Source organism: Spea bombifrons, chromosome 2 (genome assembly GCF_027358695.1).
Source record: "Spea bombifrons isolate aSpeBom1 chromosome 2, aSpeBom1.2.pri, whole genome shotgun sequence".
In the NCBI taxonomy this organism is placed as follows: domain Eukaryota; kingdom Metazoa; phylum Chordata; class Amphibia; order Anura; family Pelobatidae; genus Spea; species Spea bombifrons.
Window position 1 is genome coordinate 137,534,290 of NC_071088.1, and position 72,089 is coordinate 137,606,378.

At 47.6% G+C, this 72,089-nt stretch overlaps 1 protein-coding gene across 1 annotated transcript; it reads left to right on the forward strand.

The window, feature by feature from the left end:
* Nucleotides 1-1,654: 1,654 nt before the first annotated feature.
* FCHSD2 (FCH and double SH3 domains 2) lies at nucleotides 1,655-57,861 on the forward strand. The gene is given in 22 exon segments (XM_053456673.1): nucleotides 1,655-1,814; nucleotides 8,720-8,817; nucleotides 13,760-13,805; nucleotides 27,243-27,319; nucleotides 28,065-28,209; nucleotides 30,962-31,095; nucleotides 33,078-33,132; nucleotides 33,261-33,389; nucleotides 40,256-40,378; nucleotides 42,187-42,282; nucleotides 46,264-46,380; nucleotides 47,219-47,323; nucleotides 53,046-53,205; nucleotides 54,292-54,422; nucleotides 55,093-55,114; nucleotides 55,117-55,175; nucleotides 55,358-55,535; nucleotides 55,914-56,030; nucleotides 56,033-56,133; nucleotides 56,300-56,429; nucleotides 56,544-56,623; nucleotides 57,749-57,861. Coding segments are annotated over 22 exon segments (2,208 nt in total). The 5' UTR covers nucleotides 1,655-1,793; the 3' UTR covers nucleotides 57,833-57,861.
* Nucleotides 57,862-72,089: the final 14,228 nt, after the last annotated feature.

Below are 72,089 nucleotides of genomic sequence, written 5' to 3' on the forward strand. Positions count from 1 at the left end.
GATCTGCTTCAGGGTGGAGATGACCGTCGGCTTCCATGACCCACCGACTGCCACATGCCACAGACCTCCAGGAGCATCCTGAAGGCCGACAGCTTCGTCCGCCCACATACTCCGGCCATGTAGCCACAGCCCAAACTACCCCCGGATGGAGGCGATCCCGGTGACGGAACCGTATAGAGCGATCCCACTTCTGTGACGGGGACCGGGTTTGCAAGACTTAAACTCGCGGCCGTCACCACCGGCGATTCGTCTTCTGAGTCCTGAAGAAGCTTCGCTGCTGTGTCCGGCATTAAAGCTCTTCCAGAAGATTTCTACCCCAACAAGAACACGGTTATGGGGGGTAAAAACAGCCGTCTATGCAGTGCAGATCAAAAAAGGGCAATAAAACCAATGAGGGCTTACAATTGCCCCTAGGGTGAGGAAAAAGATGGTGAATGGGGAAGAGTCCATTCATGAGCGTTGGGCCTGGTGTGACCTTTATTGAATGCGGACACCTGACGCAGACCCCTTAGACACCCATCACCCCCACGTCATCATAGTAACTACGCCTGGCGAAAACTCTTCCGCTACACCCGGTACTTGCCCCCGGTTACACCTTTCCCACTCCGCTAATCCCAGGATCCGTTCCTTGTTACAGGCCAGGTATAGGCCTCCTCTGACCCAGGAACTCCCCCATTCTCACCTCAGAGGGGTCACTAAGGAAAGAGTTTGCTGGGAAACAGAACAGTTCAGCCCCTCCGAGCGCATGTGCAGGAAGAGCTCCCGTTGGGAGCGCTTTCCTGCCGCTGATTGGCTGATTTAAGTGGCCAAAGATGGGATGATAGACGGAGCGCTAAACTCCAGCTTCTCCTTAAGGAAAGAACGTTATTTTTTTAATAATAACATCAGGGAGGTGCAAACTCCCTCCTTCCCCTCACAGCTCTCCGCTCCCTCCTCAGGGGGTCTCCACCTGACTGACTGACTGCCCGCCAACTCTCCAGCTACTGGACTCCCTCCACTGACTGACTGAGCCCCTCCCATTGACCGAGTATAGCTCCTCCCCTCCTACTCACTGACCGAACGTCCTTTCTGCCTACCTCACTGACTGATTGGTCTCGCCCCTCCCCTTTCTCTGACTGACTAAGCATATCTCCGCCCCTCTAAATAACTGACTGAGCGTCTCTCCTCCCCTCTCACTGACTGACTGAGGATCGCTCCTCCCCTTTCACTGCTGATTGAGAATCGCTCCTCCCCGCTCACTTGACTGACTTAGTCTCGCTCCCCCTTTTCACTGACTGACTGAGAGTCGCCCACCCTCTCACTGACTGACTGAGAATCGCTCCTCCCCTCTCACGTACTGACTGAGACTTGCTCCTCCCCTCTCACTAACTGACTGATCTTCTCTCCTCCCCTCCTAATGGCTGAGGCTGACCGAGTCTGCTGTCTAATACAGACTCTGTTGCTGCACTCTCCTCCTACAATAAGAACCCTCCCCTCTGTTACTGCCCTTTCTCAATGCCCGCCCCTCTCTCTCACGCAGTGCCCTCCTCTCCGTTGCTGCCCTCCTCTCGCTCAGTGCCCTCCCCTCCCTCCCCCTGGCTGTGTGTCTGAGCCTAGTCTCCAGTCTGTCGGCCCTTCATGGAGCCCCCCGGACTCCTGTTCTACCCCTGTTCCTCTTGACACAAAGCCCCGGCCCCTGCGAGCTGCCCCCGGCCCCATCTCCCTGCCCTGCACCCCGGGGGGAGAGAGAGGCTGCACACCGGGGACACCCCCTGCCCCCTCCGCATCCCTGGATTTCACGGCCCTCTGGCACCATGCAACCCCCTCCGAGAAAGGTGAGGGGACAGGGGGGTAAATACCGTGGGGGAGGGGGGGATACCCCTGTGGGGTTATGGAACTAATCAGAAGGGGCGGGGGGGGATCTGTTATCTGTTATGTATGTGCTGTCTGAGATCTATGTATGTGATTCTATATGTAACATGTTTATTATATGTAACAGTGTTCGTTTCACAACATGCTACATACACATGTCATGTGTACATACATGTAACATGTAGTGTGTGTGCCATGATCCGCATGCTATATGTGTGTTAATACGTGTATGTGTATCTATATATGTACACGCGTGTTTATTTTCTTTTGATTGGGGGTAACTAGCATGTACTCCCTGCATACCTGGCTGTTTACATGCGTGAATGTATCCGGCGTTTCTCACATGACCTTAGCGTGTTTTTTCTTACACTGGATGCATGGAGACGGGGGTATTTGCGTATTATCATGTAATAACAGCGCTTATCATGTGAAGCGTGTGCCGTGACAGCTGCAGGGGCTTTAGGCATGTTAATGCTGAGTTTGCATGTGCAATGAAATATGTTTTTTGTATGATTCATACGGTACACGCTTAGGGGCCGTCTTCTATTAGCGTCCTATCATCTTATTAACCCCGTTCGTGGCCTGACCCATGTATAATTAAATGTGTTAACCCCTGTGATCCCGCGGGATTAACATGTTGCAGTGAGGCTGGTCACACGTGATCTGTTACCGGGTGCTTTATCAGAAGGACTGGCCGCATACGTGTTTTTTTTTATTGGGGTAATTATTTTATTTTATTGCCTCTTGCGGTGCTGCAGCGGTGGCTGATAGCGTGTGCTTCACTGACGTGACGGGGATTTCACTTACATCCGTGTGATATGAATGCTGATTGTGTCAGATGTTTGGTGCATGATTTGCGGTATCAATGATTTCATGCGTGTGTCCGTGCGCCCATGCCGTAGGGTTATTGATATTGTAGTTACACGCGGTACGTGTACACGGGGTAGGTTAAGGTGTCCGTGATGGTGAAATAAGTGTGTGTAGCGGTGTAACATGTAACAGGTCGTGCAGGTGTCAGAGAGATGCGCGTCATGTTCAGGATACCTCAGGGTCCGTGCACGCGTGTTTCTGCGTGTGCGCAGGGCGTTAAGGATCAGTGTTTGTGGGCCGGGGGGAGTACGGCTGTGTTTGGTGCAGCGCTATGGCATATGATGCCGCTATATTAAGCCTTAGCCCCATTATCGTTAGGTATGACTGCATACGTGTGCCCATGCGCAGGTCCGCTACACGGTTACCCTGGTGTCTGCCATTCGTTTAGCGCCTGGGGGGTTTATTTAGGGCCCCCCCGGCTTTCTTAAGGGCCACGTCCAGCTCGGTATGAAATAAAGTTAGGCCCCAGCAGTGTTAGCCGTGTTCCGTGTTGCATGTGCCCGTGTTCCATGTGCTAGTACTTAGAACCGATATGTTTGCCTGGGTGGGTCCCCTGGGGGCCGGAGGGCCGGCGGTGGGTGCGGGCCGGGGACCGCTAGGCTGTGTGTGTTGGCTCTTGGAGGGTACGCGGGATACATGTATGTGGATGTCCCGGGTACCGCTGGGCCCCGCCGGATGCGTGTGCATGAGGATGTGCAGCCAATCGTTTGATTCGGCCCCTGAACGTGACTGCCGTGAGAATGCAGGGAGAGGAGGCGTGTAGCGTGTTCCGGGAGGATGATATGTGATTAGCGTGCTGTGATGCGGTCTCTCGGGGGTTCGATGTGGGAACTCAGGGAGTTGTTTGTCCTTCCAGGAACGAGCTGCCTTTTCTGCAGTAGAGAGTATACGGCGCGGTGCCACCTCTGCCGATACCCGGGGCGCTGCGTCTTTGGCTAATAACGTGCGGTGCCACCTCTGCCGATACCCGGGGCGCTGCGTCTTTGGCTAATAACGTGCGGTGCCACCTCTGCCGATACCCGGGGAGCTGCGTCTTTGGCTAATAACGCGCAGTGCCACTTCTGCCGATACTCGGGGCGCTGCATCCTTGGCTAATAACGTGCGGTGCCACCTCTGCCGATGCCCGGGGAGCTGTGTCTTTGGCTAATAACGCGCCGTTACCGCCTCGGTTAAACCTGCGATGAGTTTAAGTTCCGCTCGTTATAAGGACGTGGATCGCCTTTACTCCTCTGTTCCGCCCATTAAAGGTTTCTTTTTGGGGTGGTAGTCCTGACATGTCGTGGTTTTCCGGTAGAGGCGGTCTCAGAGAGACAGACAGACATTGGCAGCAGAGCGGGTCGCTCCGAAGAGCCGCCGGGGTCTTCATGGGGTGGGTTTCCGGCCGAGCAGCTGCACACAAGCCGGAGATGGTGTATATGTGATGCTGGAGTGGTGTAAAGCCACCGCCGCTGGGCTGTGGAGCAAAGGAAACCTCTGGACGTCTGGTTTTAACCCACTGAGCGTCGTCCGCAGCATTAATGGGGCTCTACCTCAAACAATACACAGAAAGGGGCGTAACCATCCAGATTCCCGGGCCCCGCACTATGTGGCCATATAGTGCTTATTCCGCCCCTGCGTCGATGTGCCCCAGTCCCAGGCTCCTGTGTGCAAAGCGAGCGCCATGGGGGGCTGAGATTGGGGAGGAAGAACTTGACCGGCCCCATCGGACACCTTTGGGATGAACCGGAACGGAGATTGCGAGCCGGGCGTCTCGCCCAACATCAGCGGCTGACCTCACAGACCCTCTGCTGGGCGACAATCCCGCAGAAAGGGGGAGGGGCGACTTCATATTAATGTCCGTGTATTTAGAATGTCGTCGTGTTATTGTACAGCGCTACGGAGTTTGATGGCGCCATATAAACCAATAATAATAATTAAAGGCCCTGTTGGTGGAATGGTCAGGTGTCCCAATACTTTTGGTCATATAGTAGACATGGGAGGAAGTCATCTAAACTTCGTGAGTGATTATTCCTCCCCGGTACGTAACCTCCCCCCCCCTTCTAGGTTGCTGGCTGGTGCTGTTGCCACCCCGTTACTGAACCCAATCTGTGTAACGTCAGGAGCCCTTGTAATGTACCCCCTCGCCCCGTCGGCCCCGTGGCCCCTCTCGCTCCGTCCGTGGCTGCGGGTTACTGGTCCGAGGACTACGGGAAAGTGAAGCTGCCCCGCGCCTTTGTCTGGGCCCCGTGACCTGTGTAAAGAAGTTATTAATAATTAAATCGCTCGCATTGTGTATTTTTTTCATGTTTTTATTCTTCTCATGGAAGGAAGTTAAAGTCTGGCTTTGGGTTATCAGACAAAGAGCTGCTTTTTTTTTTTTGCTTTTATGTCATTTATGTGTAATAATTACATTGTCCCCCCCCCTCACACCCACGGCCCGGCATTTCAGCGGGCGTTTAGTATTTAGGTAATTATAGCAGATTCCGCGTTATTCTGAGGGAACCGCGGGGTTAAAGCTTCGTATCCTGATCGCTTGCTGCGTATTAGATTTTTTTAAAACGATTCTTTTACCAGGATATTGATACAATAATATAGAGTAAAGGCATATGACGTGTTTCTGGCTGGAGGTGATGAGAGTTGTAGACTTTCAGAGAATTGCAGGGTACCAAGTAAACCCGATTCCTGCGTCCTTTTGCAATAGATTTTACCCCATAATATAAAGTTTTCAGGCAGCCGCATATCAGCCGTTTGTATGATTCTCGCTCTGTTATCTGATCCCCGATCTACTAAACCCCCCGACTCCTTATCATACTGCCTGTGGGGGACAATAGAACGGCTCAGTCTTAATCACCCACACAGACTCTCCGACTAATGAAAGTCTATGGAGGAACGGACTTCATAAGCATTGCCATAAAGTGCCAGCTCAGTGTGGTGTTTGAGCCGGGAAAGTCACCCAAAATATCACATGACTGACAACAATGGCGGCTCCAGGTCTGCAGATAAAGGGAGTTTATTGGAACAAAATGAGGTAAAACCAGGGGGCGGGGGGGATTATATTAGTGTATATACTGCACGGGGGGTTATATTAGTGTATATAGCGTGCGGGGGGGCTCTATTAGTGTATATAGCGTGCGGGGGCTTATATTAGTGTATATAGCGCGCACGGGGGGCTAAATAGATAATCAGAAAGTTGCCCGTGGAATCCACCTGTGAATGTGTCTCCTTTTTATATATTGTTTTGTTATATACGGTTATATATTATGTATGGCTATATATTATATATACAGTTATATATTATATGTATTGTTGTTATATATTATATATATATCGTTATATACGGCTGATGTTGTTTATGAGGCGCTCTGTAATCTGTATTATAATCCCTCTGCGTGTTATTGTCGGTGGGTGTAATAAGTTGCGTTGCGAGTAACCATCAGGTGGAGGATACCGGTTTCCCGGCTGTGTTTAAGGCACCCGAGGGCACATCGCGTGGGAGATGCTCGGGTTAACGCGTCATCCGAGACACGGCAAAAACACGCCTGCGACACACGGCAGGGGTGGTCCAGGTGCACCTGTATATTTGGTATTGAGCCTGGGGCATCATGGGAGTTGTAGTTCATTTGCAGATTCCCTTCAGACATTTATTTATATAGCGCCGGCAGGTTCCGTAGCGCTGTTACAAGAAAACGTACATCATACCGGGGCAGAAAGAGAAGACGGCCCTGCCCCTGGGAGCTGACAATCTATTAGAATGTGTCATTATTATTTCTGAGTATTGTTGTTTTAAATCTGTCGGATTCTTTCGCCCGCGCCGGTCTCGGAGTTAAAATTCTTCAAAGCAGAGGGGCGAGCTCGGCGTGCGCACAAGCGCTTCTTTGTGAGCTCGGAGCACCTGCGCTGCGTGGAGATTCCTTCCGTCAGACCAAAATCCCCCCCCCCGCGCAGGTACAGAAAAGAGAGATCTGTCGTGTAGGGCGACCCTCTCCAGTGTGGCTGATACGTGATTCGCTGGCGGATCCTTCATCGCTTCGGCTGCCGGTCGTCCTCTGGCCGGGGAAGCCGTCGGCTTTTATCTCGGCAGCTGTTTTTTTCCGTTGCAGTGTAACGGCGACCGTGTGACTGCGCCAGGCGCCGACGCTGGTGTTCCAGGGCGTGCGATACGAGGAATATGAGATCAAAGATAAAAACGTACAATCGGCGGCACTTTCACTATCGTTGTAGGAGGGGACGATGTATGTGTTATGATCTTTCTCATGTTGTTAAATAGTCAACGCAGCCAAAAATAGACAAAAACCTGGTTTTATCTAAATTTGTCCCAATAAACTCCCTTTATCTGCAGCCCTGGAGCCACCGTTGCTGTCAGTCATGCGATATTTTGGGTGATTTTCCCAGCCAAACACCACACTGAGCTGATGCTTTATGGCGATGCTAATGAAGTCCGTCCCTCCATAGACTTTCATTAGTCAGAGAGTCCAACTGAGTGATTAAGACTGAGCCGTTCTATTGTCCCCCACAGGCAGTATGATAAGGAGTCGGGGGGTTAGTAGATCGGGGATCAGATAACAGAGCGAGAATCATACAAACGGCTGATATGCAGCTGCCTGAAAGCGTTATATTATGGGGCAAAAACTACAACTGGGTTGCTGCAGCGCGATAACGTTGAATCGGGTTCCGGGTCCTCTTTAAACAGCGTAGTGGAGACTGGACATTGAAGCTCGAGCGGAGTCGTTCCAAAGTTCCCAGCATTATGATCTGTCAGGAGATTGCGTTCTTTTGATCCACCTTCCCCCCCTGACATCAGCCGGCTGTGATGACATCACACCGCTGTAAATCCTGAGTCGTTCGCCAGGCGTTTGATGGAATAGAGGAGAGGATTACGCCATCCGCACGGAAACAAAACCGTGACGGTTGCTGGAAAGGCTTTTGTTTTGCGTGTGAAAGGTGTCGGTAACAATGTGTGTGGGCGCCGGAGGCTTCCGCCGATACATCCTTACGGCGTTATGATGTAACGGCTGCTTTCTTTTCTGTTAGGCTCATTTATAATTAAGATCTAATCTCCCTCTTAAATGATCCTCAAATATTATTCATGACCTCATTCAAGCCTCGAGCAGGACAGACCGGCAGTTTTATTTAAATATAAAATGTTATATAATATATATATATTATATATTAAATAAGAATCTGTTATTATTGAACGCCTGCCGTACCTGATTAGATAAAATAAGAGATGCTTTTTTTAAATTTATTTAAAAAAAAAAAAAAATTTATTTGATAAGCAAGGCTTTTTATTTATTTTTAAATTATTATTTTTTTGATAATTAAGACTTTTTTTTAAATAAAAAAAAAAGTCTTAATTATCAAAAAAAAATTTTTTAAAAATAAATAAAAAGCCTTGCTTATCAAATAAAAAAAAAATTTTTTTTTAAATAAATTTAAAAAAAGCATCTCTTATTTTATCTAATCAGGAAACTTATTTTTATTTTATTTGATAATTAAGAGTTTCTTTTCCTAGGGCCTAATCCTAAATGATATATTTTTAATTAATTTATGATTAATTTATTTTTTTCCCCTGTAATGAGCGCGTGAAAAGAGAACCTGTGTGTATTTCAGCTGTTTCTGAATAAAATGAGTAAAGCTCAGACTTCTACGCCGCTGCGCTTTGTGTGAAGCCAATCGGTCTCTACCAATCGCGGCCCCTGGTCCCCCCCCCCCCCCCGTTTCACACGCATAGCACTATCTTAACCAAACATTTGTTTTATTTTTGGATTGCGGTTTAAACAGTTTATAAAGTTAATGTCGGCCTCTTTTCTGGTGTTTTTTTCCGCGTTTCGCGCATGTTTTCTGTGTGTCTCGCTCCCCGCGCTCTCGTTGCTTTCCTGTTACATCGTTACATGTTATGAGTCAGCAGCTGCTTCTGTTGCTAAATTGTGCCAGAAATCATTTCCTATTTAAAAATAAATAAATATATTATTTAATTATTATTATTATTATAAAAAAAGTCCATTTTTTGTCATTTCAGGTGAAAGTTACCCAAGAGTTGAAGAACATCCAAGCCGAGCAGATGACAAAACTGCAGTCCAAGCACCAAGCGGAATGTGATTTGCTGGAAGACATGAGGTAAGAAAGCCAATCCGGACAGAATTCCTGCGCGGCGGCGTCCTCCTCTCCCTCCTCTCCCTCCTCTCCCTCCCGCTTAGTATTTTTTTGGAAGAACAGTTGGTTTTCAGCAAACTCCAGGAATTGACAATGGAATTTCCTCTTCTTCCGGGGGCTTCGGGCCGTCACAGCTGGGAGGCTTAACTGAAACGCGTGTCGTTAAAGCGATACAACCACCTCTCCCGTCTCTGAGGAGAGCAGTCCCTTCCTCGGGTGGCTTTGTACGTGCCGATGGAAAGCTGGATGCAGCGTTCCCGGCGAGGGCGGTGGGCGTCTGAGCTCACAATCTGAAAAGCGGCGTGCGTGAATGCATTGCCGAGATAATATATTTTTACGGATTTTAGGTAAAGAAACTTAAAATATATTATCCGGCTGTTTTCTGTGTCCTTAAACGCGGCTGGGGGGGTTTCATTTATTCACTAAAGTGGGAGACTGGGCCGGCCCTGCATCGTGTATGATTAAAGTGGGGAGATTCTCGCTGACCTATACATAATGCAGGGCTGGCCCTTTCTGCTGGAGCTCACCAAGAAATTACACAAGCCCCCCCCCCGCCGCCTGATTTTTAACCATTATGTTCCACTTATAACCCAAAACCAGATATTTATCTTGAAAGTTCATCCAAATGTAAGATACGGACCGGCATTTCCCGCAGGGCTCCGTCGCGCATGTCGCTGCCCCCCCCCCCCCGTTGGAATGCATTTGGAATTATCACAGAATCCATAAAGTTCTACATATTAACAAAACGTAGCGACGCGTGTAGAAACGCTCGGGATACACGTGGAACCCGGGGGCCAATGTGACGCGGGCCTGAAGCTTTACAGCCGGCAGTAAAAACGATCAGATTAGGTTTCTGTCCTCAAATAATGAGCGTCCCGGGGGAATTTATCGTCCCTGCAAAAAGTGCCGAATCAGCAAATCGTATTGAAAAGGGCAGCTGCGGAATTACAAAGACAACCTTAAAAAACTGCCAAAATACAGTAAAATGGCAAATAAATATCTAAAAGTAAATGACAATAAGTGTTTAACCCCCGGTGCTCTGGACGCTCTGCTGAAGGATCGTTGGCCAAGCTTTAGGTCTGGAGGACGACGAAGAACAAAGTAACAGGAATTAATATTCCGAAGAATTAAAAACAAAGTGATATCCGGACGTTTCCACCCAAAACGGCACGGCTCGGGGCGAAAATGCAGTTTTTGGGTAAGATCATCGACCCCCCCCCCAAAAAAAAGCCAACGCGGCGGAGAAGAACCCAAAAACGGCGTCCGGTCAAGGCTGTGATGTCATCCAGACGGCGCCGACCGATAGAGAAGCAGCCTGGAGAACCTCGAGCCAAAACCACCCGAAATGGGTGCAAATCTAGAACATTCCCACCCCGGGCCTTAGAGCCGTGTTTTGGGGCAGATTTATGGAAAATGATGCATGGGGGGGGTATTAGAAAGTAACGCGAGACCCGTATCCGATAAACTCGACCCAAGCAGATGCCCCAGCAAACGGAGAAATACGGTGTATAAAAATTGTTTTCCTCGTAACCATGGAAACCAATAGTCTTCCTGGGGGCAGTTTTCATGCGCTTGGGGCATCTCGTTAGACCCCTAACCTTCAGTGAGCCGATAAAGGAGCCGAATGGTGGTAAATGTATCGCTACCAGGAGATGTCACCAGTGGTGGGGGTAAAACGAGGAATACATGCATGTGGGGGGGTTCTGCCAAATGCCCCCCCCATGTGCCGAGCAGCACGCAAACGGTTAACGCAGGAATGAAGAGTATTTCTAAGAGCGAGCGATGTGAGAATGCGGATCATCTGCCAGCCCGTCGGGTCGGCGGATGTTCTGCCGCGGTGTGAAAGTTTGCAGGTCGTTTAAATACCGCAAAGTTATGCATGTTACACGTCAGAAATACCGCCAAACTACAAAGTGTCAGACACGGGAAGCAGGAAGCATATATTAACGTACAACATGCCGGCCCCCGTCTTGTCACGCCTTTTCTCCTGCTGTATGTCTATCCCGCGCATGTTTAATCCCCTCACTGTATTACCCTCTACCACTTCTGCTGGAAGGCTGTGCCACTTATCTACCACCCTCTCAGTAAAGTAAAGCGGCAGTGTTAGTATGTGGGGTAATTGGTCTTGAAGTAATTCATTCATAAGAAAGTTTAAAGGGCCGGAGGGGGCGGGGCTTAAACAATGAATATAATTATTCATAGAATTGTTACCGTTGGACTTTTTGGTATAACTCATTAAAATGACCTTAAAGTTTTGTCGGGAACACTTAATTGTCATAAAAGCAGACTCTGATAGGTGGTTGTCATAGAAACTGGGAAAAAAAGCCTTTTTTAAAAGTGCTCCATAATTTGACGCTTTATAAATAATAATAATAATTAATAAAGCCAAATGATGATAATGTTTTGTCTGATTGGAAATGCTTTCGGGAAGCCTGCTGCCATTGATGCCCCGCCCCCAGTCACCTGCTGCCATTGATGCCCCGCCCCCAGTCACCTGCTGCCATTGATGCCCCGCCCCCAGTCACCTGCCGCCGTTGCCCCCCCCAGTCACCTGCCGCCGTTATACTCTCGGCCCAAGTGAAGGCGAACCGTTTGTGCTGTCAGTGGGGCTGTGTCGGGTTTCTCGTGGTCTGCTCACGGGCTGTACGGTGGATCTGGGGCACACATTAAATTCATGAAACCGTGCAAATAATTAATAACCTTTCAGCCCAAATTCCACAGTCAGACAGGACGTTTTTTTTTTTGTTTTTCATTCTTTCTGTAACTCGTCACGAGCCTGGACTGACTGCTTTGAGCCAGTCGGGTTGGGTAGGTAGGTGACATTCCTGACGCTGTAAATATGTATTCGGTGATCTTGTGACGCGATCAGAGCGCTGCCGGGGACCTTCTGGAACGTGACTTCAAATACTGAGCTTACCGGCAGATCGGCCCCATCCGGCCCCCGTCTAGTCGCCCGTTTCTCCTGCTGTAAAGACTCAAACCTTAATCAGTCGTTGGTCTCGTCTTAGATTCAGGAGCCGTATGTCTATCCCACGCATGTTTAATACCCCACTGTATTACCTTCTACCACCTCTGCTGGGAGGCTGCTCCACTTGTCTACCACCCTCTCAGTAACGTAAAACTACCTTGCTCTGCGGTGAGATGTCAACATCAGAACGGGGAAAGCGTTTACTTTGTAATCTCCGGTTACTGTTCATCCTCGTTCTGGCTACGAAGTGGCATTAAATGGCTTGTAGAGCGTTCTGTTGTTAAAGGGACAGCCCGCCATCGAATGCACTTTAATACATATATGTGATCCCCTCCCCCATTGCACAGCCCCAGGGAGGGGGGGGTCTGCAGAATCCTGAAAAATTATTTTGCCCCTTTATAAAAACCGTTTGCCGCGCATGCACATGTTTGGGCGAATGGATTTCATTGGAAGCCCTTTCCTGACGCTGCTTGAAGCAGCCAATCGGTGGCGCGGAACATTGTATCGCGGATGGGCGGGGAATCTGCAGCTTCTCCTTCAGACAAGTTATCCCCCCCCCACACACACACACTTTTTCTTCTTGTTTCTTTCGGTTTCCAGAATGCGTCTGAAAGGTCGCGCACGCATTCACTGTTCCGGGGGCTCCCTGGAATGTCCCTTTCATATAACGTCAGGTGACAGGGAGACTCATGTGTCATCAATTGATATAGAATAACAGCAGGCAGGTGAAAATCTGCTTTACAGCATTAACCCTGTCTGCGCTGGATCCCTGCACTGTGCTGCTGTGGCCCCAGAGATGTGTGATTTATACACGGCGCGCTGTGAGTTTGCCGGCTGCGCTCTCTCTCTGACCCGGCTCTGTCTCTCCGGTTACTGGAATTCAGCGCTCTATAAATGGCTATTTTTATTGGTTGCGTTTATTTTTTTTTCTTGGTGATTATATTAAGCAGCTCGCCGGCGTTCCCAGCCCCTGATGGACCGTTTGTTAGTGAATATACCGTATGTGTGTGTATATATATGTATGTGTGTGTGTATATATACCGTATATATATGGGTGTGTGTGTGTATATATATACCGTATATATGGGTGTGTGTATATATATACCGTATAGATGTTTCTCTGCCTCCTCCTTTGGGAGTTGCGTTCCGTGTGCGATATGTTTGAGGTATAATCGTGATCCCGGGGCATGTGAATGCCTGCTGAAGGGGGGCCGGCCGGACCACTGACATCAAGAGGCAGCCAGTTAGGAAAGTGAACGGCCTCTGCCGGTGATTGGGGGGCAGAATGAAGTGGGATCCACTGACGGGGGGGGGGGGCGTTGTCACCCCTTTAAGTCTTCTTAAAGGCATCAGATGCACTTTGATGTATATCATATAATCTTTTGCTCTATGAAGCTTTACCTGGCCTGCATTTTAACCCTTCGGTTACTGGCTGCTTTGCATTCAATGTACAGATGTAATACATGCGTTTGGGGGGCACCGCGGCTCTCCGGCGGAGCTTTCCGGTACCCGGCCGTTCCGTAGAGATCCCAGACGCTGATCTGTATTAAAACTATCAGAGAATCATTCACAGACCCTAAAATATTACAGCAATAACATCGTAAATCCAACCCTATCACGCTCAGCCATCCACAGCAGCCCGGTCATGACCGGGCTGCTGTGGATGGCTGAGCGTGATAGGGTTGGATTTACGATGTTATTGCTGTAATATTTTAGGGTCTGTGAATGATTCTCTGATAGTTTTAATACAGGGGAGCACTTTTTTTTTTTTTTTTTTTGCTCGCGCCCCAGGGCAGCCCCCAGGGTAAATGTTTTGTGTATTTGTAATTGATTTGGGCTGAATTTCCTTTTTTATGAAACAAATAAATAAAATATGTATTTCTGTAGGATTTTTGGTTCTTATTATGGTTCTTTTTTTTTTTTTTTTTTTCTTTTCAGGACTTTTAGCCAGAAAAAGGCAGCAGTGGAGAGAGAGTACGCGCAGGTGAGTGTGTGTATATGTATTTATTATTATATATATATATATATATATATTATTATTGTATTTTTTGTGGCATGCGCGGCTCTCCGTATGTCTTTTTTTTCCCTAGTTAACCCCTTGTAGACCGCGGCCGGTCGAACGCCTCGGTAGTCTCTGAGTTGTGCTGCGAGTCTCGGCATCTTGGTCTGATAAAGCGTTTTGGGGCACGGCTTGGAAACGTATTTATTTAATAAGCATGCGCGAGTGCGTTGGGCGCTGCGGGCTCCCGTTCCAGTGGCTGGCTGTTGTATGATGCTTTTGGTCGTGTTTCTGCTGGGAGGCTGTTCCACGTGTCTACCACCCCCTCAGTAACGTAAAACGTCTTCCCGTTCCGTGTGATATTTGAATATTTTCCTAATACGTGTGAACCGATTCTTCCTTAAATATTATCAGTCCCAGGGGGTCCTGTTAATCGCTCCGGTGGGATTCCGAGGGTGATGGGAGTTGTTTTATCTGGAGCCGCCGGCCTGGGAATTATCGCTGAATGTATTTTTTATTTATTTGGCATAAAAAGTTCAATCCCCGGCTTTTCTTTTCGGTTCCCATGAGAAAGTCTGACGGCAAAAGCAACAAAGAAGGCTTTGGTGCATTTTGGGTTAAAACAAAATGTTTTTTTTTTATTTTTATTTTTTTTGCTGAGTCATTTATTTTCCATTACAACCTCAGTGTAGGGAGCAGTGGCTGGGCCTGATGGGAGTTGTAGTTAGAAATAAAGGTATATAGGTTTGTCGTGGGGGGGGTTATTTAGGGGAATAACCGCTCGGCGCGCCGTTTGGCAGGAGATCGGCACAGATTGTGTTGAGATTCCTGTGCGTTGCGGCTGACGGCCGGCAGATTTCAGACATATGCCGGGAATCGCAGCATGCGCCACCAGCCTGCATCGGCACGAGGGGCGCGTCTGGGATTGATTGCGCGAACCGTGCGAGAGACGCGATACCAAACATTCCGAATAGAACGCGGCGGCAAAAGAACATTTTGTTTTATGGAGGATTATTCAGAATCCTGGGAACACATAAAAAAAAAACGTTATTTTGCCCAAAAATAATGAATATTCATCGGCTCGCTGCCAACGTTTAATTGAGGACCCCGGAGTTAAAGGGGATTCCCACCATGTTTATTCCTTGATTTAAAAAAAAAGTTCTCACTCTGTAATCTGAGTCCAACCTACTAAATCACCCCCCGGACTCTCCGACTAATGAAAGTCTATGGAGGAACAGACTTCATTAGCATCGCCATAAAGCGTCAGCTCAGTGCGGTGTTTGAGCCGGGAAAGTCACCCAAAATATCACATGACTGACAGCGACGGCGTCTGCGGATAAAGGGGGTTATATTACTGTATACAGCGCTGGGGGGTTATATTACTGTATACAGCGCTAGGGGGTTATATTACTGTATACAGCGCTGGGGGGTTATATTACTGTATACAGCGCTGGGGGGGTTATTACTGTATACAGCGCTGGGGGTTATATTACTGTATACAGCGCTGGGGGGTTATATTACTGTATACAGCGCTGGGGGTTATATTACTGTATAGAGCGCTGGGGGGTTATATTACTGTATACAGCGCTGGGGGTTATATTACTGTATACAGTGCTGGGGGGTTATATTACTGTATACAGTGCTGGGGGGTTATATTACTGTATACAGCGCTGGGGGTTATATTACTGTATACAGCGCTGGGGGTTATATTACTGTATACAGCGCTGGGGGTTATATTACTGTATACAGCTCTGGGGGTTATATAACTGTATACAGCGCTGGGGGGTATATTACTGTATACAGCGCTGGGGGTTATATTACTGTATACAGTGCTGGGGGGTTATATTACTGTATACAGTGCTGGGGGTTATATTACTGTATACAGCTCTGGGGGTTATATTAGTGTATACAGCGCTGGGGTTATATTACTGTATACAGCGCTGGGGTTATATTACTGTATACAGCGCTGGGGTTATATTACTGTATACAGCGCTGGGGGGTTATATTACTGTATACAGCGCTGGGGGGTTATATTACTGTATACAGCGCTGGGGGGTTATATTACTGTATACAGCGCTGGGGGTTATATTACTGTATAGAGCGCTGGGGGGTTATATTACTGTATACAGCGCTGGGGGTTATATTACTGTATACAGCTCTGGGGGTTATATAACTGTATACAGCGCTGGGGGGTATATTACTGTATACAGCGCTGGGGGTTATATTACTGTATACAGTGCTGGGGGGTTATATTACTGTATACAGTGCTGGGGGTTATATTACTGTATACAGCTCTGGGGGTTATATTAGTGTATACAGCGCTGGGGTTATATTACTGTATACAGCGCTGGGGTTATATTACTGTATACAGCGCTGGGGGGTTATATTACTGTATACAGCGCTGGGGGTTATATTACTGTATACAGTGCTGGGGGGTTATATTACTGTATACAGTGCTGGGGGGTTATATTACTGTATACAGCGCTGGGGGTTATATTACTGTATACAGCGCTGGGGTTATATTACTGTATACAGCGCTGGGGTTATATTACTGTATACAGCGCTGGGGGGTTATATTACTGTATACAGCGCTGGGGGGTTATATTACTGTATACAGCGCTGGGGGGTTATATTACTGTATACAGCGCTGGGGGGTTATATTACTGTATACAGCGCTGGGGGTTATATTACTGTATACAGTGCTGGGGGTTATATTACTGTATACAGCGCTGGGGGTTATATTACTGTATACAGCGCTGGGGGTTATATTACTGTATACAGCGCTGGGGGGTTATATTACTGTATACAGCGCTGGGGGGTTATATTACTGTATACAGCGCTGGGGGGTTATATTACTGTATACAGCGCTGGGGGGGTTATATTACTGTATACAGCGCTGGGGGTTATATTACTGTATACAGCGCTGGGGGTTATATTACTGTATACAGCGCTGGGGGGTTATATTACTGTATACAGCGCTGGGGGGGTTATATTACTGTATACAGCGCTGGGGGTTATATTACTGTATACAGTGCTGGGGTTATATTACTGTATACAGCGCTGGGGGGTTATATTACTGTATACAGCGCTGGGGGTTATATTACTGTATACAGTGCTGGGGGTTATATTACTGTATACAGCGCTGGGTGGTTAGATTACTGTATACAGCGCTTGGGGTTATATTGCTGTATACAGCGCTGGGGGGTATATTACTGTATACAGCGCTGGGGGTTATATTACTGTATACAGTGCTGGGGTTATATTACTGTATACAGCGCTGGGGGGTTATATTACTGTATACAGCGCTGGGGGTTATATTACTGTATACAGTGCTGGGGGTTATATTACTGTATACAGCGCTGGGTGGTTAGATTACTGTATACAGCGCTTGGGGTTATATTGCTGTATACAGCGCTGGGGGGTATATTACTGTATACAGCGCTGGGGGTTATATTACTGTATACAGCTCTGGGGGTTATATTAGTGTATACAGCGCTGGGGTTATATTACTGTATACAGCGCTGGGGTTATATTACTGTATACAGCGCTGGGGGGTTATATTACTGTATACAGCGCTGGGGGGTTATATTACTGTATACAGCGCTGGGGGTTATATTACTGTATACAGCGCTGGGGGTTATATTACTGTATACAGCGCTGGGGGTTATATTACTGTATACAGCGCTGGGGGTTATATTACTGTATACAGCGCTGGGGGTTATATTACTGTATACAGCGCTGGGGGGTTATATTACTGTATACAGCGCTGGGGGGTTATATTACTGTATACAGCGCTGGGGGGTTATATTACTGTATACAGCGCTGGGGGGTTATATTACTGTATACAGCGCTGGGGGGGTTATATTACTGTATACAGCGCTGGGGGGGTTATATTACTGTATACAGCGCTGGGGGGTTATATTACTGTATACAGCGCTGGGGGGGTTATATTACTGTATACAGCGCTGGGGGTTATATTACTGTATACAGTACTGGGGTTATATTACTGTATACAGCGCTGGGGGTTATATTACTGTATACAGCGCTGGGTGGTTAGATTACTGTATACAGCGCTTGGGGTTATATTGCTGTATACAGCGCTGGGGGGTATATTACTGTATACAGCGCTGGGGGTTATATTACAGTATACAGCGCTGGGGGTTATATTACTGTATACAGCGCTGGGGGTTATATTACTGTATACAGCGCTGGGGGTTATATTACTGTATACAGCGCTGGGGGTTATATTACTGTATACAGTGCTGGGGGGTTATATTGTATAGAGTGCTGGGGGTTATATTACTGTATACAGCGCTGGGGGTTATATTACTGTATACAGCGCTGGGGGTTATATTACTGTATACAGCGCTGGGGGGTTATATTACTGTATACAGCGCTGGGGGGTTATATTACTGTATACAGCGCTGGGGGTTATATTACTGTATACAGTGCTGGGGGTTATATTACTGTATACAGCGCTGGGGGTTATATTACTCTATACAGCGCTGGGGGTTATATTACTGTATACAGTGCTGGGGGGTTATATTACTGTATACAGCGCTGGGGGTTATATTACTGTATACAGCGCTGGGGGTTATATTACTGTATACAGCGCTGGGGGTTATATTACTGTATACAGCGCTGGGGGTTATATTACTGTATACAGCGCTGGGGGGTTATATTACTGTATACAGCGCTGGGGGTTATATTACTGTATACAGCGCTGGGGGTTATATTACTGTATACAGCGCTGGGGGTTATATTACTGTATACAGCGCTGGGGGTTATATTACTGCATACAGCGCTGGGGGTTATATTACTGTATACAGCACTGGGGGGTTATATTACTGTATACAGCGCTGGGGGTTATATTACTGTATACAGCGCTGGGGTTATATTACTGTATACAGCGCTGGGGTTATATTACTGTATACAGCGCTGGGGTTATATTACTGTATACAGCGCTGGGGGGTTATATTACTGTATACAGCGCTGGGGGTTATTACTGTATACAGCGCTGGGGGTTATTACTGTATACAGCGCTGGGGGGTTATATTACTGTATACAGCGCTGGGGGTTATTACTGTATACAGAGATGGGGGTTATATTACTGTATACAGCGCTGGGGGTTATTACTGTATACAGTGCTGGGGGGGTATATTACTGTATACAGCGCTGGGGGTTATATTACTGTATACAGCGCTGGGGGTTATATTACTGTATACAGCGCTGGGGGTTATATTACTGTATAGAGCGCTGGGGGGTTATATTACTGTATACAGTGCTGGGGGGTTATATTGTATAGAGTGCTGGGGGTTATATTACTGTATACAGCGCTGGGGGTTATTACTGTATACAGCGCTGGGGGTTATATTACTGTATACAGCGCTGGGGGTTATATTACTGTATACAGCGCTGGGGGTTATATTACTGTATACAGCGCTGGGGGTTATATTACTGTATACAGCGCTGGGGGTAAATATTTTTGCTGTGGATCTTCTTTTAACGCAGGACATGTGCAGATACCGGATACATTTGCGTATATATTGCACCTGTATATATCATGCATCATTTATGCTGCCGTTTCATGCGCGGTAGCGGCCGGTCTCGGCCGGCGTGTTATATGATGTGTATTAAAGTTCTGTACACGAGCCTCGTTACTGTTTTCATCTGTTTTTTTATAACTAGACTCCGGGGGAGATAAATATTTGTGAAGAGGAGACTCGTGTGTCGCACTCCGGGCTGCGTGACGTTAAAATGTTTAAATCGGGGTGTTCTTGTTGTTTTCCTGTTCGGTGGGGGAGCGCGGTGCGTTTCGGGTGCGATTAGGCAGATCCTGGGCGAAGAGAACGCGCCGGGGCGTTATTAACCCCTTGCAGCAGAAGGCATTACGTATTACCAGACGGGACAGTTTATTAATGCCGCGGGGCGACCCCCGACCCTCCTAGATGGATAAAATATTCTGTGCTCCCATCCTGCCGGGGAAGGGTTAAATTCCAGACGTGTCACCTGCGATAAATGATGTCACGCCACCCGCTATCCAAATACCGCGACCGGCCCGTGTTTGTACAGAAGGGAGTGCGGCCTTTATATATATATATATATATATAGCGTGTGTGTATATACAGTATATAATATATATAATAGATCCCAGCGGGGAGGTGATGCGGTCAGGGCTCCTATTGGCTGGGGGGTCACAGTAATACCCCCAGTCTTTTCGAGTGGATACAGCCTCCGTTCCAAGTTGCAGAGGGCGGGGGTAACAATGGTGCCGCTGCCGAGGACTGTGTGGCTCTTTAAGGGCCGATCTAGCCCCCCTGCGCACCCCCGCCATACACCGTAACTTACATTAAAATGACTCAAATGACACTGATTACTTTTAGGCGTTTACATTGGTGGGTCCGTGGGGGGGGGCGGTCAGATGTGTATCAGGGGGGGGGGGTTATGCAGTCCACCCATGTATTTACAAGGGGGGGGGCAAATAAACATTTAAAGCCGCGCCCCAGCTGTCGTATGCAGTAAGTCTGATGGCCGCATTAATGAGCCAGATTATTTTATGCTGCCCCTCCGACAATTTAATAAAAAAAGAAAAAAGTAAAAATCTATAAAAGATTTTAAAAATATGAAATGTAAAAAAACTTTTTGTGGGGGGCGTTTTTTCCCTCACTCTATATAAATCTACGTATTTTTCTGTATTTTGGGACGGTTGTTAAGTTTTCTCGCCGACGCGGTTTATTCATAAGAGATTTTTCTGTAAAAATCCAGATTTCTAAACGCTTCCCTTTTTTTGGGGGGGAGGGGTGTAATTAGCATTCGCACGGATGTCTCGTTCCGTGACGCGGTGACAGTAACACGCTTGTTCCCAGACACACACGCGTCCTTGTGCGACGCCGGCGGAACGCGTCCCGCTTCCTGGCTACACCCAATCAAAACATGGGAAGAGAGCCGTCCTATAGAAAGGAGCCGCTATGACCTCATCTCTACCCCCCCCCACACACCACAGGAATGCTCGGCTCTTCGGGCGGATAGGTGAACGGCCCTCGGAGCGATCGCCTCGCCGGCTCTAAGAAGAGTCCCTTTCATCCGCCTCTGGCAGCCGCACCGCTCTGACAATCAAAGCCTCATTGTAGCCGTCCTCCTCCGACCCGCAGGGCTGGGCTTAGGTGCGCAGAGCTTGGAAAGAAGAACGTATGGAAGCGTTACTTTACTGAGAGGGTGGTGGATACGGGGAACAGCCTCCCGGCAGAGGTGGTAGAGGATAATACAGTGAGGGGATTAAACATGCATGGGATAGACATACGGCTCCTGAATCTAAGACGAGACCAACGACTGATTAAGGTTTGAGTCGTTACAGCAGGAGAAACGGGGGACTAGACGGGGGCCGGATGGGTAACGCGGCCGGCCGGTTACTGATTTCCTTGGCCGGCTGACAGTGGAAGCGGAATTCTCCGGGAGGTTTCTGCACTCCGGGTTCGGACGCCGATTCTCCGCATGAGAACTTTGCCCGGATGCCAGAGCGTTGAGCAATCCGCAGACGTCGCTCTATTAATAGCCGCGCCGATCCGGGTTTCAGGATTACTTTCATAGAAACATAAAAGCTGCCGGCAGATCGGCCCCCATCCGGCCCCCGTCTAGTCGCCCGTTTCTCCTGCTGTAAAGACTCGAACCTTAATCAGTCGTTGGTCTCATCTTAGATTCAGGAGCCGTATGTCTATCCCATGCGTGTTTAATCCCCTCGCTGTATTACCCTCTACCACTTCTGCTGGGAGGCTGTTCCACTCATCTAGCACCCTCTCAGTAAAGTAAAACTACATTCCATTCCATCTCAGCCTCAGACCCTGTAGTGTTAGATTCCGGTCTCTTGTAGAGATTCTCTACCCCCCCCCACACACACACACACATATAGTCCCGTTTTCTCCGAGCGTGTGCGCATGTATGAATGGATTTAAAATGCGTGAAACAGAACCGGAGTAGCCAGACCTCCGACTCCATGAACCTCATTGAGTCTTCGAGTCAACGCGCGTTCGTAAAAATGTTACAGGATAAGTCAGATTGTTTCCCGCGCCGGGCAGCCAATCAGTGGCCGTAAAAGGTCTTCCACTGAAGTCAATGAGAGTGGTTTCCGCGCATGCGCACCGAGGGCCTCCGATTTGTCTCTGCCCCTGCTTATCGCTTCCAAGAACCCGACAGTGGCTCACATGCATGTTATGGGGCAAAATGGGTTTTATTCCGCCCCACTCGCCCCGTGCCGGGCTGTATCTGCCCCGGGTGGGGTAAATGCCCTGCAGGGGCTCCGTGGCCTGCGTTCACCGCAGAGCGTCGCGCGCAGACGTTTCGGTTTATTGAATAAAAGCGCGTCTATGGATTGTTCAACGCGGAGTTAATAATATTAGCGGATTTTAATGAAATGGCGTTTGGCCGGCTGCCCGGAGACCAAGGACGCGAGGACACGGCGGTCTCATTCTCAGCGGGGCAGCAAGCCGCCGCAGAGCATCTCTTACCAGAAGTATTCGCGTATTAAACGCACAGATGGCGATTAACCATTCGAGTACGTCTTACGGCCCGAGCGACACACCGTAACGTATGTTATCGCCTCTTAGGTGATCAGGCCCCTTAGTGTCCCGCCGCTCGATCTTAGCTATCGCTCCTCTATTAGGTTGCCTATTGTTGCTGATTATTCCTCCCCGTTAAGTTGTCTCTCCTCTGTTAAGTTGCTGATTGGTTGAGGCGGGAGGGGAAATTGATCAGATGATGCTGGCTCTGCCACAGGCTGCCACCGGGCTCTGCTTTTAATTAAATCTCTGTATTAATGACTTTAGGGAAAGTTCCGTTTCCAGATCGTATCCAACGCGTTTTACGCTAACGATGTCTGATGAATCCGCGTCGCGGATGGGGATCACACGGATTAAGCATGGAGGCCAGAGGGGGACAGACGACCCCCCCCTGCGCTGCCGTGTTGTAAAGCGGCCATGCTGTGAGTAGGGATTACTCACTAAATGGTGCGTTTATATAGAGAGCGGCTTTAGTGCGAGGCGGGGGAGGCGGCGTTAAATCGGCGGTCTAATGTCCCTCACACCGTAGAAGAACACGCATTAACGTGTACACCTAAACTAGAAGCTGCAGCCTCTCTGCTGCAGCTGCCTCTGCCCCGTAGTGTGATGATTCCTGCAGCGGATTGGCAGGAAAATGCTCCTATTAATATCAGTGGGAACACTTTGTGCAAATGGGGACCCCCGGCCCACCGCGCCCCCCAAGCCAGCGCTGGAGCTGACCGGAGTATATGGCGGGCAGGAAGATGTGTGCGGAGTTTAGCTGGGGGGGGTATATTACATGAATACACAGCGTTTCGACCAATCGGCCGCCTCCGTCCGGGTCACATGACGGCAGCGACACTGAAGTATTGCCGTGTTTGTATTAAGAGGACACCCCAGCCATAATATCCGCTTTAATGCATAGAACAGCCGAGAGGTCCCTTTAAATGCCCCCCCCATTGTATGTGCGCGGCGGGGGAGGGGGGATAAGGACCCGGTCAGGCATCAACACAGGTTTAATAATAACCCATTGTACAGCGCTACGGAACTTGATGGCGCTATATAAAGCAATAAATAATAATAATGGGGAGAGTGTGGGGGGAGGGGAGCGAAACAATAGAACAACTAAACCTCCATAAAAAGGTCATCTCATCCACGACCAACTGAAAGAGACTGTCGTGGCTTTGTTTTTTTTATAGTTTAACCCCCTTGGCTGTATTAAGTTGAAAACCTTCATCCCTTCCGGCATAATGTATAGAGGGTAGTAGATAAATGGCGCATTGTCCCAGAAGAAGTGGTAGAGGCTAATGTAGGGGCAGCAGAGTAAGGAAGCACTCCGGCCATCACTTATTTAAAGGGGCATCTCTGATAAATGCCCCTCCCCTCCCCCGCTATGCACTTACAATGAGGGGGGCATTTAAAGGGACCTCACGGCTATTCTATGCATTAAAGTGGTTATTATGGCTGGAGTACCTAATTGCCGCTGCCATCATGTGACCCGGTTGGAGGCCACTGATTGGTTGAAACGCTCGGTTGCCGTAAGAATGGAAAGGCCTTCGTTAGTTTTTGTTTTCGTGTAATTAACACTTTTATGGTGCGAGAGAAACGTCTGCCGTCCGACTTGCTAGAAAACGGCGTCACGCGATTATTAACACGCTAGCGGACACGCTCCTGAACATACATGTGATTCCACGCACCATGAGGGTTATTCTAAAGTGTCCCTATCACCATAGCAACCAAACCAGCTTGATCATTCCATTGGTTGCCGTGGTCATAAGAGCACTTTCAGTAAACCTCCAAGGAATGTTTCCTGTGCAGGGTCTCTGTCTGCCGCAGCCTCCCAGCGGAGGTGGTAGAGGCTGATACAGCGATGGAATTTTAACACGCGTGGGATGGGCTCATGGCTCCTGAATCTAAGACGGGGCCAAAGGGGCCAGATCTTAATGATTTCCACCTGCCCATCTCGCGGCTCCTCACCACAGGGTCAGTCGGGGCAAATTTCTGTCCTGAACTTCCTAAATGCCCCGTTTGTTCTGCAGTCGCTGCCTGACAGGCCGATCAACTAACAAACCTACAGCATCGTGACATCATGACATGACATCATTAATCAATAACCTCGCAACCTGATACTGTGCAAAGGCCTGCGATGCGGATCCTCCGGAGGGATTTCTTGTTAACTGGCGGTTCATGAGCCAGACCACAAAACCTCAAAATATCATTAACCCGGCTTCAGTGAATTAACCCTAAAGCTCCCATCCTCGCTTTGTGAGAATATGTAATAATCTTTTAAAAATAAGGTCATTTCTCGTCGTTACAAATCGACACGAAGTATCATAAAAACCTAATTTCCCTACCTGCCAGCGTGTCTCATGTGTTTAATTACCTTCTACCACCTCTGCTGGGAGGCTGTTCCACTTATCTACCCCCCTCTCAGTAAAGTAAAACTTCCTTCCATCCCATCTCAGTCTCTGACTCTCTAGTGTTAGATTCCGCTCTCTTGTTTTTCTCTTCCTTTGAAATAAACTTCTGTACTTTTATGTATTTAAATGTCGCTCGTCCCCCTCGCTCCCTCTTTCTCTCCCCCTCTCTCTCTCTCTCTTTCCCCGTTTCCCTAGGTCTCGCTGTCTCTCTTCTCTCTCCGTTCCCCTCGCTCCCTCTTCTCTCCTCCGATCGTGACATATTGAGATCTCTTTCCTGATGGTTTTTATTTATTCTGCGGAATGTCGCTGTTTTTGTGGAATTCCGTGTATTTTTGGAGTTATTTTATTATCGAATCCGCAAGACTTTTTTTTGTGTTAAAAAAATATATTAAAACCCCGCGATGCGCGGCGGCGGCCCGGACACAAAACCCCAGAGAATCCCCGTCCTGTTCCCTTTCCACGTGATGTGGAGACAATCGAGGCTTCCGCGCGGCCGTCTGCAGCTCCTGGGAACCTCGCAGGGAACTCCGGGAATCTGCATAATCGTCTCTGAAGCTATTGTCGGCGGGCTGCGGATGCCGAGGGAGACGGGCCGGGCGAGCGGCCACCTGCCCCCAATAAACCAAGCCACGGCCTTTGTGTGGAGCTGTCTGCCGGCCCCTCCACGGGGGGGGGGGGATTACTCCCATTACTCTCAGCACCAAACCGGCATTTATTAAAAGTTTCTTTATTATTAACATGGTAATTTATTTTAAACCTCACAAGTAGGAAGTGAATCAGCCTCCCAGCAGAGGTGGTAGAGGGTAATACAGTGAGGGATTAAACATGCATGGGATTGACATACGGCTCCTGAATCTAAGACGAGACCAACGACTGATTGAGGTCTTAATCATTTTATTTATGTATGGCCCCCCCCCGGTTATGCCCCCCCTTGTTTGTGGGGGGCCGTTTGCTTCCATCACGACTTCTAGTCTAGCACAGAAGTGGGAAATTCCGGAACCCGACATTTTAACCCATTCAGCGCCAGCGAGGCAAATGACCGTTAATGTTGATGTACCGGTGTTTATTATTTTATAGATTTATTGGGAATAATAACAAGATTGTAAGCTCCTGTGACCAGGACCATCCTCCTCGCTACCTGCCCGTTGTACAGCGCTGTGGAATGTGATGGCGCTATATATATTATATATATATATATATCCCTTAGAACAGCCCTACCTGCAGCACCAGAACACGTTAACCCGCACATACATGATCTACACGTGTTAAATACCGCATAACTAAACACGGCATTAGAAACCGCGTTCCTAGAGCTATGTGACATGAAAGCGCAGTGTGTAGAATGCCCGATGATACATGTATATTTACCCAGCCATGTTACATACAAACCAGCACATGAAACGTCAGGTAAGCCCCTTTATTACATGTTTTACATGCGTGACACCCGACACGTTTGCAGGGAACGCGATTAGCGTGTCGTATGTTTGCGTGTCTTTGATCCACACGCCGCCCGGAACAATGTATAGAATAACGGCTCCGGCCCGGCGGGGCTCAGAGTCCGCGTGTGCTCGGTCCCTGGCTCGTGTGTTTGCTGTGTGAGGGGTGTCCGTTCCGAGGCCGTTGACCCCGGTCGGTGCCGCGCATGTATAGAGCGAGGCCTCGTGCCGACCTTTATCACGCGTTTGCCCAGCTTTTGGAGGTCCTTGGGAGGTGAAACCAGCCTCGTTATTCTGCCATAGGCACCGGGGCGGAATAAACCGTACGGGGATACACTAATACCCAGCAAAACTGAGGGCCCTTTTAATATAGTGATCAAGGGAACAGCCAGAAATTGGTTTTGGTTGCTATGGCGATTGCCTTTGCCGCAGAATGACAGCTTGGACTTGGGTTATATCTACCGGGTCAGACGGTGCAGTCATTTCCCTTCCGCTTCTCTTATCTGCCCCCCCATACTGTTTTTCCTCCCCGTGTGTTTGGGAGCTGGCACTCACTAGCCGCAATGGCTTCTAATCCTGCTAATTATCCTTGTTGTAGTTACTGTTTGTAATAATAAGGCATTATTCACTAAGCTGTGTGCAGAGCCGCTGCTTCGGGGGTCACTGTAACACCCTCCGTAACAAAGTCTAAAGCCGCAATGGCCTGAGAAACTTCCGCTTCTCTGTAACCTTACTGAATGCCAAAGTGAAACTGCAGCTTGTTTCCTGCATGTCAAAGAAAACCTTCTTTACATTCTTAACTCTGTCTAGATTGTAAGCTCTTTGAGCAAGGCCCTCTATTGGGGTGTATTAGAGGGTCCGTGCGAGGTGTGACCGGCGCTCTCTTTTAGCGTGTAAGGTTTATGATGCGGAGAGTGTGACATCACAGCCATCAGGTGCCGCCTGAACGATGAGCCGTGTTTCTTGCTATGTTTTTCCGTCCCTTTTAACCCCTCGATTCGCGACGTTCGCTAATTTGCGGCTTTGTGATTTCAGACGATTCAGAAGTTGGCGAGTCAGTACCTGAAGAAGGACTGGCCGGCGGTGAAGCCGGAGGAGCGCAGTGAGTACAGGTAATGCGCATGGTGATGAGTCCGGGGGGTCCACGGTGCAAAGCGATACGTATATATATATTGTGTGTGTGTGTGTGTATATATATTGTGTGTGTGTGTGTATTCACTCGTATGCTCGTTACTGTTCAAAAGTTTAAAGAGCCATTGGAGCACAGGAGTGATGGGAGTGATAAAGGGCCATTGAAACACATGAGTGATGGGAGGGATAAAGGGCCATTGGAACACAGGAGTGATGGGAGTGATAAAGGGCCATTGGAACACAGGAGTGATGGGAGTGATAAAGGGCCATTGGGACACAGGAGTGATGGGAGTGATAAAGAGCCATTGGAGCACAGGAGTGATGGGAGTGATAAAGGGCCACTGGAACACAGGAGTGATGGGAGGGATAAAGGGTCCAATCCAATCAGGGTCTATAATGATTGGTGAATTAGAGCCTCGTCAAGGTGTGAGCGCGTGGCACCCGAGAGGTTAATTCTATTCTACAGAGTGTTAAAGCAGAGCCTAGCAGATATCTCTTCATCCTTTCCTCGGGATTTTCATTATAAAAAAAAACAACTCTGAAGCTTGTACAGTTTCCACGGCAACAACCTATCAGTGCCTGCTTTTGTGTCACGTGCCAATTAAGTGTTCCCGACTCAAAGCTAGAAATATCAGGTTGTTTACGGAATTCTTTGGCCGTCCCGCAGGGCCGGGGGCGCGGTGGGGGCTCCGTAAGTCATTGTGTTCCCGGTTCTCACGCTTTCAGGAGTATATACACCGTGTGGAAGTCGTTCCTCGAAGGCACCGTGCAAGTAGCCCAATCCCGGATTAACATCTGCGAGAATTACAAAAACCTGATCTCCGAGCCGGCCAGGACGGTGAAACTTTACAAGGAGCAGCAGCTGCGGAAGGTAACAGCCCGGAGACGTTTCTTATTTTGTGTGTTTATTGTGACGTTTTGGTTGTTCCCGATTCCTGGCGACAGATTTCTGTTGAAATACACCATTAATCTGAGCAAGGGGCATACGTGTTCCTTAATAATAATAATAATAATAATTATATATTGCTGTTCCCTTTTATTATTATTTTTATATATTACCTTGTATTATTATTGATTCTTTTTGCCTGTTATAATTTTTAATATTAGTATATATTATCTTTATTATTATATACTATATATTATTGCCTATTTTTAATTATATATTATATATTTGCCATTTATTGTTTTATCTATTACCTTGTGTTATGATTCTTATTATTGCCTATTTGTAATATTTATTATATATATATGTTATATTATATATTTTTAAATTATAATTTAATTATATTATCTTATATATTATATATTTTTTAATTTAATTATTATATTATATTATATATTTGCCATTTATTATTTTATCTATTACCTTATTATGATTATTACCTATTATTATGATTCTTATTATTGCCTATTATTTATTATATATTTTCTTTTTATTATATATTGCCTATTTTTAATTATTATATTATCTTATATATTTGCTATTTATTATTTTATCTATTACCTTGTATTATTCTGAGTGGCAGAGAGGAGTGGGAGCGCTTTCTGTCCCTTTAAACAGTACAATGTTTTTAGGCAATTTTATAATGAATTACATTTTGGAGAAAAAAACCTTTTTCCAAAACAATCTGTTCCTCCGCCGTCCCTCCAAAGAAAAACGACGACGAGATTTTAAATATCTGGATTTTTTTAAAATTTGAATGTAAAAATCCCATTGATACAAAGCCTCCAATTAGCATAATTAATTACTAACCGAAATCTATTATTAGGCCGCTCCTCGTCTCCTCGGCACGGTCTGTAATTACAGCGCCTGCATCCGAAAGTCATCTGGGACAGGAAAAAAAACAGAGCTTCCTAGAAATAAACTTTCAGGTCTAATTAGAAGCTGAATGGAAATCGCTGCTGTGATCCGTGGGAGCGGCGCTGGCGATCTCGCCGCCGGTGATGGCGCTGCCGCTGGTGATCTCGCCGCCGGTGATGGCGCTGCCGCTGGTGATCTCGCCGCCGGTGATCTCGCTGCCGGTGATGGCGCTGCCGCTGGTGATCTCGCTGCCGGTGATGGCGCTGCCGCTGGTGATCTCGCTGCCGGTGATGGCGCTGCCGCTGGTGATCTCGCCGCCGGTGATGGCGCTGCCCCTGGTGATCTCGCCGCCGGTGATGGCGCTGCCACTGGTGATGGCGCTGCCGCTGGTGATCTCGCTGCCGGTGATGGCGCTGCCGCTGGTGATCTCGCTGCCGGTGATGGCGCTGCCGCTGGTGATCTCGCCGCCGGTGATGGCGCTGCCGCTGGTGATCTCGCCGCCGGTGATGGCGCTGCCGCTGGTGATCTCGCCGCCGGTGATGGCGCTGCCGCTGGTGATCTCGCCGCCGGTGATGGCGCTGCCGCTGGTGATCTCGCCGCCGGTGATGGCGCTGCCGCTGGTGATCTCGCCGCCGGTGATCTCGCTGCCGGTGATGGCGCTGCCGCTGGTGATCTCGCTGCCGGTGATGGCGCTGCCGCTGGTGATCTCGCCGCCGGTGATGGCGCTGCCCCTGGTGATCTCGCCGCCGGTGATGGCGCTGCCACTGGTGATGGCGCTGCCGCTGGTGATCTCGCTGCCGGTGATGGCGCTGCCGCTGGTGATCTCGCTGCCGGTGATGGCGCTGCCGCTGGTGATCTCGCCGCCGGTGATGGCGCTGCCGCTGGTGATCTCGCCGCCGGTGATGGCGCTGCCGCTGGTGATCTCGCCGCCGGTGATGGCGCTGCCTCTGGTGACCTCGCCGCCGGTGATGGCGCTGCCTCTGGTGACCTCGCCGCCGGTGATGGCGCTGCCGCTGGTGACCTCGCCGCCGGTGATGGCGCTGCCGCTGGTGACCTCGCCGCCGGTGATGGCGCTGCCGCCGGTGATCTCGCCGCCGGTGATGGCGCCGGGCCCTTTGCTTTACTAGGATTAATGACATTTAAAGGGACACCTTAATGCATGCGATAGCTGACAGGTCCCTTTAAATGATCACGGCGCCCCTGATAATTAAGATGGGGTTGATTCTGCATTTGCCCCCCTTCCAGGTATCCCCCCCCCCGGGGAGAAGCGTTCAGCTGCAACATGTGATATACTTAGTACCAGTCCGCTCTTGCGCTGGATTGGTGAACACTGCGCTGAGGGGTCTAAGCCGAAAACACTTCCATTAATGTCAATGGGAGCGTTTTCCTGCCGCTGGTTGGCTGCTTCCAGTAGCCAATCAGTCGCAAGAATTGTCGCACCACAGTGACAGAGTTCAGCTGCAGCTCTGCATCTGCAGCTTCTACCCAAAATAATTACTAATATATATTTTTTTTATTATTATTATTTTTTTTTATTTTATTTAAAGGATACGTATTAAAATACCGATTACCGTACCATAATATGCATTGTTTGGGTGAACCTGTCTGGGACACCTTGCATTTATTTATATTTATATAGCGCCGGCAGATTCCAAAGGGGGGGCGGTAAAAAAAAAAAAAAAAAAAAAATTCAGAAAGGGAAGAGGGGAATATAACGGTCGGTTGGATTATGCGGTCTCTTTAAGGACAAGGTCTCATTCGATGGGAAATGTCTCTCTTGCTCAGTAACTAAAGTCCTCTGCGCTCGGCCTTTGTTTTGCAGTGCGTCGACCGGTTGACAAAGATCCAGGCCGAGCTGCTGGAGACAGTGAAGGATTTAGCGAAGGCCAAGAAGAAGTATTTCGAGGCCGAGCAGATGGCTCATGCGATGCGGGAAAAGGCGGACATCGATGCCAAGTACGTTCCCTGCGCCTCGCGTTACCCGCTGACGATACGGCGGCGTTACAATCGTTCATTCATCGCAGCGCTTGGCCCGGCGGCGGCCGGCGGAAGGGATCCGCGACTCGGGTCACCTTGGAAAGGATCCAGCAGCGTCCAAACATAATATATTTTTTCAGCTCAGACAAGCGATTCATTTTTATTTAAACCGTATTTATTAATTTATTTATCCCCCCCCCCGAAGTCCTTTTCAGCTTTTTTGATGTTAATTCAGAAAAAAAAAAAGAAAGCACAAACGCCGTTTTGTCGTCCTGCCGGCAGCGGAGACGCGCCTATCTCTAATGTTTTATCACGTGCTTCAGGGTCACGCGTGTGACATGTAAATGAAGGATTTGGGGTTTTCTGTAGAGAGAGAGAGAAAAGAAAATCCCTAAAATCTAAAGTATTTGTTTTTTGGTCATTTCTAGAATTTAGGCCAGGTGGTTGGGTAGAAACCGCTAAAAAAAAATATTATAAAATAGAATTTAACTTTTAATGATGCTAAACCAAAAAGGGAAACCCTGCTTCCATTATAATTACCGTATTGTCTCAATTATAGGCCCCACTTTCCCCCCTGATTTTAATGTTCAATTTAGGGGTGCGACCTATAATCGGGTTTTTTTTTTTGATATTTAGTATCACGCAAGAATATCCCTGACGCACGCCGCTCGCTCTCTCAATCTCCCTACCTTCTCTGCCGATCCCTTCCGTGTCCCGTCTCCTTTCCCGCAGCTCCGCTTCTTCTCTTGCCTCTTCTTGCTCTTCTGTCTTCTTTCTTCGTCCGCTTCTCCTCCGGATCAGCTCCCGTACCCCTGTTACCCTTCTTCTAATGTATATAAAAATTATATTTTATTAAGAATTGCACCAAACTATAAGGAATGCGCCTGTAATCGACACAATACGGTAATGCTGGACACAAACCTTGACTAATTTAGAACTTTATGAACACAAAAGCCCAGAAATGACATGAAAGTGAAACAAAGTATCCAATGAACTCGTATTGTTTGTTAAAGAGACGTTGGAATGTAGGATGCAATATATACGTTTCATGTATATTATTTCCCCTGAGAAGAGAGATGTCCGTCAATCTCCAAGGATACCGGTAATCGAGACCGCTTCGTTTCTATCTATAACCTGCGTACGCTGAATTCACTTTCCCTGCATGTCGCTTAAAGTATTCTTGGTATATTTATAGTGAGGGTGGTAGGTGAGTGGAACAGCCTCCCAGCAGAGGTGGTAGAGGGTAATACAGCGAGGGTATTAAACATGCATGGGATAGACATACGGCTCCTGAATCTAAGACAATACCAAGGGCTGATTATGCAGGAGAAATGGATGACTAGACGGGGGCCGAAAGGGGGCCGATCTGCCGGCGGGTGCAATGTTTCTATGCCTGTGTTATAAACCCACCTGAGCAGGATCAAAGATACATGCTGTGTAGCGGCTGTATAATGCAACCGGGAGAAGCCTGAGCATGATGGGATTTGTAGTCCGGTGGTGTCGGAGGTTGCCGGTTTCTGCCGGATAGTCCGGTTTTGCGGCGTGGGATTGTGGCCGCTGCGGGAATTAATCGCCGGTGTTTCAGCAGAGAGCGGCTGGGGGATTAGCGTCTCCTCTCAGAAAGGATTATGAGGAATTCATCCATCTGTGGTCTCAACCCGAACAACAGCTGCTGCAGCATCGAATCTAACGGGGATCCCGGAATTCCATCCCATGCATGTTTAAATGCCTCTACCACTTCTGCAGGGTGGCTGTTCCACTTACCCACCACCCTCTCAGTAAATGTAAACTTCATTACGTTACGTCTAAGCCTCTGACCTTCTAGTTTCAGATAAGGATTTAGAGGATACTTCCAAATATACAGATCTCCAGGGGTTTCTGAATCCTAACGCCCATCGCTCTCAGCCGGCTGGTGTCCGCATCGCATGCATCCGTATAACATCTTTTTTTCCTTGCCGCAGATCCAAACTCAGCCTGTTCCAGTCGCGGATCAGTTTACAGAAGGCGAACGTGAAGGTGAGTAAAATATTTTCGCCCCGACTCGCCCCGGGCCGGTTGGGTGACGGTTGGGGCTCACTTTGTATCGCGCCACCGCAGATTATCGCGCCGTCCCTTATCTGATTTATATTATTATTTTTTTACAGTTAAAATCAAAGCGCACGGAGTGCAACGCCAAAGCCACCCACGCCAGGAACGACTACCTCCTCACCCTGGCAGCCGCGAACGCCCACCAGGACCGCTACTACCAGACGGACTTGGCCAACACCATGAAGGTGAGGGGCGGCGAAGGTTCTGGTGCTGAAGGGGTTAAGGGAAGCCGTGGGGCGTGTCTGCCAAACCGCTGCTTACCCGCAGGCGCTTCTCCCTGGCGCACGCCGCTATCGCGCGTTCACCAACGTAGTCATTTAAAGCCGCGGTGGAGTTACTGCGGGGTAACAAACATTTAGATCCGGGCCTTCTAGAGACCACAGCAGTCTCCCCAACAGGTGAAAAAAATAAAGGAATTCCCCTTGTGCCATTTCATATAGTATAGTAACGATCGCGTGGATTGTTGTGGATTGTTGTTAGATTGTTGTTAGATTGTTGTGGATTGTTGCGGATTGTTGTTAGATTGTTGTGGATTGTTGTTAGATTGTTGTGGATCGTTGTAGATTGTTGTAGATTGTTGTTAGATTGTTGTGGATTGTTGTGTATTGTTGTGCGATGAAAGGCCGGTGAGTTTGTTTGTTTCTGTTGCGTCTGATTTGACTTCCGCTGCCTTTTGTGTTTTTGAGGTCGGAGACGGGTTAGGAGCCTCATTAAGATGACCTAATGGGATTTACTTTTGTGTGTTTGTAACGTCATTGTTCAGCGGCCGGGAAGCGATTATTGCAAATAATGAGAGAGGGATTGCGGGATTCCCGCAGCGAAGGGTCCGGGACGGGTTTTTGTTTATTGCAATTTCTGTCCCGAATGTTGCAAGAAAATTATAAAGGGCTTATATTTTTGTTACATTTATACATAAAGTCACAGAAAAAATCTACAGAAATATACCCCCTGGCCAGGGGAGGGCTACCTGCCTACAGCATGGGGGGGCGAGTCTAGTCCAGTGGCCCATTGTGCCACCGAATCAGCCCCTCATCCATGCCCATCTTTTCCTGATTTTCTAACACATGTTGATGGGATGGGATTGGGACTATGTCAGTACACTAAAAAAAAGTCATCGTACACGGGACGCCTGGAGCCACAATTTAACACAACTAATCCTTTTTAATAAGATATGCAGATTGAAATAGATTAAATAACACAAAACCTTCACTTTTCTACTCACTGATTACTGGGCCAAGAAAGTTTTGTCCTTTATAGTGACTATAGTTCAATTTATTCCTACGGAAAGTAAAGTACCAGGAAACAGATGATCGAATACACACCAGGACAGGCTCTGCCACACCAACAGCCAAACACACACACAAACCAGGACAGGCTCTGCCACACCAAACACACACACATACACCAGGACAGGCTCTGCCACACCAAACACACACACACCCCAAGACAGACTCTGCCACACCGACACCCAAACACATACACACCAGGACAGGCTCTGACACCCACCAGACAGGCAAGCCACACTGCTTTGTCGTTGACCCCCTTTTTAGTTTTTTTGCCCCTTTTGTGTAATGGCCCCAAATGCTACCCTTGTGTATTGATGCTGCCATCATAGATAAAATGCTGCCCTGCAGTATGGGGGATGTATATCTGACTGTTCCTTCCGTGAGTCTATACATCCCCCTTACTGCAGGGCAGCATTTTATCTGGACTGGTCAGCACAATGTAAAAGCTATATGTGTCCTGGAAAACATGACCAATGCAGTCACCCTGATGCGCCCACACCCTTGTGTATTGCCCCAGCTATCCCACCGCTGAGCCCCTCCTTTAGTATTGATTTATGTGATGCCCCCAGCTGGTACCCTCTCGTGTATTAATGCCCCCCCTTTAGAACCCAAATTTCACTCACAGGATCTGCCCAACACCCAGAATGGAAGCATAGGACTTCCCACCTTTGCCCCCAAACAACCTGCCTGTGGTATCCTCAAACAGCATCCCTGTGCAATGCTTTCCCACCACTTACACATCCGCGCAGTCACACACACATTCATTAATTTATTTTTCACAAACATTCATTCCTTCACTCATTCATATATTTCCTCATTTACAGATACTCATTCACTCACTCAGTGACAGATACTCATTCATACAGTGCCACTCGCAGAATTCTGCAGAAGCCGCTGCATCCCTCTGTGTTCTTCTCTTGTACCGCCTGGGAAAGCAGGAACGGAGCGGAGTCATGTGACATGACATACCCCCCCCCCGTGCTATACACAGTAACAATCCCCTCCCCCGGCGCTATACACAGTAACAGCCCCCTCCGACACTGTATACAGTAAACTCCCTGGAGCTGTAATACAGTAATATAACCCCCCCCCCAGTGCTGTATACAGTAATAATACAGGAATTGCTTTATGGTAATGCTAACGAAGTCCGTTCCTCCACAAACCTTTATTACTTAGGGAGTCCGGCTGGGTGATTAAGACTGTGCCATTCTAGTTCTCTCAATGTGCAACAAGAGGATCGGCTCCTAATGCCAGACTGCTGACCGCCTGTGCAGCTGTCGCTCCGTTTATAGTTTATATATTTCATATAAATCACTTTTCTGAATGAGTTGCTAAAAGAGAGAAAACACCCAATTTTTAGCATGATTTAAATACCTCTATTTTTAAGAGATCACCTCGTAATCCCAGGATCCAGGGTATTAAATACACCTTTGTTTCTTAATTACCCCGCTCCCTTCCTTCCTTCTCCTCCGCCTGTTTCCGGCACCCGGTACTGCCGGTGAGTGGCGTATCTATAAATACCGGACGGCCTGCGGCCCCCGCCCAGGCGTGGGGAGAGCTGGAAGCGTGTAACGTGTGTCACCCGGGCTCGTTGAATAGTCGTCTCTGTGTTCTTCTCGAGCCACGAACCTTCTTCAGGAAGTGAAAGGAGGAACGTTGTGTGCCGGCCACCTGCTAAAACGGCTGTAACATCATCGCAAAAGGCTTTCTAACCATCAATTAGCCTTTTTAAACTAACTCGGGTCAGCGAACACAACGTGCCATTGGAGCACAGGAGTGATAAAGGGCCATTGGAGCACAGGAGTGATGGGAGTGATAAAGGGCCATTGGAGCACAGGAGTGATGGGAGTGATAAAGGGCCATTGGAACCCAGGAGTGATGGGAGGGATAAAGGGCCAGTGGAACACAGGAGTGATGGGAGTGATAAAGGGCCATTGGAACCCAGGAGTGATGGGAGGGATAAAGGGCCAGTGGAACACAGGGGTGATGGGAGTGATAAAGGGCCGTTGGAACACAGGGGTGATGGGAGTGATAAAGGGCCATTGGAACACAGGAGTGATGGGAGTGATAAAGGGTCATTGGAACCCAGCAGTGATGGGAGTGATAAAGGGCCAGTGGAACACAGGGGTGATGGGAGTGATAAAGGACGGTTGGAACACAGGAGTGATGGGAGTGATAAAGGGCCATTGGAACACAGGAGTGATGGGAGTGATAAAGGACGGTTGGAACATAGGAGTGATGGGAGGGATAAAGGGCCATTGGGACACAGGAGTGATGGGAGTGATAAAGGGCCATAGGAACACAGGAGAGATGGGAGTGATAAAGGGCCATTGGAACACAGGAGTGATGGGAGTGATAAAGGGCCATTGGAACACAGGAGTGATGGGAGTGATAAAGGGCCATTGGAACACAGGAGTGATGGGAGTGATAAAGGGCTGTTGGAACCCAGGAGTGATGGGAGTGATAAAGGGCTGTTGGAACACAGGAGTGATGGGAGTGATAAAGGGCTGTTGGAACCCAGGAGTGATGGGAGGGATAAAGGGCTGTTGGAACCCAGGAGTGATGGGAGGGATAAAGGGCCGTTGGAACCCAGGAGTGATGGGAGCGATAAAGGGCCGTTGGAACACAGGAGTGATGGGAGTGATAAAGGGCTGTTGGAACCCAGGAGTGATGGGAGTGATAAAGGGCTGTTGGAACACAGGAGTGATGGGAGTGATAAAGGGCTGTTGGAACCCAGGAGTGATGGGAGGGATAAAGGGCTGTTGGAACCCAGGAGTGATGGGAGGGATAAAGGGCCGTTGGAACCCAGGAGTGATGGGAGCGATAAAGGGCCGTTGGAAAACAGGAGTGATGGGAGTGATAAAGGGCCGTTGGAAAACAGGAGTGATGGGAGTGATAAAGGGCCATTGGAACACAGGAGTGATGGGAGGAATAAAGGGCCGTTGGAACACAGGAGTGATGGGAGTGATTTGGCGTTGAATAGCCTCTATTTCTCAAAATGTCATGGGGCGGTGGGGACGGGGCGAGTCAGAGTGACATCGATATCTTTTTCCTGCAGAAACCTTTGTTGCCAAATACAGTAGTTAAGAGTCAATTCCTGAAATCTGAGACTCGAAACAGTAACGAAAGCTGTTATTATTCTTTGAGTCGCTTTGGGCATTTTTATTTTTTTTTTTATTTTTTTTTTTAAGGGACAGCCAAGTGCCATATGAAATTTATTTTAAAATTCATTCAATAAATCTGTAAAAATATAATTAAAATTATTTTGGAGAAGCTGCAGTGGGCAAGCCCCCCTGGAGCCCTCAGGTGTATCTTATGAGCAGTCTGGGGCAAGAAATGAGGCAAATGTACAGAATCCCTCCATGCGTTAGCAAGGAGGAGGAAATAATTTAAAGGGGACACCCAGCTATCCTATACATTAAAGTGCATACAATGGCTGGAGTTTTCCTTTAACCCCTTAAGGACAACGAGCCGTCCTTAAACCCATTAAAGACTTTGCATTCGCTGCAATTACATACAATGTATCCACCTGTAACCAGGAACACGCTACAGGCATAAAAATGCAGACCTGCAAACATATCCTTTTAATAAAACGCTTTATTTGTGTCTGGCGTATTCGGCAACCCCGAGTAACTTACGTCCGTGCTGACACTCATACTCACTAACACAATCCAGTAACATATATTTTATATATACTGGTTGCCTGGGCATGGTAGGAGTGTGATTTATGTTACATTCATATATTTTTAATATATATATATATATATATATTCACGCATACTTGCTCATACAGGTCTATCCCATGCATGTTTAATACCCTCACTGTATTACCCTCTACCACCTCTGCTGGGAGGCAGTTCCATTTATTAACCACCTATCCCATCGATGTTTAAGTAATTGCAGCAGGTGTTGTGAAAGTGATTTGCAAAACATTGAATTTTTCAGAAATACATAGAGATTTAATAAAGTACAGGAGGGAAGTTTATTTCAAAGGAGGATAGAAGTTACACTAGAAGGAAGGAAGTTTTACTTTACTGAGAGGGTGGTAGATAAGTGGAGCAGCCTCCTGGCAGAAGTGGTAGAGGTTGAGGTTAATGTGCTTTATGGGCCAGATCTACAAAGCAAAGCATTAAAAGGCGATCTCAGAATGACCTCCCTTATTTCGTGACACCGCGTTCTTACATACAGTTGGATACATTTCTCTCTACTGTCCGTTCTATTCAGTGATATAGTTTGGAATTCTGTTGAAACGCTTCGCAGTCAGACCCCCTTGTGTGTGAGACGCGTCCGTCCTCCGGGGTCCGTCTCCCACTGTTGCGAACGTCAGTGATTTTGCCAAGGATACCTCGAGCACAGAGCCAGGAATGTGACTGCTCCACCGAGGGTCTAGACAGTAACCCATGGCGCTGGGGGGTTATATTACTGTATACAGCGCTGGGGGGTTATATTACTGTATACAGCGCTGGGGGGTTATATTACTGTATACAGCGCTGGGGGGTTATATTACTGTATACAGCGCTGGGGGGTTATATTACTGTATACAGCGCTGGGGGGTTATATTACTGTATACAGCGCTGGGGGGTTATATTACTGTATACAGCGCTGGGGGGTTATATTACTGTATACAGCGCGGGGGGGTTATATTACTGTATACAGCGCTGGGGGTTATATTACTGTATACAGCGCTGGGGGGTTATATTACTGTATACAGTGCTGGGGGGGTTATATTACTGTATACAGCGCTGGGGGGGTTATATTACTGTATACAGCGCTGGGGGGGTTATATTACTGTATACAGCGCTGGGGGGGTTATATTACTGTATACAGCGCTGGGGGTTATATTACTGTATACAGCGCTGGGGGGTTATATTACTGTATACAGCGCTGGGGGTTATATTACTGTATACAGCGCTGGGGGTTATATTATTGTATACAGCGCTGGGGGTTATATAACTGTATACAGCGCTGGGGGTTATATTACTGTATACAGAGCTGGGGGGTTATATTACTGTATACAGCGCTGGGGGGTTATATTACTGTATACAGCGCTGGGGGTTATATTACTGTATACAGAGCTGGGGGGTTATATTACTGTATACAGCGCTGGGGGGTTATATTACTGTATACAGCGCTGGGGGTATATTACTGTATACAGCGCTGGGGATTATATTACTGTATACAGCGCTGGGGGGTTATATTACTGTATACAGCGCTGGGGGGTTATAATACTATATACAGCGCTGGGGGTATATTACTGTATACAGCGCTGGGGGTTATATTACTGTATACAGCGCTGGGGGTTATATTACTGTATACAGCGCTGGGGGGGTATATTACTGTATACAGCGCTGGGGGTTATATTACTGTATATAGCGCTGGGGGTTATATTACTGTATACAGCTCTGGGGGGTTATCACTGTATACAGCACTGGGGGGTTATATTACTGTATACAGCGCTGGGGGGTTATATTACTGTATACAGCGCGGGGGGTTATATTACTGTATACAGCGCTGGGGGTTATATTACTGTATACAACGCTGGGGGGTTATATTACTGTATACAGCGCTGGGGGGGGTTATATTACTGTATACAGCGCTGGGGGTTATATTACTGTATACAGCCCTGGGGGTTATATTACTGTATACAGCGCTGGGGGGGTTATATGACTGTATACAGCGCTGGGGTGGGGTTATACTATATGTACTATGACATATGACCTCTCCCTGTGTTGTTCGCTCGCTGACGTCTCTCCTCCTCCCGGCAGGCGCTCGATGGGAATGTATACGATCACCTTAAAGACTATCTCATGGCGTTCAGCAGGACTGAATTAGAGACGTGTCAGGCCGTGCAGAATACGTTCCAGTATTTATTAGAAACCTCCAGCCGGGTAAGAAGAGACCTCGCTACACGCTACACACTACACGCTACACGCGCCGTCTTCTGCGTTTATTACCGAGATTTTTATAATATGAGACTAAACTCCAAAAATCGGCCTGGCTGAAAATAATTGTTTATTGGGTAGTTATTATATTTATTGCTCTAATACACGTATGTACTCACGCTATGTCTGTCTCCTTCTTTCAGGGTCCCTCATCCTTAAGCTTACCCGCGAATTCATGTGCTCACACACACACACGCTAACACCATATAATTTACAAACATACACACACGCTAACACCATATACTTTACAAACATATACACACACACATGCTAACACCATATACTTTACAAACATATACACACACACACGCTAACACCATATACTTTACAAACATATACACACACACGCTAACACCATATACTTTACAAACATACACACACACGCTAACAGCATATACTTTACAAACATACACACACGCTAACACCATATACTTTACAAACATATACACACACACACGCTAACACCATATACTTTACAAACATATACACACACACACGCTAACACCATATACATTACAAACATATACACACACACACGCTAACACCATATACTTTACAAACATATACACACACACACGCTAACACCATATACTTTACAAACATATACACACACACACGCTAACACCATATACTTTACAAACATATACACACACACACGCTAACACCATATACATTACAAACATATACACACACACACGCTAACACCATATACTTTACAAACATATATACACACGCTAACACCATATACTTTACATGCAGACACCGTGAGGAGGGGCCCGAGGAGCTCTCATCTCGTTATTGTCTGTATCTGTCTGTTTTTACCACTAATACAAAACTAGAGTTATTATGTTTAACCCTTCCAGGCTTTCATGCAACTGAAACTCCCTTCCTCGGTAAGATTAGGTGTTGCCTGCTTTTCTGATTTGCCGTTCCCGCTGTTCCCGCGCATGCTTTTTTTTGGGGGGGTTCCATGGGGATGCGTTTTGGTGATGCACGTCTGTAGCGGTGACTTCTGGTTTGGTGGTTTTCACTTGCATTGATTTTATTGCTCGAAAGCTTTTTTATGCTTTGTGTGGGTTGAATGTGAATTTATAACCAGTATTAAATTAAGGCCATTTCTGCTTGAACACTGGTGAGCCAATAAACTGCCCTCATATTGAGTATCTTTGAAATCATCAGTTGTGATATTTTGGGTGACTTTCCCGGCTCAAACACCACACTGAGCTGATGCTTTATGGCGATGCTAATGAAGTCCGTTCCTCCATAGACTTTCATTAGTCAGAGAGTCCAACTGAGTGATTAAGACTGAGCCATTCTTTTGTTTCCCACAGGCAGTATGATAAGGAGTCGGGGGGTTTAGTAGATCGGGGGTCAGATAACAGAGCGAGAATCATACAAACGGCTGATATGCAGCTGCCTGAAAACTTTATATTATGGAGCAAAAACAAAACCCCCATATATAAAGTAAATATAAAGTAGTGTGAGTTCCCATTGAAATATGCTTTATACAGGGCCACCCAAGCTGCTGTTAGAACAAAAGCTCTCACTAGGGTGAGATGAAACTGCCACTTTCCTGCTTTAGTGACTAAACCCCATGTGTGTTGCAGGGGCGGTGCGTGTTCTAGGACGCCTAAAGATCCTAAACATGTATAATTTAATAATGGCAGATAAATACCATGTTAATAATATCATTATTGATTGCCGCTGTTCTCGCATGGCTCGCCGTAACGCTCTCCTCTCTGCCGCCCGCGCAGGTGATGCGAGATTACAACCTGCAGCTCTTCGTCCAGGAGAATCCCGCGTTCCACAAAGCGCATGCCTTCCAGTTCCAGCCGAGCGACAGCGACACCGTGAGTACGAGGGGTTAATCCCGTGTTTATTTCCCGCGTAGAGCGGTTCGGGGGGGGGAGGCTGCTCTGATCTATCGGGCGTTAAAGAGTTAAAGAGACACCAAAGCCATCAAGTGCGCTCACATACGACAGCAGAACCCCCCAGGTGCAGAGGCTCGATCACATGCACGCTACAGAGACATCCCCGCACACGTGACACACGCGTGTACACTCTGACTCCCATACATACAGATCCCAGCTCCTGCCTGCGCAGAGTATCTCTGCTCCTGTGGCTGCCGACCGGGGGATCCCGACGCCGTGACTCCGACCCTCGGACTGACATCTCGCTGCAACTTGGGACTAAAAAAATGGGGGATTCTTACTGGCTGACCCCCGACACCCCAAAAACGGGATCTGCAGCAAATACCCCTGCTGCAAGAGAGGGGCCACATGCGGCCCCCCATCTGCGCTCCCCCATGACACAAGCACAGTGTTCCTAATGTTCAGTGCATGCATAGATATAAGTGACACGGCAGCGAGCGGGGGTCCTGGATGTCTCTTTACCCCGTTATTAACTCGCTCCTGGAGCCCCCGGTGAGACCCCCGCGGAGATGTCTCGGGTTCCCAAGCCGCTCTCTCCCGCACGGATGGGGACTGGCCGTGGTTTCCTCTGTTTGAATGTCTACCTCTGACCGTGTCCTCGTCTTCTAACCCTGTGTCGTCTGTTTCTGTCCATGCGCGGCTTCGCTCAGAGCTTTTGCGCGGTTCCTCTGGTGGACATCGAGCCGTCTCCGGTCAGTGCTGTGAGAATGACTTTATTGAAGGTATACGCCACCTCCCGGACCCGCTCCGTACTGTGCTCCCTCCACGCACGGCCGCCGCTTGCATGCGCTTGGAGGGTTACTTCTCGCTCACCTCGTATCATCTGAACATCTCTGTTTCATTGCTTTCTTGTTCCCCGTAATCGAAGCCTCGTTGGGTTCTTTTTCATTTCATTTCATTGTTCTGAACCGGAGTCTGCATCGCCTCGGTGTCTAAATCAGCGATACTTCATTCAAAGATTAGGGATTTACCGGCAGGTCGGCCCCATCCGGCCCCCGTCTAGTCTGCCCGTTTCTCCTGCCGCAAAGACCCAAACCTTAATCAGTCGTTGGTCTTGATTCAGGATCCATATCCGTATCCCATGCATGTTTAATCCCCCTCGCTGTATTACCTTCTACCACTTCTGCTGGGAGGCTGTTCCACTTATCTACCACCCTCTCAGTAAAGTAAAATTTCGTTCCATTCCATCACAGCCCCTGACCCTCTAGTGCTAGATTCTGGTCTTTTCTCCTCCTTTGGAATAAACTTCCCTCCCGTCCGTTGTTAAATCCCTTTCAGTATTCGCTGTGATTAACGCGACGGTGTCTCTGCATCCGCTGTATTTTCATTTTTCCCATTGGATCGCTGGTTGCCGGTCAGTAAACGAGGGCCAATGAGAGGGCAGTAATGTTTCCTTGCAGATGTCATCCAATGGGGAGGCCGGGTCAGTAAAGGTAAATAGAATCTGCACCAGCGGTCAGTGATTTAGGATCGACTTGCGTGATCATGGATGGGGAGGAGAGCTCTGTGACCCCTGGAGGGTCAGGGTGGGGAGCTCTGTGACCCCTGGAGGGTCGGGGTGGGGAGCTCTGTGACCCCTGGAGGGTCGGGTCGGGGAGCTCTGTGACCCCTGGAGGGTCGGGGAGGGGAGCTCTGTGACCCCTGGAGGGTCGGGTCGGGGAGCTCTGTGACCCCTGGAGGGTCGGGGAGGGGAGCTCTGTGACCCCTGGAGGGTCGGGGAGGGGAGCTCTGTGACCCCTGGAGGGTCGGGGAGGGGAGCTCTGGGACCCCTGGAGGGTCGGGGAGGGGAGCTCTGGGACCCCTGGAGGGTGGGGGGGAGCTCTGTGACCCCTGGAGGGTGGGGGGGTATGATGCAGTAAGATGCCATTCGAGGATGCCCACCGGGTTGACCCTTCGTGATGTACGGTGGAAATGTGTTACACTCGGTTTAGTGAATAGACCCCCATCTGCCTGCGGAAGGGGTCCCCACATCCACCCCATACCGCTCCACATCAAGATCCCGTAATTGTCCAATTCTGGCGTAACCTGCTAATAGAGAATAATTAACTGGCGAATAGCGCTGAGCTAATTACAAGCAAAACCAATCAGACGCTCCAGCCATCGTTCACACTGTGCTGCCAATGCAGAAACCCCTCAGTATCAAGTTGCCCCCTTTCCCACCCCCAGCTATTTGCCATGCCGGCTCCTGCTTAAACCTGCGATACACGGTATGTGCCCGTTGCTATCGAGCGGAGGAGCGCCCCCTGGCGCGGGGGTGAGCCGTTTAGCTAGCGCAGCCCTTTTATCTCGCGCCGGGAGACGGAATCTCGGAACGCGTCGGTTTGCAGAATTCTAAACATCTCTCTTCCTGCGTCCAGAAGGACTTCCATTCCCTTAGCGCTGCTGCGTCAGCCGGCTCTTCCCCGCTTACCGGACGCCCAGTTTCCCCGTCCTCATTGTTTAGAAACGCTGGCTCAGCGGTTTGGGGTGGGAAGCCCGGAAAACCATGACTTTTAGCCGAAATCCGACAGCGGACGTTTCCTGTTTATTCAAAAGGTGGCCTTTTTATACGTAACGTAAGCCACAGCGCAGCAGAGAACTCTTTCTTGCACGAGAGAAACACCCCCCCCCCCCGTAAATGTGTACGAGATCTCGCTTTCAAAGGCTGAAGGGGACAGTCGCTTTTATTTATCAAGCCGTGCGTTTTAAGCATCCGATGGCCCTTGCCTCAAGCAATGGAAGGGTTAATGGCTCAAGAATTGGGGGGGGGGTTTATATATTGATTTGCTTGAAGATATTTCGCATAACTCTAACTAAAGTTTTCTTGTTTAAAATATACATTTGGGTCCCAGCGGCTGCGAACCGGGAGAATTTTTCCTACCCCGGTGGTCTCGAGAGCTCAGCGTTGCCCCCAAACTTTCACCGCCGTTCGTAAAACGCTTCATTTGCCCGAAAGCGCTCTCCTTGTTTAGAGCAACAACTCCCATTATGCGCATCGAGCCTTTGGGAGTCGTAATCGGGGTGTCTCGGGCAACCCGCCTTCGTTTAACGAGCGGGTAGGGAATAGAAAATCGTTAAGTTGGCTTTTTGCAGGCTCCGCCATAAAAGTGCCTGTGTGCTAAATGCCAAAAACTCTAACCCGCTGTTTTTTTTTGGGGGGGGGGTTAACGCCATACGGGACCATATCAGGACTGGGAATATATATATATACACAGTACTGTGCAGAAGTTTTAGGTGTGAAAAAATGTTGTAAAGTAAGAATACCTTCAAAAATAGAAGTGTTAATAGTTTTTAGGTTTTTTTTTACAACATTTTACAAAATGCAAAGTGAGTGAACAGAAGAAAAATCTAATGTGCTAATGATCATGAATTCGGTATTTAGGTTGAAAAGCAATCATTAACTGAAGCAGAAACTGCTGTGGGAGGAATAAAAGTGGGTGAGGAACGGCCAAACTCTCTAACAAGAGGAGGTTGTTGAAGACAGTTTAATGTCAAAAATCAGCACCGAGAACAGCAACAACTCCCAAGGTAGTGATACCTTTCTCAGCACAGAAATGTAAGGAAGGCGGAAGGCACGTCGTGCTTACTTCCCATCGCAAGCAGAGGGTGTCCAGCAGTGCCGCCAGCTCAGCATTGGCAGAAACCGGCGGGCCCCGGGGACATCCATTTACTGCATGCGAGTACCTAGAGGAACCGAAGGGAGGTCGCCAAATATTTATTTGATTTAGATTCTTCTCCCGTTCCGACTCTCGTGTAAATATTTAGCAGCATCGCGTCCCGTTCGCTGACGTCGGCTCCACGTCATCGCTGCATCTTTGTGTTGTTCTGTCTGGTCCGGAACGTGCATGCGTGACTGTTTCCGAGCGATACGCGCGCTCGCCGCCGCCGGTGTCCTAACCCCCTTTCTGTTTTGTCTCGCAGAGCCGGCAGCTGGAATCGGAAGCTGGCGCTACGGAGGAGCACAGCCTCAACAAAGAAGCTCGGAAATGGGCGACGCGGGTGGCCAGAGAGCACAAAAATATCATCCACGGCCAACGAGTAGGTGCATTACCGACTAAACGCCCGTTAACTCCTTCGCTGCCGGCGCATCCGCTCCGCTTCTTAACGGCGGAGTCTCGCTTGGTCCTGCATTGCACCGTATCGGTGATTTAACCCCTCCACGACCGGGGCTACATTTTAACTATTCCACATTCCGGATCCCGTTACATTGTATCAGGATTGGATCGTGAGCATAATGCATATTAGACGTACCTGTTCCCTGTTACGGTACCTGCGCGAGATATCCTGTTAGCGTGTTATGGCAACGTGGGCAGTGAAGCAAGCAAGGTTTGCTTCACTGATCCTTGGGGCAAGAGGGCGCAGCGGCTCCTGTAAGCGGTGCTTTTCCCGTCCGTGGATTTTGTATCGCGCCGACGTCTGAATCCTCGGTAGTTTTAAAACAATTCAAAAAGTAAATAAAATTAAAAAAAAAATTATTTAAATAAAAAAAAAACCACTTTCAGAATTTACGCATTGAATGTGAAAGTAACTTCTTCGCGGATACGTTTTGTCGACGCTCTCCTAGTCACGGGTAAGTATTTTGGTTTGGTGTTGCGGTCTCGCTGCCCGAAGCTCTCTCTCCCGCGTGGACAGGCGATTGCGGCCTAGAACGAAGGTTCACGGTGGATTTTTTCTGGGCCGTTTCCCAGTAATTGGAATCGTTTATTTTCCGGTGGGGTCAGATAATGATGAACAGAAGCCCAAGGAGCATCGCGTTTAAATGTCTATATTAAAGGAGCGGGCTGGAGAACGATTGCGGTTTGATACATGCTTAGCGTCATACATGTGCCTGCCCCGTGTCATGCGTGCGCTCTCTCTCTCTCTCTCTTCCCTGCAGGCCCTTGAAGATCTGGAATGCCAGAGCACGCCGGTGGCGGAGCAGAGCCGGGCTGAGCTCGAGCAGAAGATAGAAGATGCCAGAGAGAGTATCCGCAAGGCGGAGGTAACGTTGTGTCTTCTGTATGTAGCGTGACCTCGGCGTGTCTCTTCTCACTGCTGATCCCTTTTATTCTGTTACCCCCCCCCCGGCGTATTATCGCCTGTATGACGCGGCTCCCATGTTCTTGTTGATGCGTATGATGATTTCGCCTCTGTGCCACGGAGCTCTAGTGGCTGATGGACCCGCACTGTTCTTGGTGGCATTCTGTGGCATCTGTTTTAGCAATCGCTATGAAGTAGTTGCCGGGAATGTTGTGGGGCTGCCCGTCGGCCGATAAGCTCTCACTAACCTCCCCGGCAGAATCATGCATGTTCTGTCACGTGTTCTGATCGGTTCAATTGGAGGCGATGAAACGCTTCTCTGCAATATTCTGTCCTCACAGAGAACTGTTTGGGGTCACTTAAACCCCCCCCCCTCCATGTAAAAGCCCATTTTTTCCCATTAATATCTTATGAAATAGATGAGAAATCCAGCGCAGACGGGGTTAATGCTGTAAATTATTATTGTAGCTGGAAATGGCTGATTTTTTATGAAATCTCTTCACAGGCGCATAGAGGCCCTTTATCACTCCCATCACTCCTGTGTCCCAATGGCCCTTTATCACTCCCATCACTCCTGTGTCCCAATGGCCCTTTATCACTCCCATCACTCCTGTGTTCCAATGGCCCTTTATCACTCCCATCACTCCTGTGTTCCAATGGCCCTTTATCACTCCCATCACTCCTGTGTTCCAATGGCCCTTTATCACTCCCATCACTCCTGTGTTTTGATGGCCCTTTATCACTCCCATCACTCCTGTGTTTTGATGGCCCTTTATCACTCCCATCACTCCTGTGTTTTGATGGCCCTTTATCACTCCCATCACTCCTGTGCTCCAATGACCCTTTATCACTCCCATCACTCCTGTGCTCCAATGGCCCTTTATCACTCCCATCACTCCTGTGCTCCAATGGCCCTTTATCACTCCCATCACTCCTGTGCTCCAATGGCCCTTTATCACTCCCATCACTCCTGGGTTCCAATGGCCCTTTATCACTCCCATCACTCCTGTGTCCCAATGGCCCTTTATCACTCCCATCACTCCTGTGTCCCAATGGCCCTTTATCCCTCCCATCACTCCTGTGTCCCAATGGCCCTTTATCACTCCCATCACTCCTGTGTCCCAATGGCACGTTGTGTCTCCTAATCATATATATATATAGCTAAATTATATAGATATTTGAAAGTTTCTTTCACGTCTCCCCCATCCCTAATCTATTTTAGGTTAGACAGTCATGGGGGGAGGGGTTGCATTAATATATAGTGGGAATGTATAGGAACAAATGACACCAATGAAGACTTCAGTCAGCAGACGTTTGCAGCAGCTCTGCCCGACGAGAAGGTCTGGGGCTGGAGTGAAAGATCTCGGAGCCGGTGTGAAATCGTCCGAGACGTCGGGAAGGACCCGAGAACGTTACAGAAGAAGTCGGGGGTCCGACTGGAAGCGATCGGCAGCCAGACGCCGACCCGACGCACGCGGGGAGATCGACGACTGAACCCAGAATGCAGAAATACCGCCCCGTAACCGTTCCGTGTGATCGCCGCACCGGCTGCGTCTCCCGGAAGGTTCCGGATAAATAATAAATCCTCCTTACCACTCCCGAGGATTACCTGCCGGCCCTCTCCGGCCCGCTCACCTGCTGAGACCCCCGCCGTACACCGCAGGCGGTGTTCTTATTGTTTAGGGATACGACGCGTTTGGTTTTGGGGCCTTTCCGATAAATCACGCGATTCACAACCTTCTCTATTTATCTATAATAACGCTGCTGTAATAATCTGAGGACTGACTGTATACACGCCCTCCTTCTCTCTCTCCCCCCCCACACTCTCTCTCTCCCCCCCACACTCTCTCTCTCCCCCCCACACTCTCTCTCTCCCCCCCACACTCTCTCTCTCCCCCCCCACAGTCTCTCTCTCCCCCCCCACAGTCTCTCTCTCCCCCTCCCTCTCTCTCTCCCCCCTCCCTCTCTCTCTCCCCCCTCCCTCTCTCTCTCCCCCCTCCCGGTCTCTCTCCCCCCCCACACTCTCTCTCTCCCACACTCTCTCTCTCCCCCCCACTCCCCCCCACACTCTCTCTCTCCCCCCCACACTCTCTCTCTCTCCCCCCCACACACTCTCTCTCTCCCCCCCACACTCTCTCTCTCCCCCCCACACTCTCTCTCTCCCCCCCCACACTCTCTCTCTCCCCCCCACACTCTCTCTCTCCCCCCACACTCTCTCTATCTCTCCCCCCCACACTCTCTCTCTCCCCCCCACACTCTCTCTATCTCTCCCCCCCACACTCTCTCTCTCCCCCCCACACTCTCTCTCTCCCCCCCACACTCTCTCTCTCCCCCCCCACACTCTCTCTCTCTCCCCCCACACTCTCTCTCTCTCCCCCCACACTCTCTCTCTCTCCCCCCACACTCTCTCTCTCTCTCCCCCCACACTCTCTCTCTCTCCCCCCCACACTCTCTCGCTCCCCCCCACACTCTCTCTCTCGCTCCCCCCCACACTCTCTCTCTCGCTCCCCCCCACACTCTCTCTCTCCCTCCCCCCCACACTCTCTCTCTCCCTCCCCCCCACACTCTCTCTCTCCCCCACAGTCTCTCCCCCCCCCACTGAACCCAGAATGCCGAAATACCGCCCCGTAACCGATCCGTGTGATCACCGCACCGGCTGCGTCTCCCGGAAGGTTCCGGATAAATAATAAATCCTCCTGACCACTCCCGAGGATTACCTGCCGGCCCTCTCCGGCCCGCTCACCTGCTGAGACTCCCGCCGTACGCCGCAGGCGATGTTCTTATTGTTTAGGGATACGACGCGTTTGGTTTTGGGGCCTTTCCGATAAATCACGCGATTCACAACCTTCTCTATTTATCTATAATAACGCTGCTGTAATAATCTGAGGACTGACTGTATACACGCCCTCCTTCTCTCTCTCCCCCCCACACTCTCTCTCTCCCCCCCACACTCTCTCTCTCCCCCCCACACTCTCTCTCTCCCCCCCACACTCTCTCTCCCCCCCACACTCTCTCTCTCCCCCCCACACTCTCTCTCTCCCCCCACACACTCTCTCTCTCCCCCCACACACTCTCTCTCTCCCCCCACACACTCTCTCTCTCCCCCCACACTCTCTCCCCTCCCCACACTCCCTCTCTCCCCCCACACTCTCTCTCTCCCCCCCACACTCTCTCTCTCCCCCCACACTCTCTCTCTCCCCCCACACTCTCTCTCCCCCCCCACACTCTCTCTCCCTCCCCACACGCTCTCTCCCCCCCCACACTCTCTCTCCCCCCCCACACTCTCTCTCTCCCCCCACACTCTCTCTCTCCCCCCCCACACTCTCTCTCTCCCCCCCACACTCTCTCTCTCCCCCCCACACTCTCTCTCTCCCCCCCCACACTCTCTCTCTCCCCCCCCACACTCTCTCTCTCCCCCCCCACACTCTCTCTCTCCCCCCCACACTCTCTCTCCCCCCACACTCTCTCTCTCCCCCCACACTCTCTCTCTCCCCCCACACTCTCTCTCCCCTCCCCCACCCTCTCTCTCTCTCTCCCCCCACCCTCTCTCTCTCTCCCCCCACCCTCTCTCTCTCTCTTCCCCCCTCTCTCTCTCTCTCTCTCTCTCTCTCACGTGGTAGAATAGCTTGGCACGCGGTATGCAGAGAATGATTTACGGGAATATTTCCTGCGTGTGTCCTTTTTATACATTAATTAACTTTTAATTAGCTTCGTTACAAAAAGAATAAAGTAATTATACATTCTTTGCAAGAACAAACACTTCAAAGCGTCCGTGCGCGGGGCTCGCCTTTTATTTCTGGGATTGAGGTTTTCTAAGAAAGCATTTTTTCTGCAAAATCTTTTCTTTTTTTTCAGTTTTTTTGCTTTCTCAATCCCCCAAATATTTTTTTACTTAATTTTTTTTGTCCAAGAGACTTTAGTGCCGTTAAACGCATCGTACCGTCATTTATCTTCTATTATTTATTTGTGGTTAGTTGTCTCGAGCTGATGAGAATAGTCCGGCACCATTGAGTTTTTATTTATTTTTTTAGTTTTTCAAAATCAAAAAAATGCTTAAATTATTGAAAATGAAAATATTTTTGGAAATTCTGACATGAAGAGGAAGCATAAAAAACTGACCGAGGATATGAAAGCCATTTGAAATGTGGGTCACTCAGCTGTTTTCATGGAAAACAAGGAAAGGAAATAACCTTTTAAACTTAAACTCAGATCAGCGAACACAACATGCCATTGGGACACAGGAGTGATGGGAGTGATAAAGGGCCATTGGGACACAGGAGTGATGGGAGTGATAAAGGGCCATTGGAACACAGGAGTGATGGGAGTGATAAAGGGCATTGGAATACAGGAGTGATGGGAGTGATAAAGGGCCATTGGAACACAGGAGTGATGGGAGTGATAAAGGCCATTGGAACACAGGAGTGATGGGAGTGATAAAGGGCCATTGGAACACAGGAGTGATGGGAGTGATAAAGGGCCATTGGAACACAGGAGTGATGGGAGGGATAAAGGGCCATTGGAACACAGGAGTGATGGGAGGGATAGGGGGCCATTGGAAACCCAGGAGTGATGGGAGTGAAAAAGGGCCATTGGAACCCAGGAGTGATGGGAGTGATAAAAGGGTCATTGGAAGACAGGAGTGATGGGAGTGATAAAGGCCTCTGTGCGCCTGTGAAGAGATTTCATAAAAAATCAGCCGTTTCCAGCTACAATCATCATTTACTGCATTAACCCTGTCTGCGCTGGATTTCGGAGTGATCTTTTTTCACACACTGATGCCGCGCAGGTCGTCCCCGTGGGGTCCGAGGCACCGCTCCCTGCTCCATTGGCCACGAGATCTTTTCCCACGGGGGGCATTGAACCTCGTGCTGTAATTAACGAACGCTCTGCGTGGGAACGCGTGACCAAAACTCATTCTATTGGAAAAAGATCTCCCGTTACCAACAAATCATGGATTCCACCATAAAAAAAAAGGGGGGGGAAACCATTCTTTAGTAATTTTGCTGCGTTTTGTTCTCTAATGCCCCAAAGTTTCCATATCTCTCAGACACGGCTAAAGCTGCCATCTGTCCCGGCAAATCCCCCGGATAACTCCACGGGGTAAAACCTTAGCGTCAGCAAAGCCGGGCTTCCGGGTTACACGCAGTGCAGCGGGGGGGGGGGAGTCAGTTTTTATGCTGAATACCATAATTTGCAATATCCTTTTCCTTCGGCCGCGTTTGGGTCTGGCGGTCTTATTTCCCAGTACGCCGGACCCTCAGTGCGCTGGTTTAACGGACCAGTATGCGCAAATCCCTACCTAGCCTGGAGGCTGTGATAACCCTGCTTGAGCACTGGTAAGTCAGGGGGGGTACAGCATTCATGTATGGCCTCCGTAATATTGTATTTTAGCCTAAAAAAAGATAAATAAGTTATCTTTTTGCCAGAAACTGTCCCAAACGCAGCCGAGGCAGAACCTTCACTTTATTGAGAATTTAGTTTAGCGAGTTGAGTGAAACCACCTGTGTTAAAGCAGAAATGTGAAGCTTCTGGGAATGCTTTATATTTTTTTCTTCCGGTTTTACGTTTATTTCTTTAGAATGTGATGCTCGCATTATATATATATATATAGCGGTATATATGTTATGGTCATGCGATGTGAGATACCGCCACGTTAACCCTTTGCTCCCCTCGTGTCTCGGCAGATCACGAAGTTGAAAGCCGAAGCCCGTCTCGATCTCCTGAGACAGATCGGAGTGTCGGTGGACACGTGGCTGAAGAGCGCGATGAATCAGGTGATGGAGGAGCTGGAGAACGAGCGCTGGGCGAGCCTCCCCACGGCCATCAACAACGGCACCTCTCACTTGGTACGGCCGTCCGCGCCTTGCGCTGGCTCCCCGCCGACGAGGTCCTTCATAGAGTCCCTCACCCTGCTTAACTATCTGTAACGTTTCATTGGGTGGGAATTAAGACTTTTATTGTGCGTTTGCAGATAGTGTTACCCAAACTGATCTGTGTTATAAGTTAGAGGGAGGGCAGGTACGTGGAGCAGCCTCCCAGCAGAAGTGGTAGAGGGTAATACAGTGAGGGTATTAAACATGCATGGGATAGACATACGGCTCCTGAATCTAAGACGAGACCAACGACTGATTAAGGTTTGAGTCTTTACAGCAGGCACAACGGGCGACTAGACGGGGGCCGAACTGCAGGCGGGTCCTAGGTTTCTATAGGGTTCTGGATCCAGTGGGTTCCTCGGACAGATCAGGATAGATTTGGTTCTGGATGTGGAGAGGAAGCAGGGTGATGGGAGTAGTAATCCGTCTCCCGTCTCGTATCTGCCGGGGGGGTTAATCCGGGGGGGGGGGTCTCTGGTTATCGCGCGTCTGCCGTTTGTTTCTGCCATCTGCTCGCTGTGTCGGGATCTCCTGCTCTAAACAAACAGCTTCGGGAATGAAAATATTGACACGCCGATAGCAGACGGCCGGCTGGGCCGTTAATGACGGGAGGAAATGTTTGCGCAGCAGCCGGCGATGTCGCGATCCGCCGCTCAGCAGTGCTGGCTCCAGCATGCCATGTATGTAAACGGGGCTGGGAGGCGCGCTGCCTTCAGAGAGTCTTTGACTCCTTAGCGAAGGAGAAACGGACAGACAGGGGGGCCGACCGGGCCGATCTGCCGGCGGGTTCTATATTTCCCAGACTCGTTTGCGAGTGAATTAACCCCTTTAACACCAGGAATGTGAGCGATTAATCACAAGCTAACGGAGCGGCGAGTGGAAAGCGATAAATCACAGAGCAGGTGTGCGCGCGCGCCTTTAACCCGCTCCGCTCCGCGACTCTGCCGGAACGTCCGTGCGTTTTAGAGGTTTCTCTGTCTTTGCCCGTTTAACCCCTCGTGTCCCGGGGTCCAGCCCCGCACCCCTCCCTAACTCGCTTTCCTCTCCGTCTCTCTCGCAGGGAATGCCGACGCAGAGCGAGACGAGGAGCTGGAGGACAGCATGGACGCCTTCGACGACAGCAGCTCGAGCCCGTCCGGCACGCTCAGGAACTACCCTCTGACCTGCAAAGTGATCTACTCTTACAAGGTCCCCGCCCGCTGCCCGTCTTACTTTCCACGAATCTCATTAACCGGCTGGGTAACGGACGCCGCCCCGCATTGTTCTGGAACGCCGGAGGGGCATTTCTGTACACATTGTTGACCCCGCAGGGGCTCGTTAAACACAATACTCTTCTACGGCCGTATATTTCTGCCTGCGACTACGGGGTTAAAATCCTTTTATTATCCAAAAATTCTAATTTATCTGGAATTAAAAAAAAAATTACTCCCAAAGAGCAGATGCTCTCTAGATTTTTGCTCCCAATGTAATTCACGCATTAATTTTATTCTCGCTGCTCTCACAAATTAGAGGAGAACTAGCACATTACAGCTCATCTTTACGGAGAGGGTGGTTGATAAGTGGAGCAGCCTCCCAGCAGAAGTGGTAGAGGGTAATACAGTGAGGGTATTAAACATGCGCGGGATAGGCATACGGCTCCTGAGTCTAAGACGAGGACCAACGGCTGATGAAGGTTTGAGTCATGTGATTGCTGCTCCATTGTGTCAGTCGGCTGGGCTCCGTCAAAAGAAAGAAAAGTATTGGGGGGGGGGCTGGTGCATAAAAGTGATTTTTAGGATTTTTCTCTTCGGATCTCGTAGTTTAGAACAAACCGGACGGCACAAAGTGTCCCTTTTTTAAGCCGTGTTTGTGTTTTTAGGCATCGCAGCCGGACGAGCTGACCAAGAGGAGCACGAGATGCTGGAGGTGATCGAAGATGGGGATATGGAGGACTGGGTGAAGGTGCGTTTGGTTCGCTTCTCAAGCCGAGCCGTCGTATGTCGCCCTTTATTTATGATGTCATCGGCTTCGCTAGACCGCATCATGCCCGTTGGGGCCGCGCATTCATTCCCGATCTCGTTCCGGCCCGCGAGGCTCCTCTCGGCTTTAGGATTTATTTCCCTTTCTTTGTCGTAATGATCCAGGCGAGGAATAAAGCGGGGCAGGTGGGCTACGTCCCCGAGAAGTATCTCCAGTTCCCGACGTCGAACAGTCTCCTGAGCATGCTGCAGTCGCTGGCCGCCTTAGACAGCCGCTCTCACACCTCGACCAACTCCAACGACGCCGAGATGGCTTCCGGCAGCATGAACGGGGATGCCAACGGTAACCGTCTGCACGGCCATTTATTTTATTATTATTATATAGATTGTGGGGGTTTTCTGGAAAGTTCTGTTATGTTTCTGAAATGCAGAAATCTGTTTCGTTGTGAATTTCGTGTCTTTAGAACATTTTTAAACGTGAATTCAAAATTCATGCGCTTTTGAAGAGAAAAAGGGGGGGACTTCTCTATTGTCTCCAGAGCTGCTCAGCAGCGCCATCTATCTGTCAGGCTGAGTAACAGCCGGGGATAACGACAAGTTTCCTCTAGAACTGTATTCCCGAACGCCGGCCGTATCGCGCGTCTCCATATGTAAATGATTTATCGTTGATTTGCATACGGCGCCGCCCCCGATCTGACCGTTTGTTTTCCGTTCCCGTCAGTTTGTTTTGTGAAAGCACTTTACGATTACGACGGGCAGACGGAGGACGAGCTGTCCTTCCCAGAGGGGGCCATCCTCCGAATCCTCAATAAAGAGAACCAGGACGACGACGGCTTCTGGAGGGCGAGTTTAACGGGCGCGTCGGCGTCTTCCCCTCCGTGCTGGTGGAAGAGCTTTCCGGGTCGGAGAACGGGGATTCCCAGTGGATCGGAGATACCCAGGTTCCTGCATTATAATAATAATCATACGCTGTACCGGGGCCTCTGGTTCTTATTGGCCCGTGTTTTGGTCTCTCTAGGACACGTATGTTGCGTGTTTCGGGGCATTTGCAGGGATCGCTGCGTGTTTAATCGCTTTGGGTAATGATTCCCTGTTGTGTTTTCACAGGTGCCCCCATCGCCCGTGTCGCAAACTACTCTGCCCCCTCTCCCGCTGTACGACCAGCCCCCCGCGAGTCCCGTGTTCAGCCCGGATAAGAGGGGCTCCCAGTTCCTTCCCCGATCTCCATCTGTGAACGGTAATCCGCTAACCCGGCATGTTTAAATCCCCTCGCTGTGTTACCCTCTACCACCTCTGCTGGGAGGCTGTTCCACTTATCTCAGGAATATTGTTGTTTTCCCCCTTCTTTTAGATAATGGCAGCTTGGAATCCCCTGGGACGTCGCAGCCTCCACGAGGCACCCCCGAGACATTTCACGGCAAGCTGCGCCCTGTACGTTTCTCTTTCCTTTCCTTGATATTGTGGTGGGACGGAGGGGTCTTTCTATAATATGTTATCTGGGAGGCTGTTCCACGTATCTACCACCCGCTCGGTTAAATATAAAGTCCTCATGTTTTGAAGATGAGCCAAGACCGTCCGTGACCTTTTTATTAGAATTTTGCCGACTTCTTTCAATTCAAAAGATGGTTTTGTAACCGGACGCAGAGAACCTGTTTTTCCGCCCCCTGTGACCTCTCGCCGGTGCAGCCCTGGCTTGTAACTCGAGGCCCAGGAATGTGGCCCTAGCGGCAGGAGGCAGCCACCGGCCTGTGTGTCACCAGATCAGCGCTCAGCAAGGATGATACAGAATGCATCGTATAACAAAGCACCAGAAATATGTATCTGTGATATTACACGGGGGCCAAACACTGTATACAGTAATATAACCCCTCCCCCGCTGTATACAGTAATATAACCCCAGCGCTGTATACAGTAATATAACCCCCCAGCGCTGTATACAGTAATATAACCCCCAGCGCTGTATACAGTAATATAACCCCCCAGTGCTGTATACAGTAATATAACCCCCAGCACTGTATACAGTAATATAACCCCCCAGCGCTGTATACAGTAATATAACCCCCAGCACTGTATACAGTAATATAACCCTCCAGCGCTGTATACAGTAATATAACCCCCAGCGCTGTATACAGTAATATAACCCCCCAGCGCTGTATACAGTAATATAACCCCCAGCACTGTATACAGTAATATAACCCCCAGCGCTGTATACAGTAATATAACCCCCCAGCGCTGTATACAGTAATATAACCCACCCCAGCACTATATACAGTAATATCCCCCCCCGCTGTATACAGTAATATCACCCCAGCGCTGTATACAGTAATATAACCCCCCAGCGCTGTATACAGTAATATAACCCCCAGCGCTGTATACAGTAATGATAAGGAGTTGGGGTGTTTAGTAGATCGGGGGTCAGATAACAGAGTGAGAATCATACAAACGGCTGATATGCAGCTGCCTGAAAACAATATATTATGGGGCAAAAACTACAACTGGGGTAAAAAGAGAGAGGCTGAATATAACTTTAACACTTTGTTTGCTGTTCTCCCCCAGGTGCGAGCCGCTCCCCCTCCCCCCACGCAGACCCACCGGCGACCGGTCGAGAAGACAGAAGATGTGGAAATAACGTTGGTTTAACAGCGGCTTCTGGTTTTCTGCATTTAAGGCCAAATGGATTATGCGGTCCTTCAGGCACCTTCTCCACGCGGAGCTCCTTGGGGGTCTCTCCCCGCCCTCCCCCCGGGGCAGGAAGCGTAATTGGGACGTTTTGTGCCTTTTTCTTTGTTTTTATCTTATTTTCTTGCATTATATTACCTGCTCTCCCTTAGCACACATAATGCGGACAGAACCGTGCGGTCCCTGCAGCGAGGTGCTTAACGGCTTGAAAAACGGCTTATCGACATTTCAAAAAAAGATGGACGGAGTAACGCAGAACTGGTCGTTTTTGGCAAAGTCTTCTCCGGACCCTGCAGAGAGAGAGAGAGAAGTCGTCGGGGGGTCATTACTCCCAACGCAATGAAACACATCGCTGCGTCGAGCACAAAGCGCTGCCGGAGGGTCGCGCCGGCGGCTGAGGCTCGTCGGATGCCCTTATCCGCGCGGCGTAGTCATAGAATAATTCTATCGCGTGCGTTAGTACAGTATATTACTGTTGCCATAGGAACGTGTTGCAGATATAACATTTCTCCCGTCGTCTGCGGATTGAGCAGAGGCTGCCGCTCTGACCCGAAGCTGCCGGAGAGGCCGCCCGGCGCCTTGTGGAGCGACGCGTCGGCCGACCTTTTGGACGTAAAACGGGTTCTGATAAAGGGAAACGATAAGGGGCTGGCTCCTCTCGATCACCCCCTCCCGCTCGTGGCGGCACGTTTCTACAGTTAATAGGCAGTCGGAAACAATGTAATTACATGTCGTGTTAATATGTCGCAGCTCTTAGAATAGGAAGCGGCCGAGGAGGCCTCCCGTTACACATACCACCCCCCCGTATTATAGCATAGGATAGTCTGACCCGCGCGGGGGGGCTACGGCAAGACGGAAGGAACAACATAACGCAGCCTTCTCCTCTTGCTTTTGGTTTCGGAGAGCACCCGGAACCGTGGGGTGCTTTTTCTCCCTTTTTTATAAGAAAAATCACGATGTAAGTCTTATTGACTTTTTTTTTTTTATGGGATTAATGAGAAGGGAGAGTTAAATCCATTAGCCCAACGCATTTCACTGTCTGCCCCTCCCCCGCGTCCCCAAACAACATGGATCTCGCGGGTGTGTGGCCTCCTGTGGGATCCCCCCCTTTTTTGGGGGGCTTTCCACATATCTGTGAATGTTTAACGTACAAATTATCCTTAAAAACATGAAAAATCTGATGTTTGTGGCAAAACGTGGCAGTCTTTTAGTTCCTTTTTTAATTCGGGATGAGATGCTGATTTCATATCTTGATATTACTTGAAACACTAATTAAAAACCTCCTCTAGTTAATTATTTTTTGTACACAGTCCGTTAAAATAATTTTATTTTTTTCCAAAAATAAAAAAAAAAAATTAAAATCACATTAATTCCTTAAATATTCATCCCACAATCCAGTAATCAATCGCGCATAATGTCTTAATCCCTATTTTTCTGTTCTGGCGGTCTCTGTGTCTTTCAGGAAATTTGGTCTTTATTTTATTTTTTTTTTCCCCAAAAATGCTAGATTTAGTTAGAAAAGAAAAAAAAATAAATGTTTTTTTTTTTTTTGTAAGACTGTATGTAAGTTTGTTGGCATAAGACAGATGATAGTTGAGGCTCGTAGCCCGGAAGAGCCCTCTTGTATATTATTGAACATAGTTCAAATCCTTAAATTGTATCTTCTTTGAAGATTTGTGTGGAAAAAAAAAAAAAACACGAATTCCCCATTTTTGTGGACAATTTGCGGACCTCGTCTCTAGAGTCTGCTTTTATTTTAGAATCCCCTAAATTTAGTGAGATCTCAAGGAATAAGGCATAAAAACTACCCGTGTGTTATATTAACATTTTTTTTTTACCCAACGTAAAAATATATAATTTTTTTTTATTTTTTTTTTTTTATTTTTTGCATTGGGCATTTTGGGCACTCGTTTAATCTTTATTTCTCATTAAAAAAAATATATATATTTTTAAAAATTATTTTTAAATCGTGAAAAAAAAATAAAAAAGGGAAATCGTGCCCAGGTTCGTGTTGGGACACTTACAAATTTATTATCAATATCCTATAAAATATTATAAATAAAATGTTAATACAACATACAAGTAGTTTTTTTTTTTTTTTCCCCCGTTTTTTTTTTTTTTTTTTTTATATATTTTTTTTTTTTTTGACTAATTATAGACAAATTTTCTTTAAGGAATAGGTCCACTTTAAACCCCCACTTGGCCAAAGCTATAATAGTCCGTGTAACATTAGGACACGTAAGAGGTTAAAATTTCATCGCTTCAGTCTTTCCCGCTTGTTGCGCAGTTAAAACAGGTGTAAAATTTTAGATTTTAAAAAAAAATACAAAAAAAACAACAACAAACATATTTCTGTAAGAGCTGCTAATTTTATTTAACAGAATGTTGTAAAAGAGAAAAAAAGCCTGTTTTTTATCCTCATATCAGACATTAACCCATTGATCACAGTGTACAGTATCAATACACAAAGCCGAGGCGCGAGGATTCTTCTTTGTATTGGCTGTAAAAAGTTTGTATTTATTATGTATAAAATGTTGAATAATAAAAAAAAAAAAGTGGAATATACCGACCGAGCCTCCCGCTCAGTGCTTTTTTGTGTCGAAGCGTTTCGTGGAAAATATAATTTAAAAAAAAATTTGGTGAAACAAAAATACAGCAGAAATGTGCAGGAAAAATAAAATACACAATTATGTCATTTTTTTATTCTTAAAAAAATAATATTCAAGTCTCCATTTTTGTTTTTCTCAAATATTTTCAAATTTTTTTGTCACACCACGCCCACATATATTCCCCCTGGAGCAGTCACACCACGCCCACATGTTAAGCTCCTCCTTGGAGCAGCCACGCCCACATGTATTCTCCCTGGAGCAGTCATGCCACGCCCACATGTATTCTCCTCCCTGGAGCAGTCACGCCACGCCCACATGTATTCTCCTCCCTGGAGCAGTCACACCACACCCACATGTTAAGCTCCTCCCTGGAGCAGTCACACCCACCACTTTACAAACAACTAAATAAAATTACGTAATGTAAGGATCATCGCATGATCAGGTTCTGTTGGAATTTTGTCTAATTATTGAATGTGAATAATGGCCTCTGAGCTAAAAGAACTGGGATTGGATGGTGTGTGTCGTGTGCAGGGCTGGACTGGCCCACCGGGATACCTGGAAGTTTCCCGGTGGGCCGGTCGCTCCGTGGGCCTGTCCGCGCCAGACCAACATTCGAGCGGGATTGAAAGCGGCACCCAGACCACCGCCGGCGCCTTAAAAGGGGTGGGACGAAGAGCTAAGGCACGGCCATTGGGCAGCGCGGTGCAGGAACACCGCCCCCTTTAACTTCAAGAATGCCGGGCTCTACCCGCTGCCACCACCAGACACCAGAGGCAGTGGTAAGATGGGGGGGTGGGGTTATATGGGGGCTTAAGGCTTTTCTGGAGACAGAGTGCACCATGATATGCCTTTTAACCCCCTATATGCCACTCTGCCTCCAGAAATGCATTTTAACCCCCTATATGCAGGATAAGTGGGGCAGCTACTGGGGGCAGTACCCAAAAGTCATGACTGTCCCGTGAAGCCGGAACTGTTACACGCGAGGAAACATCTGTTTCAATTCAACGCTCGCCTGCGAGTCACATTTACTGTAATAATGACCAAAATTAATAAAAAAGAGCAAAAAAAATGCGGTTACATTTTTATTTATTTTTAACAAAAGGCAGGCGATGTTTATAAAGCATAAAAACTGGGCTTAAAACAGAAAGTCTTTGTATCCAAAAAAAAGAGATTATTTTTGTGTGAATTGGATTTAACTCTTTCAGTGCCAGCAATGCATTCCCCGCCCCCTGGCACTTTAACGTTTAAGAAGGCTTGTTTTTTTAGGTTTTTGGGGGTTTTTTTTGCTTGTACCGCCTGCTATCGCCCGTTCCTTTCATCCTGGTCAGGCTTTTATTTCCAGGCTTAATTAGGATAAAGTCCGTCTCTCTCATCCTCGGTAGACGTCTCCCGTTGGCAGTTTAATAAAGAGATGATCGCGGGAACCGTCTGCGCGTTTCCCGTGTTTCATGTCACATGTTCTGTGTCCGCCACGGAACCCCCGATGATTTACCGGAGATAAAAGCCTTTTCTGTGCTTTAATTTTAAACAACGCTGTTCCAATCTCCAAATCTATATTCAGGGAACTTATTGGTAAAAGTTAAATATTCATCATCCTCATTTATGCAAAATATTATTACCCTCTGTTGGGGTTATATTACTGTATACAGCGCTGGGGGTTATATTACTGTATACAGTGCTGGGGGGTTATATTACTGTATACAGCGCTGGGGGTTATATTACTGTATACAGCGCTGGGGGTTATATTACTGTATACAGCGCTGGGGGTTATATTACTGTATACAGCGTTGGGGGGGTATTACTGTATACAGCGCTGGGGGTTATATTACTGTATACAGCGCTGGGGGGTTATATTACTGTATACAGCGCTGGGGGTTATATTACTGTATACAGCGCTGGGGGGTTATATTACTGTATACAGCGCTGGGGGGTTATATTACTGTATACAGTGCTGGGGGTTATATTACTGTATACAGCGCTGGGGGTTATATTACTGTATACAGGGCTGGGGGTTATATTACTGTATACAGCGCTGGGGGGTTATATTACTGTATACAGCGCTGGGGGTTATATTACTGTATACAGCGCTGGGGATTATATTACTGTATACAGCGCTGGGGGGTTATATTACTGTATACAGCGCCGGGGGGCTATATTACTGTATACAGCGCTGGGGGGTTATATTACTGTATACAGCGCTGGGAAAGATTTCTGGCAGTGGCATTCACACCATGTCTGGATCCTTTCTGTGTCCCGTTTCTACATATTCTATTCAATGTAACTGGTCGCCGACCATCGCATGTAAGGTGCTGCCCCCTGCTGTATGTAGGATGTATAAACTCCTGTACCTGTCCGTGGCCGGTAAGGTAACCCTACTCGCCAGATGCATGCGCTTCCCCCTTTTTATTGCATTTCCCGTGTCGGGTTGCCGTGTCCGCCGTCCCGGGCCGTGAGACGGGGCATGGCGTGAATGTTCGCTTCCTGACACTAAAAGCATTTCCCTTTGGGTGTTACGGACGCGATCATTAAGGACGGACAATGCAAGGAAAAGCTTACTGCTGGGGGGTCAGAGGCCATCGCAGGAGCCTCGGGAAGAAGAGACCTCTGTGCGGGGCGCAGCGCGATGGAGGAGGAGGAGATACTCTGCGGGAACTTCACCCAAATCCCTCCCGGAGACGAGAGGTGCGTGAGGGTCTTCCTCTGCGCAGATCCTCTCGGTAAGACCATTCCCCTACTATTATTATTATTATATATTATTTAATATTATTATTTATTATTATTATATATTATTTATTATTATTATATATTATATTATTTATTATTATTATTTATTATTATTATTTATTATTATTATATATTGTTATTATTATTGTTATATTATAAAATCACAGTGGCTGCCAGCAATGCCCTACAGTTTTACTTTGTCATCATCATGCATTGTCCCCCCCCCAAGTGTCCCTGTTTAATTAGACCAGTCCCTCTTTCTGCCCCTCTTTCCTCCCCTGACGCCCCTCTTTTCTAGGAGGTGAGAATGTTTGCTGGGTATGAGGGGATCGCAGGGTTCTACGGCCCTAAAAGCCCCGATAATGTGTATAGAAACAGCAGGGAACGGCTTTATAAATTAAACGGGGTGAATAAACCCCATTTACACAAATAGCTGTTTTTAATTTTTTGAAGTATTTTTGATTTAGAAAAAAAAACCTCTAATCTGAGCTAAAAGGATCCAATTTTGTTAAATTTAGCTGGAAATTACAGGCTCGGGGTTACCGCCACATCCTAACGCCAGCGAAGGAGCGCGTTTACAAAACATGTATTATTTATAGGGTCCTGACAATGCATTTAAAGGGCAGTTCCGTATCTGCCCCCGATGCCACTACAATCACCTTCAGCCAGCGCACCTGCGAACACTCAGGATTTGCCCCGGATTCCCGGGGGGAGGGGGCAGATTCTCGGGGTCACACAGTCTGGAGCTTCCTATTCTCCCCGCTGCGATCATATATAAGACTCCCAGTTGGTGCTTTTGCTCCCAGTATGTTATGGTCGATATCCCTGCTTGAATGCAGGTGACTCAACTAAGTGCATCTTTAAATAAATGGCAAGCCAAGGCTTCCATGGTATTAGAGCCATTTGGTTAACATGTTTGGTTAATCGCTGCATAGAATCCATAAAGGGCTATCAAAGGGTTAATATTTTAAGAGTCTCATATAGAATGTATATATATATATATCTGCTGGATAAAATATTCTGGGAATAAAATATCCGATTCTGGTGAAGATGCCCAGAAATACATCTTACAAGCAGAAAGGGTTAATGTGTCTATAACAGAAAAAAAAGGCAAATTCCGGCTGGACAGGAAATTCCCAAATCCCGGGAGTTTAATGGGCCTGAGATTCTGATCTGTGATGATGACAGACGTGGCGAGACAGTTAGAAGATACGTGGTTTTTATTTCAATAAAAAAAACAAATTGACTGAGAGGGTGGTAGATGTGTGGAACATCCTCCCAGCAGAAGTGGTAGAGGGTAATACAGTGAGGGGATTAAACATGCATGGGATAGACATACGGCTCCTAAATCTAAGACAAGACCGACGACTGATTAAGGTTTGAGCAGGAGAAATGGGGACTATACGGGGGCCAGATGGGGCCGATCTGCCGGGGTTTTAATTCATGCAGAGGCCGAGGTTCTCCCTCGTGGACGCCCTGAGTGCAGATAGTTTAGGAACCAAGGAATGGAAACTCTGAGGCTTTGTGACGCCCCATACCGGCCTAGGGGGGCTGTTTCAGCCCCGTCCAGACTCCCCGGCCGTGTCGCGGCTCCATGGGCCGATTGGAGATCTCCCTTCATGATAGACGTCGCGGCTCACGCAGGGAATGTCACCATGAACATAACTGCCACCGAGTAATGGGTCACATGGGGCATCACATAAAGAAGGGCTTGTTGAGGCTTGCAAGGCTCCATCCTCTGTGACTTCCCTCTTTCTGGAAAAAAAACAATTAACCTCAGTAACATTGTGTCTAGGGGGTATATTATAATAGCCCCGGGGGGGGGGTGACATGTGCCTTTAATCCTCTGAATACTTCTGAGCCGGACCATAACTGGAGTAGAATATCTCCGCGATTCCGGCCTTACATGTCACAGGCAACGTTCAAATATTCATCCTAAGAAAGCTGAGACGGGAGGCAGCCTGTGGCAGAGCCAGCATTATCTGATCTACTTCCTGTCCTCTCCCTGCTCCTCCCCAAATCATACGAAGGCTGCCTGAACCAATCAAAAACATCCAGCAACCTAACAATAGGAGAGAGAGATCCTGAAAACAGGAAGTTACCATCGCTGCTCCATTTTTTTTTTAAAATATGCCCACCTTTAAAATATATTTAGGGGGCGTGGCCTGCAGCTGAAGAGAGAGGATGCACGGCTGAGCTCCTCTCCAAATAACCCTGACGTTATCGGCACAAACCGGCTTCATACGCGGTTAAACCACCGGCAAGCTGGGTCCTGGGCTACCGTTATCCCTGGAGCCCGTCCCGGACACGATTCGCGCCGCGGATTTTGTTGTTTTTATAAAAAACAAAACGGCTCTGCAGACAACCGCGCGAAACCGCCGCCATCTTACCTCCTCGTTCCCTACTCACCTTCAACTGCACGGCACAGGAACAGCCCTATCGCATCCTGACAGCGGCCACACAGATCCCGTCGCTCCGGCAGTCGACACGACACTCCGGCACTGACACGCGGCGAGAAACGGACAGGGTAAGGGACGTTTTCTCCCCAGCCCTCCGCCATTTTCTTATCACCGGCCCTCACACGCTAAGGGGAGGGAGAACTCCCGGCCTAGACACACGCCAATCCCTGCTATACTGCACACGCTGTCTGCACTTTTCGAGCATACCACTGGGTTACCTGGTTACTGGGCATTTTAGTGTCCGAATTTTGGAGGAGGAAAGGGATAAGGAGGACAAAATAAAATAATTAAAAAGAAAGGAAAAAAGGAAAAAAAAAAAAACAAAAAAAAAAAAAAAAAAAACAAAAAAAAAAAATAAAAAAAAAAAAAGAAAGAAGAAGTACACTATACTACAAAATTTGTCTCCCTGGTGAGCAGTATTACATGATAACTGCCTCTATATCATCACATTTATATCTTTGATTGCTGAAGGGTGTGTGAAAGCGTCCTGATACGGATCACTACGTTCCCTCTACATCTGCATCAACTCACATTATGCCCAGCCGGCGATCAAAAAAACAGACTCCACTTAAACTAACTACGTTTTATTCTCCAAAAGACAGCAACCCATCGCTATCTACTTTTCTTTCTTCAACGGACACTACACACAGTGATTCTCATCCACTATCACCTATTCATTCTTCTACGTGCTCAACTATGCCTCCCAAACCCACTCCAGCAGCCTCTCCTACACCCTCAGAGGCCGCTGCTTCAAACACATTCGTGGAAGACTCTAAACTCTCGCCTACCATGGAAACTACTATTCGCTCTCTATTTCGAGAATTCCGAGAATCCCTTCAACAAGATTTTATGTCCTCCCTTAGCACCTTATCCAAAGAAGTTACCAACATAGGGGAAAGGACTGCACATCTTGAAGAAAAGATGGGGGAATTTACTGACGCCCATAACGCTCTCGTAGACAATCAAAACGAAATGACTGATGATCTATTTGAACTCAAATTGAAATTGGCAGACCTAGAAGATAGATCTAGACGTAATAATATTAGATTCCGTGGTATTCCGGAATCAGTGCAAGCTTCTGACCTCAGGGATTTTCTCATGGCTTACTTTGCAATTCTCACACCTCAAGCAGACCAGCGGGATATGACCATTGACAGGGTCCACAGGCTTCCAAAGCCCTCTCATCTTTCCAAGGACATACCCAGGGACGTCCTAGCTAGAATTCATTTTTTTCATTACAAAGAGAATGTGCTAAAAGCAGCCAAAAATCCTCCTACTTTACCTGACCGCTTCTCTACAATAACGTTATTTGCTGACTTGTCAGCAGCTACTTTGAATAGACGAAGAGCATTTTCTACGTCCACCGCAATTCTGAGAGACAAGGGAATCCCTTATCGTTGGGGATTCCCTGTTAAACTTCTGGTAACCAGGAATGGAGTCACTCACGCATTTCATAATCCCAATGCGGCACTTCATCTTATTAACAAATGGTTCCCTGACTCCATGCAAGAGACTTCTACATCTCCGCAGAAGAAGAGACCTTCCCCTCTCCACCAGGAATGGACCAAGGTCGGAAAATCAACCTCTGTGGATTCATCGTATGGAAACAGACGCTCTCACTCACGTTCCCGATCTCCTACTTAAGCACTAAAGAGCTCCAAGAACTGCACCTGTTAGCCGACTTCTCGAAATTTTGGATCTTCTGGACACCTCGTCTAACACATCCGGTCCTCCCACCAAACTACATTGAATGTAGCTCCAGCTTCTTCCTGACTGGACATTCTTTAGCCGCGTATGGTTAGTGATATCTTTCTACACTGAATCAGGGTTGGGCAATTGATTTTTGTCTCTGCCTTAATGTTCTTATGCATTTCACTTATATCCACCCCCTCACTTGCCACTGTAAACCTGACAGGTTTGGCATGTTCTCACAGAACACTACTGTTGTTATCTATAGTTAATCGTTTTTTGTTTTTGTTGCACTCAACTTGTTTGCAATTTTTCTATATGATTACTGTCGCTAATGGTATACTACTTCTTTTTTTTTGGAGCTGGGCGGGTTCGCTACTTTACCCAAATACTATGACTTATCAAGATGGTGATTAAATTATCTACTTTAAATGTGAAAGGTTTAAATAGCCCCTTTAAACGGAATTTATTTTGGAAAGAATGTCGCAATTTACAGTGTGATGTAATTTGTGCACAGGAGACTCACCTGCTCGACTCCGACACCTTTAGGGTTAAACATAAGAATTTTCCTCATATCTTTTTTACACCTAATACAAAAAAAAAAAGGGGAGTCCTTATAGCCATTAGGAACTCAGTGGCGTTTCACTTATTTAATGTAACCTATGATGCTAACGGTCGATACATAATTTTGAACTGCGACATTAATAATGTAAAGTTTTCTATTGTATCACTCTATGCTCCTAATAGGCGACAGGGGAAATTTCTTTCTCACCTTCTTACTACTCTTGACAAACATAGATATGGGGCGATTATACTGGCTGGGGACTTTAACAAGGTCCTCTCCCCTTGCTTAGATAAAAATCCCCATGACGCCTCGGACAAAACCACAGACATTTATAACATTCTCTTTAAAGAGGACCTATATGATACATGGCGAACCCTTCACGCTGATGAGAGGGACTATACGTTCTTCTCTAACCCACATCACACATACTCACGTATTGATCTTATAATGGTAGACAAATGGCTTCTCCAGAAAATTGTCTCTTCCACAATTGGAATTATATCGTGGTCGGACCACGCTCCTGTCTCCATCTCCATTAGGGAACAATTTAACACTCCGCCTACTGCCCCCTGGAGACTCAATCACTCTATTTTTGGTGATCCAACTGCTAATTCTACAATAGAACGGGACCTTACTGAATTCTTTCATTTTAACTCCCCTGCAGATACTAATGCTCTTACGAATTGGTGTGCCCATAAAGCTGTCTTACGTGGTACTTTTATAAAATTGGCCTCGGCCCAAAAAAAACGCAGATTAGCCAAGACACAAGACATTTTGCACAATATTAAACTCATTGAGGACACACACAAATTATCCAGGGACCCTACTTTGCTTAAGGAACTTAAATCATTACGTTTCCAACTATACCAACTTTTAAACTTTAAATTCGACTTTTACCTTAATAGGACAAGAACCCAATTCTACTGGCAGGGTAATAAAGCTGGCAAATTATTAGCGAATCGTTTTAAAACAAGAATAGCAAAAACTAAAATTCCATTTCTTTACAATAAACAGGGGAAGAAGGTGCTAAATCCACAAATGATCACAAACGTACTAGCAGATTACTATAGGGACTTGTACAATCTCCATCTAGACCCGAATACCCCCCAACCGACACCACTCTCCATTTCTTCTTTTCTGAAAGCTATTCATCTCCCCTCTCTTACCAATGACAATTTACTTCTTTTGAATCATCCTATTACAAGAGAGGAGATTACATCGGCGATCTCCTCTTTGAAACCAAATAAATCCCCGGGCCCAGACGGATTTACAGGGGAATACTATAAACAATATTCCCACATCTTATCTTCTCAACTTCACATAGTCTTTAACGAAATTTTTACTACCGGTATCATTCCCCCCGAGATGTTACATGCAATTATCGTCACACTCCCTAAACCAGGTAAACCCCCTAACAGGCCCGAAAATTTTAGACCGATATCTCTGCTGAACGTTGATTTAAAATTGTATACTAAAATCCTGGCTAACAGGATCAACGATATTCTTCCGTCTTTAATTAATAATGACCAGGTTGGCTTCGTTAAAGACCGACAGACAGTAGATGGGACAAGACGATTTATTAACCTGACTTACTGTGCTGAAACTCGCCGGATGCCTTCTCTGCTTCTCTCCTTGGATGCGGAGAAGGCGTTTGACAGGGTGCACTGGGGTTTTCTGTCATCGGTCCTCACAAAATTTGGCTTCACAGACAAAATTTTTTCAGCTATACAAGCCCTATATTCCAACCCTTCTGCTGTAGTTTATTCTTCAGGATTTTTATCGCGTAGATTTAATATTTCAAATGGCACTCGTCAAGGGTGTCCCCTGTCGCCCCTCATATTTGCTCTCGTGATGGAGCCCTTAGCTGAGACAATACGAACTGACCCCTCTATATCAGGTTTACAGATAGGCGGGAAAGACCATCGCATAGGCTTATTCGCTGATGATATAATTATAGCATGTAGGGATCCCTTGTCTTCCCTCCCATCCATACTTGACGTTTTACAGAAATTTGGAGATGTCTCTTATTATAAAATCAACGAAACTAAATCACAAATCCTTAATATGGGCCTTTCTCCTCAAACAGTTAAAATCCTTAAATCGAGATTTCCATTCACCTGGACATCCACCTATCTCCCCTATTTGGGTATGCATTTGACGTTCCCTAGCGCACATCTCTTTGAAGCAAACTATGCGGTGTTGTTGAAAGACATGAAACACACAATATCTAATCTACCTTCTTTGGGCGTTTCTTGGTTGGGCAGAGTAGCAGCTATTAAGATGTTGATCCTTCCCAAGATCCTATATCTGTTCCGTACTGTTCCAATTTTTCTCCCGATAGCTTACATCCAAAAACTACAAAGCATCATCATGCAATATATCTGGATCAGAAAAAAACCTAGGGTTGGGGCAAAAATGTTATACCTACCTCCGGGGAACGGAGGTATTAGTTGCCCTTCTATTCTCCAGTACTACAGGGCCACCTTGTTAGCTCAACTTAAATATATCTGGAACCGAGACGTCTCAAGGCTATGGGTGGAGATGGAGTTGACGGAAGTGGGCTCCTGTGGACTCAGTGATGTTTTTAGCGCTGCCTATCTGTTCCAACCTGTTTTGTCATATTCTCATCCTACTTTGAGAGCAATCTCACAATTATGGTACCAGTTTGTGATCCCCAACAATTTATTTCAAGTTAACCCGCTATCTTTGCCTATAAAAATCTTAGAGGCAGTGATCCCTGATCTGGCCTTATCAGGTTGGATCAACCTGGGCGTACAGCATATATCAGACATTTGGGATGGTGGAACTATGGTCCCGTTTGAAATCTTGCATGACAAGTTCCATATTAGTAACAAAGACTTTTACAAATACCTACAGATACGCCACGCTTTTCAATCAATCACACTACACTCTCCTTACACTGACTCTGATCTGTTTAAATGGCTGACACAACAAGGTAGACATCACAAAGGCATCTCAAAGTGCTATTCATTGTTACTTAAGCTTTACTTAGATCTTCCTGACCCCTACAAACTCAAATGGGAAACTGAACTTCATACTCACTTCACTGCACATCAGTGGCAATCGGCGCACTCGGTCATAACCTCAGTATCTAAATGTATCAGTCACCTGGAAACTTCCAAAAAACTATTATATCGTTGGTATCTTACGCCGTCGAGATTAGCGCTGTTTAATCAAACTCCAAACACCTGCTGGAGGTGCTCAGACATAGGTTCGTTTCTACACATCTGGTGGCAGTGCCCCAGAATACTGGCCTTCTGGAGGAGACTTGGTAGATTTTTGTCTACCCTTTGTAGGTTTCCTGTAATATTGGATGCCCCCCTTGCACTACTCAATATTAATGTGGACCAATATTCCTATTTTCATAAAACTATCATTTTGCATGCACTGATTTCAGCAAGGCATAACATAACTAAACGTTGGAAGTCTAACCTAATACCTTCTCTTAAAACAGTTATTCAAGATATAAATTCTAATTGTTGGCACGAATTTAAAATTTCGACTGCCCAAAATACGTCCACCGCATTCTCCTCCAGGTGGGATATTTGGTTACATAGCACACATAATACCGTTCAGCTCCTCTGACTCACGTATTTCATTAACACTGCTCGATTATACGTGAATGCAAGGTACAAGAGTGCGGATTTGTTTTCTGGTTTTTTTTTTTCCTTTAATTTTTTTTCTGTTATATGTTGTTTTCAATCGATTATAACGAGCCTGCTTATATCGAATGTACGATCTGTATACTGTAACTGCGTTGTCTCTGTACAATTATACAAACATGTTTATGTTTTTCCAACAAAAAAGAAAAAAACTTTCAATAAAATATATGTTATAAAAAAAAAAAATATATATTTATTTCAAATCTTCTGTTTTACAGGAGTATTTATTTTAACGATAAATATTCCTTTTTTACCTGGATTTTATATAAAATGAAAACAATAGAATTTTTTGGTATCAGATCCTCACTATTTGTGTCCATGAAGCATGAATTGTTTCCAAAAAGTCCCCCCCCCCCCAGAAAGTCCTGAATAATTTTCCATCATTTCGGGGTAATAGAATATATATTATATATATTATATTATATATTTATATCTATGTTTACAGACTCGCTAAAGGAGCGGGAAGCCCTCCGGCGCATGGTCTCCCCG